The sequence below is a fragment of the Bombina bombina genome, chromosome 1, assembly GCF_027579735.1.
Source record: "Bombina bombina isolate aBomBom1 chromosome 1, aBomBom1.pri, whole genome shotgun sequence".
Taxonomy (NCBI): domain Eukaryota; kingdom Metazoa; phylum Chordata; class Amphibia; order Anura; family Bombinatoridae; genus Bombina; species Bombina bombina.
In genome coordinates this window covers 771719462-771791550 of record NC_069499.1, presented here as the reverse complement: position 1 = coordinate 771791550, position 72089 = coordinate 771719462, and the positions used below count along the sequence as shown (strand labels likewise).

At 41.2% G+C, this 72089-nt stretch overlaps 1 protein-coding gene across 1 annotated transcript; it reads left to right on the top strand.

Moving 5' to 3' along the window:
- The first annotated feature begins 34824 nt into the window (after positions 1-34824).
- Positions 34825-43175, top strand: LOC128639794 (TLR adapter interacting with SLC15A4 on the lysosome). Its single transcript, XM_053691955.1, has 2 exons — positions 34825-34858; positions 42088-43175. The coding sequence occupies exon 2, from the start codon at positions 42112-42114 to the stop codon at positions 42973-42975; it is 864 nt and encodes a 287-aa protein (XP_053547930.1). The 5' UTR covers positions 34825-34858; positions 42088-42111; the 3' UTR covers positions 42976-43175.
- The last annotated feature ends 28914 nt before the right edge of the window (positions 43176-72089 follow it).

Genomic DNA, 72089 nt, shown 5'->3' with positions numbered 1-72089 from the left:
AGCCACGTGGCTGGCTGAGACCCACACTGCAGCAGCACCAAAATGAAATGAGGAGACGGCAGGCCAGACCGCAGATGAGTGAAGACACTGTGAGGTAGGTAGAATGGTGGAGCGGCAGGGGTCTCACTCTCTGAGTCTGAAGGCAGTGGGGCAGCCTGGACTGGCGTGGCGGGCGGACAGGCAGGGCAGAAATTCTGGAGGAATATCATATATGCACGGTCGTACCTGCTCGTGGGTGGGTGGACTTAGTAAAAAAATTAGCCATTGACAATTTCAAGTTACAGTCAGTTGTGTTGTGAGTGAGGCGGCTGAGGTGGACCGTGGAGGTGAAATACAGCTGTCTGTGACTTATTCTCTCTCTCTGTGAGAATGAATGAATGGTGCGAGTGGGACCGCGGCTGCTGGGTCACTGGGTGGTGAGAGAACCTGTTGAGATTGGTGATGGTGAATCAATGTAATTGGTAATTGATGTCACATCACACACTTGTAGTTTTGTTGCTCTCAAAGTATCTCCTATAAGGTGATTATTATTTGTATTGGCTTTTAGGGGTAATTATTTTAGTCCCATGGGTAAATTGATAGTGTTCACTGTTTGCTACCTTGCATTACTTGAATCACAAGGCTTATTTAAGATATGTGCATGTGTGTATAAATGTGTATAAGTGTGTGTAACTGTGTATATGTGTGTATAAATGTGTATAAGTGTGTGGGTGTGTATAACTGCATGTGTGTGTGTGTATATATGTGTATAAGTGTGTGTGTAAATGTGTGTGTATAACTGTGAGTGTATACATACATACATACACTACTCACACACATACACACGCACATACGCACCATTACACACACACACTCACGCACGAATGTACCTACACACACACACATACAAACACATGCACAGATAGACAGACATGCTCTCACACAAATACATATACTTCTCGCACACTGGCACACACACGCAAACACCTTGTTAGCACATCTCTGTAACAGTTTGTCAAAGACTAGAAATGGAGTGGTATGTAATCGGGGCAAGGGGGGGGGGGGGGTTGGCGGCAAAATGTATCCTCGCCTGTGTGGCCAAAAATCCTAGTACCGGCCCTGTATTCAATATCCTGCTTTTTATGTGTGTCGGGTTAGCGTGCAAGCAAAAACATTTACTTTCAACTTGTAATACGAGCACTACCCGCAGGGCTGCCACTAGAAATTTTAGGGGCCCTGACAGTTTTCAGGGCCCCCCTGCCGCCACTGCTTATATTTTGGCCAAAAAATATTAAGCCTTTCTAATTACTTCTGTTATCAAGTGTGCTTCATTCTCTTGGTATCATTTGTTGAAGTAGCAGCAATGCACAACTGGGAGCTAGCTCAGCTGAATACATCAGGTGAGCGCTGTAACAAGAAACATAGCAGCCTCCAATTAGCAGCTCGCTCCCAGTAGTGCATTACTGCTCCTGTACCCACCTAAGTATTCTCTTCAACAATTGATACCAATAGAACCATGCAAATTAGAAAGTTGTTTGAATTTCATGCTCTAACTCATTGGTTTTCAAACCTCTCCTCAGGCCTCCCTAACAGGCCACATTTTGAGGATATCTGAATTAGATCACAGATGAAATAATCAGCTGATTAGTAAAGATGGTTATTTTACCTGCTCTCATCCAAGGTTATCCTGAAAACCTGGCCTGTTGGGGAAGCCTGAGTATAGGTTTGAAAACCAGTGCTCTATCTGAATCATTGAAGTTTAATTTTGACTTTACTGTCCCTTTAAAATATAAAAAAAATGCAAGCTATCCAGACCTGGAATTTAATTTCTACTGGTGAAGTGTGGTAGAACTTTTTTTAATATATTTAGGCTGACCATATTGCCACTTTAAAAAGGGACACATATGAAAAATACATATGTCAGGGCTGTTTAAAGAAATGCTTTGAATTATGTTCTGTTATAAGAACCCTGACGTGTATTTTTCATGTGTGTCCCTTTTTAAAGCGGTAATATGGTCAGCCTAAATATCCTATATTATAAAAGACAAGTGTTTGTCTGAAGCCGTCATGCGCAGTACAGACAAACACTTGGCCTTAGATTCTATTCTCGCGCACCTCGGCATAGCTGACAGCTGACAGATTGGGAGCTCGAGGTACACAGCATACAAGCAGCTGTGAGATAGGGAGCGCGAGCTACTCAACAGCTGTGAGGTCTGCTGCGTGAGAAGCGGCAACGCGCTCCCCAGACCTTACAGCTGTTTGTGGCCGACGGGACCGTCGCGAGGGGCGTGGCCGGGCGTCGCGAGGGGCGTGGCCGGGCGGGTGTTGCCGCAATGGGGCGTGGCCGGGCGGGGTCCCGCGAAGACAGAGCCAGAGAGGGAGCAGGAGGGGGGGGGGGGCAGAGAGCCAAAGAGAAGGGGGGGCAGAGAGCCAAAGAGAAGGGGGGGCAGAGAGCCAAAGAGAAGGGGGGGGGGGCAGAGAGCCAAAGAGAAGGGGGGGGGCAGAGAGCCAAAGAGAAGGGGGGGCAGAGAGCCAAAGAGAAGGGGGGGGCAGAGAGCCAAAGAGAAGGGGGGGCAGAGAGCCAAAGAGAAGGGGGGGGCAGAGAGCCAAAGAGAAGGGGGGGGGGGCAGAGAGCCAAAGAGAAGGGGGGGGGGGGCAGAGAGCCAAAGAGAAGGGGGGGCAGAGAGCCAAAGAGAAGGGGGGGGGGGCAGAGAGCCAAAGAGAAGGGGGGGGCAGAGAGCCAAAGAGAAGGGGAAGCAGAGAGCCAAAGAGAAGGGGGGGGCAGAGAGCCAAAGAGAAGGGGGGGGGCAGAGAGCCAAAGAGAAGGGGGGGGGCAGAGAGCCAAAGAGAAGGGGGGGGCAGAGAGCCAAAGAGAAGGGGGGGGCAGAGAGCCAAAGAGAAGGGGGGGCAGAGAGCCAAAGAGAAGGGGGGGGCAGAGAGCCAAAGAGAAGGGGGGGGGCAGAGAGCCAAAGAGAAGGCGGGGGGGCAGAGAGCCAAAGAGAAGGCGGAGGGGCAGAGAGCCAAAGAGATGGGGGGGCAGAGAGCCAAAGAAAAGGGGGGGGGGGGCAGAGAGCCAAAGAGAAGGGGGGGCAGAGAGCCAAAGAGAAGGGGGGGCAGAGAGCCAAAGAGAAGGGGGGGGGCAGAGAGCCAAAGAGAAGGGGGGGGCAGAGAGCCAAAGAGAAGGGGGGGCAGAGAGCCAAAGAAAAGGGGGGGGGGGCAGAGAGCCAAAGAGAAGGGGGGGGGAGAGAGCCAAAGAGAAGGGGGGGCAGAGAGCCAAAGAGAAGGGGGGGGGGGGCAGAGAGCCAAAGAGAAGGGGGGGCAGAGAGCCAAAGAGAAGGGGGGGGGCAGAGAGCCAAAGAGAAGGGGGGGGGGAGAGAGAGCCAAAGAGAAGGGGGGGGAGAGAGAGCCAAAGAGAAGGGGGGGAAGAGAGCCAAAGAGAAGGGGGGGAGATCCAAAGAGAAGGGGGGGGGGGAGAGCCAAAGAGGGGGGAGAGAGAGAGCCAAAGAGGAAAAAGAGCCAAAAAGGAGAGAGAGACAAAGAGGGGGGAGAGAGAGCCAAAGAGGGGGGATAGAGAGCCAAAGAGGGGGGGGAAGAGAGCCAAAGGGGGGGGGAGAGCCAAAGAGGAAAGAGAGCCAAAGAGGAGAGCAAAAGAGGGGGAGAGAGACAAAGAGGGGGGAGAGAGAGCCAAAGAGGGGGGGCAGAGCCAAAGAGGGGGGGGGGAGAGCCAAAGAGGGGGGGAGAGAGCCAAAGAGGGGGGGAGAGCGCCAAAGAGGGGGGAGAGAACAAAAGAGGGGGGAGAGAGCCAAAGAGGGGAGGGGAGTGCAAAAGATGGGGGGGGAGAGCCAAAGAAGGGGGGAGCCAAAGGGGAGGGGGGAGCTAAAGGGGAGGGGAGAGCCAAAGAGGGGTGAGAGAGAGAGCCAAAGAGGAGAGAGAGCCAAAGAGGGGGGAGAGAGAGCCAAAGAGGGGGGAGAGAGAGCCAAAGAGGGGGGAGAGAGAGCCAAAGGGGGGGGGAGCCAAAGAGGGGAGAGAGAGAGCCAAAGAGGAGAGAGAGCAAAAGAGGGGAGAGAGCCAAAGAGGGGGGGGGAGAGCCAAAGAGGGAGGGGAGCCAAAGAGGGGGGGGAGAGCCAAAGGGGGGGGAGAGCCAAAGAGGGGGGAGAGAGAGCAAAAGAAAGGATGGAGAGAGCCAAAGAGGGGAGAGAGAGAGCAAAAGAGGGGAGAGAGAGAGCAAAAGAGGGGAGAGAGAGAACAAAGGAGAGGGGGGAGAGAAAGCAAAAGAGAGGGGGGAAAGAAAGCAAAAGAGAGGGGGGAAGAGAGAGCAAAAGAAAGGGGGGAGAGAGCAAGGGGTGGGACCGCTGTTCTGAAAAAAATGGCCCGTGTACACGGGCTTTAGTACTAGTATTATATATTTAGAAAAGTACCCATGAATGAAAATGCCTGCTTTTTTAATGCTATGCCCAAGGAATACCTATTTAGCATATTAATGATTAGGAATTCATTATAATAATTGTAGACAGTCCAGAATAAAACACACAACATATGTGTTTTGCCTGACTCATATGCCATTTATTCCATATCAGGGAGCCTGACTCATATGCCATTTATTCCATATCAGGGAAGTACATCCATCTCAATGAAAGGCCTCATTACTATCTTTCAATTTTTTAAATGTTGTCAAAAGGAAAATATATATTTGTCTCTAATTTAAATTAGAATTACAGAAATTGAAAACATATAAATAAAGGCTTAAAAGGACACTGTACCAAAAATTTTTCTTTCGTGATTCAGATTGAGCATGAAATTTTAAGCAACTTTTTAATTTACTCCTATTATCAAATTTTCTTCATTCTCTTGATATCTTTATTTGAAATGCAAGAATGTAAGTTCAGATGCCGGCCCATTTTTGGTGAACAACCTGGGTTGTCCTTGCTGATTGGTGGATATATTCATCCACCAATAAAAAAGTGCTGTCCAGAGTACTGAAACCAAAAAAAAGCTTAGATGCCTTCTTTTTCAAATAATGATAGCAAGAGAACGAAGAAAAATTGATAATAGGAGTAAATTAGAAAGTTGCTTAAAATTGCATGCTCTTTCTGAATTACAAAAGAAAAAAATTGGGTTCAGTGTCCCTTTAAGTTAGGAACATATAAAAAGAAATGAGCTCTCAGCTAGGTGAGCTAGCATCCTGTTGCTGCAAATGGGGAGATATACTGCAGTATTAGTAGTATACTGTATGGGGAAAATAATACAATGTGCCAGTGCCAAAGCTGTCCTACCTTTTTTGATCCAGGCTGAGGCTCTGTCAAGTGCATGCCATGCTGCCAATGCCTGCTGATGGGGTCCCACCCAGTTCCTGCCCTTCAGATGCAGCAGCATGTGTCTGTGTGCCACACTGCCTATGGGCCAGTGAGTAAAGTCCCGCGCATTCTATTGTCCCGACCCTTCTCCCCGCCCCCTAACCAATCAAAATACATCCTGCCTCCTGTCATGGTCCTGGGGTCTTTCACAAACTTTGCCAGAAAAATTCAAAATTTGATTGACAGACAAAACTGTCAGTGAGAGTTTCGGGACGCGGACACGGGTGGGCGGGGCTTGTGCATGTGATGTCATCGGATTCGGCATTATGGGGCCCGGGTAAAAACAAAAATTGTACATTACACTTGCTATGTCAGTGGGCCCGTTCAGCCCCTCATCCCGGGCCGGGCCCCTGACTGTAGTAACCCCAGTACCCCCCTAATGGCGGCCCTGGCTACCCGACACACACAAAAAGCTTACTTCTAGCGCAGTTAGTGCACGAGTGGGAGCGATAAATAGCACTTCACTCGTAATCTGGCCCTAAATACATTTTATAAGCATATTATTGAGCCTAACCCCCACCTCCCTATAGTTATTCATGCCATCATGTTGAAATCTTTCTTTCACTACATTCCAGTGTTGATGTGTTTGTGTTTTCATTTCCTTCAGATACCCTTAGTGTAGCATAGGTTTCAAAATGGTGGCACCTATAAATAGAGGTAGGTACATGAAATGTAATTATTTTTTAAGGTCCCTTTAATATGTTTTTAATGATCTTTTATACATCCTGCAGAGTATTAAAGGTATGGGAAACTGATCCATTAAGTTAATGCTGTATATGAGATAGTGTTTTTTAGCTCATTGAAGCCACAACCCATTTAAATGCACTGGGATAGCAAAAATAGCATGGATCCCCATATCTTTTATCTCTATATATAAAGCCCTCCATATCTTATTTCTTTCTATATAAATTAATGCAAATACTTACAGAACAATTTAATCTTAACCCCTTGAGGATCTGGCATTTCAGACAAAAACTTTCTCAAAAAAAACAGAGCATTTTTAGCATTTTTGCCATCACTACATTTAAACAGAAATAGAGCCTTTTTATTTTACCTATGAAAACTATATATATTTTTTTAGTAGACAACCCAAAGTATTTATCTAGGCCCATTTCGATATATTTCATGCCACCATTTCACTGCCAAATGCGGTGAAATAAAAAAATTGTTAACTTTTTCACAATTTTAGGTTTCTCACTGAAATTATTTACGAACAGCTTGTGCAATCATGGTACAAATGGTTGTAAATGCTTCTCTGAGATCCCCTTTGTTCAGAAATAGCAGACATATATGGCTTTGGCATTGCTTTTTGGTAATTAGAAGGCCGCTAAATGCCACTGCGCACCACACTTGTATTATGCCCAGCAGTGAAGGAATTAAAGTGAATGTAAATTTTTTATGTTTGTCTAATATAGTTTGGTCTAGAATCATCCGATTAAGCATACCGCTACAAGAACTTTTTAATAAAATGTTTATTTTCTTTTTTAGGTTATATAATGAATATCGCTCATTCACTTACCTGCTCCTCCCACTCACTGTTTCCTTATTTTCCTCCATATTACGTAAACAGCGGTCCCACCCGCTGTTTACGTATAGGCACTGCGCGCTCCTGTGTCTATTTTACATTGCGCATGCGTTACTCCTGTTTGCGCTAAACATAGTTGTCACATAGATAAGACAAATAAAAAAATCTAACCTATATACGGAGCCCTTTCAGATCCACTAATCCAAGCTTGACAATACAGAGGAAATGACAGGACTCCGTATAATAATCTGTTGCTACGCCGTGTTTACTACTATTGCGCATGCGCGAAATGTGCACGAGCTTACAATAGATTAGCTCTGCACCGAGGACGAACGCATGCGCAATAAGGACATATTACATCATGATAAGAGGGTGGGTCCCCCCGTGGTTAGAGCCGTTATTGGCTATTAAGACGTCCATCAAAAAGGACAGCAACGGAGCGCGAATGCCGGGAGGAGGATGATTTAGCCGCAAATTGATAGAAAATAATGAAAATAAAGGTATCCATTTGAAATCTTTAAATTTGATGAATGAAACTCTAGTTTTTTTGTGATAACTGTTACAGAGCTGTTTAGACCGAAGGCTGACTTTACATTCACTTTAATTAGGTAGCTTGTAGGGTTAATTTTTAGCATTAGTGTATAGATTACCCTCCCACCTAACACATCCCACTCCCTGATCCCTCCCTAATCCCACTCAAACAGCTCCCCCTCTCTCTGCTTCCCCCTCCTCCCCCCTTCCCACTCACTGCCGCTCTTACGCTCTTTTTTCCCGTAGCGTACCTATCAAAACTATATATATATACAGTATATATATATATATATATAAACACATAGAAACACCCAGCACTCACCAGCTAGCTCACAGCTAAGATAAAATCACAACTGGAAAGGTTAATTACCGCATCTGGCCAAATGGGAAAAGCTCAGGCATCACGTCAAGGTCCTTTCTACTGCCTGAGTCCCTAACACAGCCACACCATGCAAGCTTACAAAGCCAAACAAACTGATAACAAAGAAGGGGTGCACAGGTGGAGTAATCACCCAGAGAAATACAAAACACGGGAGGGATCTGCACTCCAAGACCGGACCAGGTACACCTCCAGTGACACTAGCAACATCCCAGCCCTGGGTGCTAAATAGCACTCCAAAAAAGCTGTGATGTCACCAGAGCCACAGGCAGTTAACCCCAGTCCAGAATAGGTGCAAGAATTAAGGGGGATTACAAACAAAAAGTAATACAACACATAGAAACACCCAGCACTCACCAGCTAGCTCACAGCTAAGATAAAATCACAACTGGAAAGGTTAATTACCGCATCTTGCCAAATGGGAAAAGCTCAGGCACCACGTCAAGGTCCTTTCCACTGCCTGAGTCACTAACACAGCCACACCATGTGAGCTTACAAAGCCAAACAAACTGAGAACAAAGAAGGAGTGCACAGGTGGAGTAATCACCCAGAGAAATACAAAACACGGAAGCGAACTGCACTCCAAGACCGGACCAGGTACACCTCCAGTGACACCAGCAACATCCCAGCCCTGGGTGCTAAATAGCACTCCAAAAAAGCTGTGATGTCACCAGAGCCACAGGCAGTTAACCCCAGTCTGGAATGGGTGCAAGAAAAAAGAGGGATTACAAACAAAAAGTAATACAACACATAGAAACACCCAGCACTCACCATCTAGCTCACAGCTAAGATAAAATCACAACTGGAAAGGTTAATTACCGCATCTGGCCAAATGGGAAAAGCTCAGGCACCACGTCAAGGTCCTTTCCACTGCCTGAGTCCCTAACTTGCATGGTGTGGCTGTGTTAGGGACTCAGGCAGTGGAAAGGACCTTGACGTGGTGCCTGAGCTTTTCCCATTTGGCCAGATGCAGTAATTAACCTTTCCAGTTGTGATTTTATCTTAGCTGTGAGCTAGATGGTGAGTGCTGGGTGTTTCTATGTGTTGTATTACTTTTTGTTTGTAATCCCTCTTGTTTCTTGCACCCATTCCAGACTGGGGTTAACTGCCTGTGGCTCTGGTGAGAGCCAAAGAGGGGGGAGAGAGAGAGCCAAAGAGGAAAAAGAGCCAAAAAGGAGAGAGAGCCAAAGAGGGGGGAGAGAGAGCCAAAGAGGGGGGGGGGGGGAAGAGAGCCAAAGGGGGGGGGGGAGAGCTAAAGGGGGGGAGAGCCAAAGAGGGGGGAGAGAGAGAGCCAAAGAGGAAAGAGAGCCAAAGAGGAGAGCAAAAGAGGGGAGAGAGACAAAGAGGGGGGAGAGAGAGCCAAAGAGGGGGGGGGGGCAGAGCCAAAGAGGGGGGGGAGAGCCAAAGAGGGGGGGAGAGAGCCAAAGAGGGGGGGAGAGCGCCAAAGAGGGGGGAGAGAACAAAAGAGGGGGGAGAGAGCCAAAGAGGGGAGGGGAGTGCAAAAGAGGGGGGGGGGGGGAGAGCCAAAGAGGGGGGGAGCCAAAGGGGAGGGGGGAGCCAAAGGGGAGGGGAGAGCCAAAGAGGGGGGAGAGAGAGAGCCAAAGAGGAGAGAGAGCCAAAGAGAGGGGAGAGAGAGCCAAAGAGGGGGGAGAGAGAGCCAAAGGGGGGGGAGCCAAAGAGGGGAGAGAGAGAGCCAAAGAGGAGAGGGAGCAAAAGAGGGGAGAGAGCCAAAGAGGGGGGGGGGGAGAGCCAAAGAGGGGGGGGAGCCAAAGAGGGGGGGGAGAGCCAAAGGGGGGGGAGAGCCAAAGAGGGGGGAGAGAGAGCAAAAGAAAGGATGGAGAGAGCCAAAGAGGGGAGAGAGAGAGCAAAAGAGGGGAGAGAGAGAGCAAAAGCGGGGAGAGAGAGAACAAAGGAGAGGGGGGAGAGAAAGCAAAAGAGAGGGGGGAAAGAAAGCAAAAGAGAGGGGGGAAGAGAGAGCAAAAGAAAGGGGGGAGAGAGCAAGGGGTGGGACCGCTGTTCTGAAAAAAATGGCCCGTGTACACGGGCTTTAGTACTAGTATTATATATTTAGAAAAGTACCCATGAATGAAAATGCCTGCTTTTTTAATGCTATGCCCAAGGAATACCTATTTAGCATATTAATGATTAGGAATTCATTATAATAATTGTAGACAGTCCAGAATAAAACACACAACATATGTGTTTTGCCTGACTCATATGCCATTTATTCCATATCAGGGAGCCTGACTCATATGCCATTTATTCCATATCAGGGAAGTACATCCATCTCAATGAAAGGCCTCATTACTATCTTTCAATTTTTTAAATGTTGTCAAAAGGAAAATATATATTTGTCTCTAATTTAAATTAGAATTATAGAAATTGAAAACATATAAATAAAGGCTTAAAGGGACACTGTACCCAAAATTTTTCTTTCGTGATTCAGATTGAGCATGAAATTTTAAGCAACTTTTTAATTTACTCCTATTATCAAATTTTCTTCATTCTCTTGATATCTTTATTTGAAATGCAAGAATGTAAGTTCAGATGCCGGCCCATTTTTGGTGAACAACCTGGGTTGTCCTTGCTGATTGGTGGATATATTCATCCACCAATAAAAAAGTGCTGTCCAGAGTACTGAAACCAAAAAAAAGCTTAGATGCCTTCTTTTTCAAATAATGATAGCAAGAGAACGAAGAAAAATTGATAATAGGAGTAAATTAGAAAGTTGCTTAAAATTGCATGCTCTTTCTGAATTACAAAAGAAAAAAATTGGGTTCAGTGTCCCTTTAAGTTAGGAACATATAAAAAGAAATGAGCTCTCAGCTAGGTGAGCTAGCATCCTGTTGCTGCAAATGGGGAGATATACTGCAGTATTAGTAGTATACTGTATGGGGAAAATAATACAATGTGCCAGTGCCAAAGCTGCCCTACCTTTTTTGATCCAGGCTGAGGCTCTGTCAAGTGCATGCCATGCTGCCAATGCCTGCTGACGGTGTCCCACCCAGTTCCTGCCCTTCAGATGCAGCAGCATGTGTCTGTGTGCCACACTGCCTATGGGCCAGTGAGTAAAGTCCCGCGCATTCTATTGTCCCGACCCTTCTCCCCGCCCCCTAACCAATCAAAATACATCCTGCCTCCTGTCATGGTCCTGGGGTCTTTCACAAACTTTGCCAGAAAAATTAAAAATTTGAATGACAGACAAAACTGTCAGTGAGAGTTTCGGGACGCGGACACGGGTGGGCGGGGCTTGTGCATGTGATGTCATCGGATTCGGCATTATGGGGCCCGGGTAAAAACAAAAAATGTACATTACACTTGCTATGTCAGTGGGCCCGTTCAGCCCCTCATCCCGGGCCGGGCCCCTGACTGTAGTCACCCCAGTACCCCCCTAATGGCGGCCCTGGCTACCCGACACACACAAAAAGCTTACTTCTAGCGCAGTTAGTGCACGAGTGGGAGCGATAAATAGCACTTCACTCGTAATCTGGCCCTAAATACATTTTATAAGCATATTATTGAGCCTAACCCCCACCTCTCTATAGTTATTCATGCCATCATGTTGAAATCTTTCTTTCACTACATTCCAGTGTTGATGTGTTTGTGTTTTCATTTCCTTCAGATACCCTTAGTGTAGCATAGGTTTCAAAATGGTGGCACCTATAAATAGAGGTAGGTACATGAAATGTAATTATTTTTTAAGGTCCCTTTAATATGTTTTTAATGATCTTTTATACATCCTGCAGAGTATTAAAGGTATGGGAAACTGATCCATTAAGTTAATGCTGTATATGAGATAGTGTTTTTTAGCTCATTGAAGCCACAACCCATTTAAATGCACTGGGATAGCAAAAATAGCATGGATCCCCATATCTGTTATCTCTATATATAAAGCCCTCCATATCTTATTTCTTTCTATATAAATTAATGCAAATACTTACAGAATAATTTAATCTTAACCCCTTGAGGATCTGGCATTTCAGACAAAAACTTTCTCAAAAAAACCAGAGCATTTTTAGCATTTTTGCCATCACTACATTTAAACAGAAATAGAGCCTTTTTATTTTACCTATGAAAACTATATATATTTTTTTAGTAGACAACCCAAAGTATTTATCTAGGCCCATTTCGATATATTTCATGCCACCATTTCACTGCCAAATGGAGTGAAATAAAAAAATTGTTAACTTTTTCACAATTTTAGGTTTCTCACTGAAATTATTTACGAACAGCTTGTGCAATCATGGTACAAATGGTTGTAAATGCTTCTCTGAGATCCCCTTTGTTCAGAAATAGCAGACATATATGGCTTTGGCATTGCTTTTTGGTAATTAGAAGGCCGCTAAATGCCACTGCGCACCACACTTGTATTATGCCCAGCAGTGAAGGAATTAAAGTGAATGTAAATTTTTTATGTTTGTCTAATATAGTTTGGTCTAGAATCATCCGATTAAGCATACCGCTACAAGAACTTTTTAATAAAATGTTTATTTTCTTTTTTAGGTTATATAATGAATATCGCTCATTCACTTACCTGCTCCTCCCACTCACTGTTTCCTTATTTTCCTCCATATTACGTAAACAGCGGTCCCACCCGCTGTTTACGTATAGGCACTGCGCGCTCCTGTGTCTATTTTACATTGCGCATGCGTTACTCCTGTTTGCGCTAAACATAGTTGTCACATAGATAAGACAAATAAAAAAATCTAACCTATATACGGAGCCCTTTCAGATCCACTAATCCAAGCTTGACAATACAGAGGAAATGACAGGACTCCGTATAATAATCTGTTGCTACGCCGTGTTTACTACTATTGCGCATGCGCGAAATGTGCACGAGCTTACAATAGATTAGCTCTGCACCGAGGACGAACGCATGCGCAATAAGGACATATTACATCATGATAAGAGGGTGGGTCCCCCCGTGGTTAGAGCCGTTATTGGCTATTAAGACGTCCATCAAAAAGGACAGCAACGGAGCGCGAATGCCGGGAGGAGGATGATTTAGCCGCAAATTGATAGAAAATAATGAAAATAAAGGTATCCATTTGAAATCTTTAAATTTGATGAATGAAACTCTAGTTTTTTTGTGATAACTGTTACAGAGCTGTTTAGACCGAAGGCTGACTTTACATTCACTTTAATTAGGTAGCTTGTAGGGTTAATTTTTAGCATTAGTGTATAGATTACCCTCCCACCTAACACATCCCACTCCCTGATCCCTCCCTAATCCCACTCAAACAGCTCCCCCTCTCTCTGCTTCCCCCTCCTCCCCCCTTCCCACTCACTGCCGCTCTTACGCTCTTTTTTCCCGTAGCGTACCTATCAAAACTATATATATATATACAGTATATATATATATATATATATATAAACACATAGAAAAACCCAGCACTCACCAGCTAGCTCACAGCTAAGATAAAATCACAACTAGAAAGGTTAATTACCGCATCTGGCCAAATGGGAAAAGCTCAGGCATCACGTCAAGGTCCTTTCTACTGCCTGAGTCCCTAACACAGCCACACCATGCAAGCTTACAAAGCCAAACAAACTGAGAACAAAGAAGGGGTGCACAGGTGGAGTAATCACCCAGAGAAATACAAAACACGGGAGGGATCTGCACTCCAAGACCGGACCAGGTACACCTCCAGTGACACTAGCAACATCCCAGCCCTGGGTGCTAAATAGCACTCCAAAAAAGCTGTGATGTCACCAGAGCCACAGGCAGTTAACCCCAGTCTGGAATAGGTGCAAGAATTAAGGGGGATTACAAACAAAAAGTAATACAACACATAGAAACACCCAGCACTCACCAGCTAGCTCACAGCTAAGATAAAATCACAACTGGAAAGGTTAATTACCGTATCTTGCCAAATGGGAAAAGCTCAGGCACCACGTCAAGGTCCTTTCCACTGCCTGAGTCACTAACACAGCCACACCATGTGAGCTTACAAAGCCAAACAAACTGAGAACAAAGAAGGGGTGCACAGGTGGAGTAATCACCCAGAGAAATACAAAACACGGAAGCGAACTGCACTCCAAGACCGGACCAGGTACACCTCCAGTGACACCAGCAACATCCCAGCCCTGGGTGCTAAAATAGCACTCCAAAAAAGCTGTGATGTCACCAGAGCCACAGGCAGTTAACCCCAGTCTGGAATGGGTGCAAGAAACAAGAGGGATTACAAACAAAAAGTAATTCAACACATAGAAACACCCAGCACTCACCATCTAGCTCACAGCTAAGATAAAATCACAACTGGAAAGGTTAATTACCGCATCTGGCCAAATGGGAAAAGCTCAGGCACCATGTCAAGGTCCTTTCCACTGTCTGAGTCCCTAACTTGCATGGTGTGGCTGTGTTAGGGACTCAGGCAGTGGAAAGGACCTTGACGTGGTGCCTGAGCTTTTCCCATTTGGCCAGATGCAGTAATTAACCTTTCCAGTTGTGATTTTATCTTAGCTGTGAGCTAGATGGTGAGTGCTGGGTGTTTCTATGTGTTGTATTACTTTTTGTTTGTAATCCCTCTTGTTTCTTGCACCCATTCGAGACTGGGGTTAACTGCCTGTGGCTCTGGTGAGAGCCAAAGAGGGGGGAGAGAGAGAGCCAAAGAGGAAAAAAGAGCCAAAAAGGAGAGAGAGCCAAAGAGGGGGGAGAGAGAGCCAAAGAGGGGGGGGGGGGGGGAGAGCCAAAGGGGGGGGGGGGAGAGCTAAAGGGGGGGAGAGCCAAAGAGGGGGGAGAGAGAGAGCCAAAAAGGAAAGAGAGCCAAAGAGGAGAGCAAAAGAGGGGAGAGAGACAAAGAGGGGGGAGAGAGAGCCAAAGAGGGGGGGGCAGAGCCAAAGAGGGGGGGGGGAGAGCCAAAGAGGGGGGGAGAGAGCCAAAGAGGGGGGGAGAGCGCCAAAGAGGGGGGAGAGAACAAAAGAGGGGGGAGAGAGCCAAAGAGGGGAGGGGAGTGCAAAAGAGGGGGGGGAGAGCCAAAGAGGGGGGGAGCCAAAGGGGAGGGGGGAGCCAAAGGGGAGGGGAGAGCCAAAGAGGGGGGAGAGAGAGAGCCAAAGAGGAGAGAGAGCCAAAGAGGGGGGAGAGAGAGCCAAAGGGGGGGGGGAGCCAAAGAGGGGAGAGAGAGAGCCAAAGAGGAGAGAGAGCAAAAGAGGGGAGAGAGCCAAAGAGGGGGGGGGGGAGAGCCAAAGAGGGGGGGGGAGCCAAAGAGGGGGGGAGAGCCAAAGGGGGGGGGAGAGCCAAAGAGGGGGGAGAGAGAGCAAAAGAAAGGATGGAGAGAGCCAAAGAGGGGAGAGAGAGAGCAAAAGAGGGGAGAGAGAGAGCAAAAGAGGGGAGAGAGAGAACAAAGGAGAGGGGGGAGAGAAAGCAAAAGAGAGGGGGGAAAGAAAGCAAAAGAGAGGGGGGAAGAGAGAGCAAAAGAAAGGGGGGAGAGAGCAAGGGGTGGGACCGCTGTTCTGAAAAAAATGGCCCGTGTACACGGGCTTTAGTACTAGTATTATATATTTAGAAAAGTACCCATGAATGAAAATGCCTGCTTTTTTAATGCTATGCCCAAGGAATACCTATTTAGCATATTAATGATTAGGAATTCATTATAATAATTGTAGACAGTCCAGAATAAAACACACAACATATGTGTTTTGCCTGACTCATATGCCATTTATTCCATATCAGGGAGCCTGACTCATATGCCATTTATTCCATATCAGGGAAGTACATCCATCTCAATGAAAGGCCTCATTACTATCTTTCAATTTTTTAAATGTTGTCAAAAGGAAAATATATATTTGTCTCTAATTTAAATTAGAAATTGAAAACATATAAATAAAGGCTTAAAGGGACACTGTACCCAAAATTTTTCTTTCGTGATTCAGATTGAGCATGAAATTTTAAGCAACTTTTTAATTTACTCCTATTATCAAATTTTCTTCATTCTCTTGATATCTTTATTTGAAATGCAAGAATGTAAGTTCAGATGCCGGCCCATTTTTGGTGAACAACCTGGGTTGTCCTTGCTGATTGGTGGATATATTCATCCACCAATAAAAAAGTGCTGTCCAGAGTACTGAAACCAAAAAAAAGCTTAGATGCCTTCTTTTTCAAATAATGATAGCAAGAGAACGAAGAAAAATTGATAATAGGAGTAAATTAGAAAGTTGCTTAAAATTGCATGCTCTTTCTGAATTACAAAAGAAAAAAATTGGGTTCAGTGTCCCTTTAAGTTAGGAACATATAAAAAGAAATGAGCTCTCAGCTAGGTGAGCTAGCATCCTGTTGCTGCAAATGGGGAGATATACTGCAGTATTAGTAGTATACTGTATGGGGAAAATAATACAATGTGCCAGTGCCAAAGCTGCCCTACCTTTTTTGATCCAGGCTGAGGCTCTGTCAAGTGCATGCCATGCTGCCAATGCCTGCTGACGGGGTCCCACCCAGTTCCTGCCCTTCAGATGCAGCAGCATGTGTCTGTGTGCCACACTGCCTATGGGCCAGTGAGTAAAGTCCCGCGCATTCTATTGTCCCGACCCTTCTCCCCGCCCCCTAACCAATCAAAATACATCCTGCCTCCTGTCATGGTCCTGGGGTCTTTCACAAACTTTGCCAGAAAAATTCAAAATTTGATTGACAGACAAAACTGTCAGTGAGAGTTTCGGGACGCGGACACGGGTGGGCGGGGCTTGTGCATGTGATGTCATCGGATTCGGCATTATGGGGCCCGGGTAAAAACAAAAATTGTACATTACACTTGCTATGTCAGTGGGCCCGTTCAGCCCCTCATCCCGGGCCGGGCCCCTGACTGTAGTAACCCCAGTACCCCCCTAATGGCGGCCCTGGCTACCCGACACACACAAAAAGCTTACTTCTAGCGCAGTTAGTGCACGAGTGGGAGCGATAAATAGCACTTCACTCGTAATCTGGCCCTAAATACATTTTATAAGCATATTATTGAGCCTAACCCCCACCTCTCTATAGTTATTCATGCCATCATGTTGAAATCTTTCTTTCACTACATTCCAGTGTTGATGTGTTTGTGTTTTCATTTCCTTCAGATACCCTTAGTGTAGCATAGGTTTAAAAATGGTGGCACCTATAAATAGAGGTAGGTACATGAAATGTAATTATTTTTTAAGGTCCCTTTAATATGTTTTTAATGATCTTTTATACATCCTGCAGAGTATTAAAGGTATGGGAAACTGATCCATTAAGTTAATGCTGTATATGAGATAGTGTTTTTTAGCTCATTGAAGCCACAACCCATTTAAATGCACTGGGATAATAATAATAATAATAATTATTCTTAACCCCTTGAGGATCTGGCATTTCAGACAAAAACTTTCTCAAAAAAACAGAGCATTTTTAGCATTTTTGCCATCACTACATTTAAACAGAAATAGAGCCTTTTTATTTTACCTATGAAAACTATATATATTTTTTTAGTAGACAACCCAAAGTATTTATCTAGGCCCATTTCGATATATTTCATGCCACCATTTCACTGCCAAATGCGGTGAAATAAAAAAATTGTTAACTTTTTCACAATTTTAGGTTTCTCACTGAAATTATTTACGAACAGCTTGTGCAATCATGGTACAAATGGTTGTAAATGCTTCTCTGAGATCCCCTTTGTTCAGAAATAGCAGACATATATGGCTTTGGCATTGCTTTTTGGTAATTAGAAGGCCGCTAAATGCCACTGCGCACCACACTTGTATTATGCCCAGCAGTGAAGGAATTAAAGTGAATGTAAATTTTTTATGTTTGTCTAATATAGTTTGGTCTAGAATCATCCGATTAAGCATACCGCTACAAGAACTTTTTAATAAAATGTTTATTTTCTTTTTTAGGTTATATAATGAATATCGCTCATTCACTTACCTGCTCCTCCCACTCACTGTTTCCTTATTTTCCTCCATATTACGTAAACAGCGGTCCCACCCGCTGTTTACGTATAGGCACTGCGCGCTCCTGTGTCTATTTTACATTGCGCATGCGTTACTCCTGTTTGCGCTAAACATAGTTGTCACATAGATAAGACAAATAAAAAAATCTAACCTATATACGGAGCCCTTTCAGATCCACTAATCCAAGCTTGACAATACAGAGGAAATGACAGGACTCCGTATAATAATCTGTTGCTACGCCGTGTTTACTACTATTGCGCATGCGCGAAATGTGCACGAGCTTACAATAGATTAGCTCTGCACCGAGGACGAACGCATGCGCAATAAGGACATATTACATCATGATAAGAGGGTGGGTCCCCCCGTGGTTAGAGCCGTTATTGGCTATTAAGACGTCCATCAAAAAGGACAGCAACGGAGCGCAAATGCCGGGAGGAGGATGATTTAGCCGCAAATTGATAGAAAATAATGAAAATAAAGGTATCCATTTGAAATCTTTAAATTTGATGAATGAAACTCTAGTTTTTTTGTGATAACTGTTACAGAGCTGTTTAGACCGAAGGCTGACTTTACATTCACTTTAATTAGGTAGCTTGTAGGGTTAATTTTTAGCATTAGTGTATAGATTACCCTCCCACCTAACACATCCCACTCCCTGATCCCTCCCTAATCCCACTCAAACAGCTCCCCCTCTCTCTGCTTCCCCCTCCTCCCCCCTTCCCACTCACTGCCGCTCTTACGCTCTTTTTTCCCGTAGCGTACCTATCAAAACTATATATATACAGTATATATATATATATAAACACATAGAAACACCCAGCACTCACCAGCTAGCTCACAGCTAAGATAAAATCACAACTGGAAAGGTTAATTACCGCATCTGGCCAAATGGGAAAAGCTCAGGCATCACGTCAAGGTCCTTTCACAGCCACACCATGCAAGCTTACAAAGCCAAACAAACTGAGAACAAAGAAGGGGTGCACAGGTGGAGTAATCACCCAGAGAAATACAAAACACGGGAGGGATCTGCACTCCAAGACCGGACCAGGTACACCTCCAGTGACACTAGCAACATCCCAGCCCTGGGTGCTAAATAGCACTCCAAAAAAGCTGTGATGTCACCAGAGCCACAGGCAGTTAACCCCAGTCCGGAATAGGTGCAAGAATTAAGGGGGATTACAAACAAAAAGTAATACAACACATAGAAACACCCAGCACTCACCAGCTAGCTCACAGCTAAGATAAAATCACAACTGGAAAGGTTAATTACCGCATCTTGCCAAATGGGAAAAGCTCAGGCACCACGTCAAGGTCCTTTCCACTGCCTGAGTCACTAACACAGCCACACCATGTGAGCTTACAAAGCCAAACAAACTGAGAACAAAGAAGGGGTGCACAGGGGGAGTAATCACCCAGAGAAATACAAAACACGGAAGCGAACTGCACTCCAAGACCGGACCAGGTACACCTCCAGTGACACCAGCAACATCCCAGCCCTGGGTGCTAAATAGCACTCCAAAAAAGCTGTGATGTCACCAGAGCCACAGGCAGTTAACCCCAGTCTGGAATGGGTGCAAGAAACAAGAGGGATTACAAACAAAAAGTAATACAACACATAGAAACACCCAGCACTCACCATCTAGCTCACAGCTAAGATAAAATCACAACTGGAAAGGTTAATTACCGCATCTGGCCAAATGGGAAAAGCTCAGGCACCACGTCAAGGTCCTTTCCACTGCCTGAGTCCCTAACTTGCATGGTGTGGCTGTGTTGTTTGGTTCACAGTTGGATTCTATTATTTCAACTGTTACTGGGGGGAAAGGAACTTTTTTACCACAGGATAAAAGATCTAAGGGTAAATTTAGGTCTGCTAATCGTTTTCGTTCCTTTCGTCACAATAAGGAACAAAAACCTGATCCTTCCCCTACAGGAGCGGTATCAGTTTGGAAACCATCTCCAGTCTGGAATAAATCCAAGCCTTTTAGAAAGCCAAAGCCAGTTACCAAGTCCACATGAAGGTGCGGCCCTCATTCCAGCCCAGCTGGTAGGGGGCAGATTACGATTTTTTAAAGAAATTTGGATCAATTAGATTCACAATCTTTGGATTCAGAATATTGTTTCACAAGGGTACAGAATAGGCTTCAAGATAAGGCCTCCTGCAAAAAGATTTTTTCTTTCCCGTGTTCCAATAAATCCAGTGAAGGCTCAAGCATTTCTGAAATGTGTTTCAGATCTAGAGTTGGCTGGAGTAATTGTGCCAGTTCCAGTTTTGAAACAGGGGCTGGGGTTTTACTCAAATCTCTTCATTGTACCAAAGAAGGAGAATTCCGTCAGACCAGTTCTGGATTTAAAAATATTGAATCGTTATGTAAGGATTCCAACATTCAAAATGGTAACTATAAGGACTATTCTGCCTTTTGTTCAGCAAGGGCATTATATGTCCACAATAGATTTACAGGATGCATATCTGCATATTCCGATTCATCCAGATCACTATCAGTTTCTGAGATTCTCTTTTCTAGACAAGCATTACCAGATTGTGGCTCTGCCGTTTGGCCTAGCACCAGCTCCAAGGATTTTTACAAAAGTTCTCGGTGCCCTTCTATCTGTAATCAGAGAACAGGGTATTGTGGTATTTCCTTATTTGGACGATATCTTGGTACTTGCTCAGTCTTAACATTTAGCAGAATCTCATACGAATCGACTTGTATCGTTTCTTCGAGAACATGGTTGGAGGATCAATTTACCAAAGAGTTCGTTGATTCCTCAGACAAGGGTAACCTTTTTAGGTTTCCAGATAGATTCAGTGTCCATGACTCTATCGCTGACGGACAAGAGACATCTGAAATTGGTTTCAGCTTGTCGAAACCTTCAGTCTCAATCATTCCCTTCGGTAGCCTTATGCATGGAAATTCTAGGTCTTATGACTGCTGCATCGGACGCGATCCCCTTTGCTCGTTTTCACATGCGACCTCTTCAGCTCTGTATGCTGAACCAGTGGTGCAGGGATTATACAAAGATATCACAATTAATATCTTTAAAACCGATTGTTCGACACTCTCTGACGTGGTGGACAGACCACCTTCGTTTAGTTCAGGGGGCTTCTTTTGTTCTTCCGACCTGGACTGTGATCTCAACAGATGCAAGTCTGACAGGTTGGGGAGCTGTATGGGGGTCTCTGACAGCACAAGGGGTTTGGGAATCTCAGGAGGCGAGATTACCAATCAACATTTTGGAACTCCGTGCGATTTTCAGAGCTCTTCAGTCATGGCCTCTTCTAAAGAGAGAGTCGTTCATTTGTTTTCAGACGGACAATGTCACAACCGTGGCATATGTCAATCATCAAGGAGGGACTCACAGTCCTCTGGCTATGAAAGAAGTATCTCGAATACTTGTATGGGCGGAATCCAGCTCCTGTCTAATTTCTGCGGTTCATATCCCAGGTATAGACAATTGGGAAGCGGATTATCTCAGTCGCCAAACATTACATCCGGGCGAATGGTCTTTTCACTCAGAGGTGTTTCTTCAGATTGTTCAAATCTGGGGACTTCCAGAAATAGATCTGATGGCTTCTCATCTAAACAAGAAGCTTCCCAGGTATCTGTTCAGATCCAGGGATCCTCAGGCGGAAGCAGTGGATGCATTGTCACTTCCTTGGAAGTATCATCCTGCCTATATCTTTCCGCCTCTAGTTCTTCTTCCAAGAGTAATTTCCAAGATTCTAAAGGAGCGTTCGTTTGTTCTGCTGGTGGCTCCAGCATGGCCTCACAGGTTTTGGTATGCGGATCTTGTCCGGATGGCTACTTGCCAACCGTGGACTCTTCCGTTAAGACCAGACCTTCTATCGCAAGGTCCTTTTTTCCATCAGGATCTCAAATCCTTAAATTTGAAGGTGTGGAGATTGAACGCTTGATTCTCAGTCATAGAGGTTTCTCTGACTCCGTAATTAATACTATGTTACAGGCTCGTAAATCTGTATCTAGGAAGATATATTATCGAGTCTGGAAGGCTTACATTTCTTGGTGTTCTTCTCATCATTTTTCTTGGCATTCTTTTAGAATTCCTAGAATTTTACACTTTCTTCAGGATGGTTTGGATAAAGGTTTGTCTGCAAGTTCCTTGAAAGGACAAATCTCTGCTCTTTGTGTTCTTTTTCACAGAAAGATTGCTGATATTCATTGTTTTGTACAGGCTTTGGTTCGTTTAAAACCTGTCATTAAGTTAATTTCTCCTCCTTGGAGTTTGAATTTGGTTCTGGGGGCTCTTCAAGCTCCTCCGTTTGAACCTATGCATTCGCTGGATATTAAATTACTTTCTTGGAAAGTTTTGTTTCTTTTGGCCATCTCTTCTGCTAGAAGAGTTTCTGAATTATCTGCTCTTTCTTGTGAGTCTCCTTTTCTGATTTTTCATCAGGATAAGGCGGTGTTGCGAACTTAATTTAAATTTTTACCTAAGGTTGTGAATTCTAACAACAGTAGTAGAGAAATTGTGGTTCCTTCATTGTGTCCTAATCCTAAGAACTCTAAGGAAAGATCGTTGCATTCTTTGGATGTAGTTAGAGCTTTGAAATATTATGTTGAAGCTACTAAAGATTTCCGAAAGACTTCTAGTCTATTTGTTATCTTTTCTGGTTCTAGGAAAGGTCAGAAGGCTTCTGCCATTTCTTTGGCATCTTGGTTAAAGTCTTTGATTCATCATGCTTATGTTGAATCGGGTAGAACTCCGCCTCAAAGGATTACAGCTCATTCGACTAGGTCAGTCTCTACTTCCTGGGCATTTAGGAATGAAGCTTCGGTTGATCAGATTTGCAAAGCAGCAACTTGGTCTTCTTTGCATACTTTTACTAAATTCTACCATTTTGATGTGTTTTCTTCTTCTGAAGCAGTCTTTGGTAGAAAAGTACTTCAGGCAGCTATTTCAGTTTGATTTTTCTGCTTATAATTTCAGTTTTTTTCATTATAAGATTTAAACTTTGTTTGGGGTGTGAATTATTTTTCAGCGGAATTGGCTGTCTTTATTTTATCCCTCCTTCTCTAGTGACTCTTGCGTGGAAGATCCACATCTTGGGTATTCATTATCCCATACGTCACTAGCTCATGGACTCTTGCTAATTACATGAAAGAAAACATAATTTATGTAAGAACTTACCTGATAAATTCATTTCTTTCATATTAGCAAGAGTCCATAAGGCCCACCCTTTTTTGAGGTGGTTATGATTTTTTTGTATAAAGCACAATTATTCCAATTCCTTATTTTTTATGCTTTCGCACTTTTTTCTTATCACCCCACTTCTTGGCTATTCGTTAAACTGATTTGTGGGTGTGGTGAGGGGTGTATTTATAGGCATTTTGAGGTTTGGGAAACTTTGCCCCTCCTGGTAGGAATGTATATCCCATAGGTCACTAGCTCATGGACTCTTGCTAATATGAAAGAAATGAATTCATCAGGTAAGTTCTTACATAAATTATGTTTTTCTATTCAAGAGGGATTTATTTCTCCAAAGGTGAGGAACAGCTATGGGAGCAAAGTTTGCCCATCTTATGCCAACCTATATTTTGGTTGGTGGTAGCTGTTCCTGTGTCTTTGGCGATGGAAATCTCTTCATGAGTATATTTTGTATTTTAGTCACTACATTGACACCCTTCCATTTATTTGGAAGGAATCTGAGTAGGAAATTTCCCATTTTTTGAGTATCTACAAGAGAATTATATGTGCTTGAGCTTCTCTTTAACCAGTAGTTAGAATGCCCTTCCTTTTTTGGACATTAAAGGGACACTCAAGTCAAAATTAAACTTTTATGATTCCGATAGAGCATGCAATTTTAAGCAACTTTGCAATTTACTTCCATTAACAAAACACTTTTTGAGTCACCAGCAAATATTGAGAATAGTCAAGAATTCACAGAATATACGTATATGCATTTGAGATTGGCTAATGGTGGTCACATGTTAGAAAATAATTATTTAAATCAAAATGGGAATTGGATAACTCAATAAAAAATAATTCTAAATGTATCACTACTTATAGTGAGGAATACAATAAGATTTGTGATATAATACTAACTTCTTTGCCTATTTTGAAAACAGTTGAAAAACTGTTAGACATAGTGGAGGAAGGTTGTTGTTTTGTGTCAAGGAGAGCTAAGACTCTAGGAAACATGCTTTCACCTTCTATGTTACCTAGATGTAAGGAACATAACAGGTTGTCAATTATAGCATGTATGGTAGTGGTAGATGTAAATTGTGCACATGTGCTTTATTTGGCACTGAATTTAAATCTCACATAACAGGGAAAGTGTACAAAATTAGGCAGTACATTACCTAATACTAATTATGTGATCTACCTTTTGACCTGTAGAGAGTGCTATAATCAACATGTAGATCTAAATACTAGACCTCTTAAAGATCGATTTTTAGAGCACTTGCAAGCAATAGAGGATCCAGAATCAACCACACCAATATCTTTGCATTTTAAAAGAGAATACAATTCTGACAGCTACCTTTTGGCATTTTAGGGTATCCAGCTGGTTCTGAGACAGCCTAGAGGTGGTAATAGGAATGAAACCTTGAGTCAACATGTATTTTGTCTGTAGCCGAGTGCAGATTTTGACTGTGTACTATTTGTGAAGCGTGGGCAGAGCGTTCAGTCCGGCACCAGCCAGAGACGTCATTCCTGAAAGACGGATGCTTGTTATGGAAGTGTTTTGGCATGGGAGGGTGTGAAGATGACTGAACTCTTAAGGCATTAGTCGGCGGAAGGTGATTATCCTGGAGCACTACCCTATGATTTACTTCTTTGTTAAATCGTCCCCTGAGTCTGTATTGAAAAATGCGCTATTAATGGTCCGATGTATGATGAGAGGTCTTAGGTTAGCACCAATATGGAGGCCAGATATGCTAAAATTAGCATGATGGATTTTCATACTGGTATTAATGGATCTAATGGTGGATCTGGCATTAGGATTTGCAGCACTATTACACTATTTGTAAGGTCAACATTAGTAGTAGCTTTGCAATAGAATTAGCGACAAAAGTTTTAAAAGGCCTGTGAGGGCTCAATTCTGTGCTTGGTTATTCTGTCATAAAGAACCTCAAATTCCTGTTCCTGCTCTGTCTACCCTAGCTTGAAATAGAAACATAGAATTTGACGGTAGATAAGAACCATAAGAGCAATTAAGTCTACTCATATTACATTTTACTGTTTTCTTAGGATATCCTTATCCAGATCCCATGCATTTGTTTATTCTTTTACAGTCCTTGTGCTTACCACCTCTATTGCACCTCTATTAAAAGTTTATTCCATTAATCCACCACCCTTTCTGTAAAAATAAATGCTTTAGGTGGTGAGAGGCCATCCAGGAAGAAATACCAGATAAGCAGTTGCTGACATGAGAGAGGACAGAGGGAGAGAGAGCAGGGGTGGAGAGGTAGATCTGGGTGTCATCAGCATAGAGGTGATATTTGAAGCCATAACTGTTGATAAGTTTACCCAGCGAAGAAGTATAAATGGAGAAGAGTAGAGGACCCAGAACAGATCCTTGAGGTACTCCAACAGACAGAGGCATAGGAGAGGAGGAGTCACCGGCAAATGACACAGAAAAAGACCTGTAAGAAAGATAGGAGTGAATCCAGGAAAGAGCAGTGTCACAGAGGCCAAAAGAGCTAAGGGTCTGTAGGAGGAGGGGGTGGTCAACTGTGTCGAAGGCAGCTGAGAGGTCAAGTAAGATGAGTATAGAGTAGTTGCCAATATTTTTAGCAGAGAGAAGATCGTTTGTGACCTTGGTAAGGGCAGTCTCAGTTGAGTGTTTTGGGCGGAATCCGGATTGCAGTGGGTCAAGCAAGAAGTTGGCGGACAGGAAGTGGGTTAGGCGAATGTAAACTAGTTTTTCAAGGAGTTTTGATGTTAGTGGAAGCAGTGATATGGGGCGGTAGCTTTCAGGAGAATTAGGGTCGAGGGAGGGTTTTTTGAGTATGGGAGTGACTTTTGCGTGTTTGAAGGAAGATGGGAATGAGCTGGTAGAGAGAGATAGGTTGAAGATGTGGGTAAGAGCAGGAGTGAGGGTGGAAGACAGGGAGGGTATTAGATGGGAAGGGATAGGGTCGAGTGGGCAGGTAGTGAGGCGTGAGGAAGATAGTAAGGAAGAAACTTTATTCTCAGTGGCTGAATGGAAGATACAGAGGGTGGCAGAGGGAATAATTGGGCCTGTTGTTGGAATATTGCAGGTTGGTGTTGGGATGTTGCTTCGGACAGTACGTGTTTTGTTTAAGAAGTAGTCTGCCAGGTCTTGAGAACTAAAGACCAGCAGGGGTGGTGGAGCAGGTGGGTAGAGGAGAGAGTTAAAGGTGGAGAAGAGTCGTTTAGGGTTTGAGGAAAGAGTAGATATGAGAGAAGAGAAGTAAGTTTGCTTGGCTAAGTGAAGGGCGGAAGTGTATGAACGAAGAATAAACTTTTAGTGTATGAAATCGGGTTCAGAGTGAGTTTTCTTCCAGACACGCTCAGGAGTATGGGAGCATTTTTGCAAATAGCGTGTTTGCTGAGCATGCCAGGGCTGTAACTGATGGCGTGGTGTTTTGCGCAGCTGGGGAGGGGCAAGTGTGTCTAATACAGAGGAGAGAGTTTTGTTGTAGTGGGCTGTAGCGAGATCAGGGCAGGTTATAGTGGAGGTGTGAGGGAGGAGATTTTGAATGATTTTTGAAAATTGGAGCGGATCCACAGCATGTGTATTTCTACAGGGTGGGATGGAGATGTGGGTTTAGCTGTTGCATTAATATTATAGGTGACCAGGTAATGGTCTGAAATGGGAAAAGGGCGACAGGTGGTGTCAGATATAGAGCAGAGGTAGGAAAATACCAGGTCGATGGAGTGTCCATCACGGTGAGTCAGGAATAGGGTGGATTGTGAGAGACCGAAGGAGGATGTGAGTGAAAGAAGTTTAGAGGCAGCAGGGACAGATGGGTTGTCAATGGGAATGTTGAAGTCCCCCAGAATTAGGGTTGGTATATTTGAAGAGAGAAAATGAGGAAGCCAGGCAGCGAAGTTGTCAAAGAATTGGGAGGTTGGTCCAGGAGGGCGATAGATGACTGCCACTTTGAGGGAGAGGGGGAGAACAAGCGAATACAGTGGACTTCAAAGGAGGAGAAGGAAAGAGATGGGATTGGAGGTAGGTATTGATAAGTGTAGGAGGGGGAGAGCAGGATGCCAACACCGCCGCCACGTTTCTCACCTGGCCTCGGGGTATGGCTAAAGTGAAGACCACCGTGTGTGAGAGCAGCAATGGAGACAGTGTCAGAAGGAGATAGCCAGGTTTCTGTAATTGCTAAAAGGGTGAAAGCATTTGATATAAACAGGTCATGAATGGCTGTAAGTTTGTTACAGACAGAGCGAGAGTTCCATAGTGTGCAGGTGAAAGGAGTGTATGCGTGTGGGATGCATTGGATGGAAATGAGGTTATGTGTGTTGCTTTTATTAAAGTTTCTATGGAGTGCGTGATAGGGTAATGGTGGAGGGTGGGCTCAGGATTTGGAGAGATGTCGCCTGATGCTAATAGGATCAAGATGGAAAGTAAGAGTAGGTGAGAATGAGATTTATAGCAGTGGAGGCATTTCTGTGAGGTGGTGCAGTTTAGTGACATAGATTTTAAAATAGAAAGTAGTTTGTGAGAGCTAAGGTATGGTGAAGAAAGGAGAGAGGGGCCTATATAAACTGCATGTGGAGAAGGGTAAGGTATGAGCATTTGAGCCTGCTTGTGGAATAGACATCAGACTGATAAAAGAAAAAGCAGTTCTGAAAACATAGCAGAATGTTAAGTGCAAAAGTTTTTTTGAATTAAAATATTTTGCTTGTCTCAAATCTTCCTCAAATCTTGTTCAATTCTTGTCTAATTCTCAGCGCTGTCACTTAAAGATGGTCACTTAGACAGATGGAATACTCTGCAAATGCTCAGGCCCCAGCAAAGGCTCTCCCCTAACTGGGCCTAAATTTATAAGGCTACAGCAGACAGCTGAATTTAATTGGTTGGAGACAGGGGGATAAGTTACACCCAGGTGACAAGACTAAGAATTGCTACAAGATCAGAGGAGTAGATTCAAGAAAGAAAATTGGGTGGGGATTAATAGTTTGGTAAAGAGATTCACATGCTGGGGACAGGAAAGAGCAGATTAATGGAGTAGACAGTTGGATCTATAGAGTTACAAAACAGTGTTAATACATATAACAGTCGACAAATACCAGGCTTATTTAATTTGTTTGTATTTGTGACTGTATACTTTCCTATTGATATAATATATCACTAAGTGCTATTCAACGTCAACATTTTAGGTATAAGCTTACTTTCTCCTGTCTCATAAGTCAGTGTATTTCTCTGTCATAGCTCTGGCTGGTAAGCTGTTTTACTATAATGGTCTGAAGCTCTTTCTTACATTACTGTTCCATATTAATATTAGATCTATGTATGGTTGAATTTATGTACACACATTTTTTACGAACATCATAGGGCATATAAAATACATTCGGCTAGATTACGAGTTTTGCAGTATGAGGGGTGCGGTATTAACTTGCACGTTATTGTCACTGCTCACTTTCCTACAGCGCTGGTATTAGGTTTTCATAAACCCGGGGTTATCAGGCAAGAAGTTGAGCGTAGAGCAAAATTGTGCTCCATACCGCACTCCAATACCAGCGCTGCTGAAAGCCGCGGTGAGATGGTTTTACGTGCTTGTGCACGATTTCCCCATAGACATCAATGGGGAGAGCTGGCTGAAAAAAAGTCTAACACCTGCAAAAAAACAGCGTAAATCTCCGTAATGCAGCCCCATTGATTCCTATGGGGAAACAAATTTTATGTTTACACCTAACACCCTAACATGAACCCCGAGTCTAAACTACCCTAATATTACACTTATTAACCCCTAATCTGTCACCCCTGACATCGCCGACACCTACATTATACTTATTAACCCCTATTCTGCCGCTCCGGACATCGCTGCCACTATAATAAACATATTAACCCCTAAACTGCGGCACTCCCGCTTCGCAAACACTAGTTAAATATTAACCCCTAATCTTCCGCCCCTAACATCGCCGCCACCTACTTACATTTATTAACCCCTAATCTGTCTCCCCCAACGTTGCCGCCACTATACTAAAGTTATTAACCCCTAAACCTAAGTCTAACCCTAACCCTAACACCCCCTAACTTAAATATAATTAAAATAAATCTAAATAAAACGTACTATCATTACCTAAATAATTCCTATTTAAAACTAAATACTTACCTGTAAAATAAAACATAAGATAGCTGCAATATAACTAATAGTTACATTGTTTCTAGCTTAGGGTTTATTTTTATTTTACAGGCAAGTTTTTATTTATTTTAACTAGGTAGCATAGTAACTAAATAGTTATTAACTATTTACTAACTACCTACCTAAAATAAATACAAATTTACCTGTAAAATAAAAAATAACCTGAGTTACACTAATACCTAACCTTACACTACAATTAAATAAATTACCTAAATTAAATACAATTACCTAAATTACAAAAAACAAACAAAAACTAAATTACACAAAATAAAAAAAGAAATTATCAGATATTTAAACTAATTACACCTAATCTAATAGCCCTTAAATAGCTCAAAATAAAAAAGCCCCCCCAAAATAAAAAAAACCCTAGCCTACAATAAACTACCAATAGCCCTTAAAAGGGCCTTTTGCAGGGCATTGCCCCAAAGAAATCGTCTTTTACCTGTAAAAAAAATACAAACACCCCCCCAACAGTAAAACCCACCACCCACACAACCAACCCCCCAAATAAAATCCTAACTAAAAAAACCTAAGCTCCCCATTGCCCTGAAAAGGGCATTTGGATGGGCATTGCCCTTAAAAGGGCATTTAGCTCTTTTTCTATTGCCCAAAGCCTAATCTAAAACTAAAACCCACCCAATAAACCCTTAAAAAAAAACTAACACTAACCGCCGAAGATCCACTTACAGTTTTGAAGACCGGACATCCATCCTCAACGAAGCCGGAAGAAGTCCTAAGCGAAGCGGCAAGAAGTCCTCAACGAAGCCGGGAGAAGTCTTCATCCAATCCGGCAGAAGTGGTCCTCCAGGCGGGCAGAAGTCTTCATCCAGACGGCATCTTCTATCTTCATCCATCCGGAGCGGAGCGACTCCATCTTCAAGACATCCTGCGCGAAGCATCCTCTTCTTTCCACGGCTTACGATGAATGAAGGTTCCTTTAAATGATGTCATCCAAGATGGCGTCCCTTGAATTCTGATTGGCTGATAGAATTCTATCAGCCAATCGGAATTAAAGGTGAAAAAATCCTATTGGCTGATCCAATCAGCCAATAGGTTTGAGCTTCAATCCTATTGGCTGATCCAATCAGCCAATAGGATTGAGCTTGCATTCTATTGGCTGTTCTAATCAGCCAATAGAATGTGATCTCAATCCTATTGGCTGATTGGATCAGCCAATAGGATTGAAGTTGAATCGTATTGGCTGATTGCATCAACAAAATGGGATTTTTTCACCTTTAATTCCGATTGGCTGATAGAATTTTATCAGCCAACTGGAATTCAAGGTACGCCATCTTGGATGACGTCATTTAAAGGAATCTTCATTCGTCATTAGCCGTGGAAAGAAGAGGATGCTCCGCGCCGGATGTCTTGAAGATGGAGCCGCTCCGCGCCAGATGGATGAAGATAGAAGATGCCGTCTGGATGAAGATTTCTGCCCGTCTGGAGGACCACTTCTGCCGGCTTGGATGAAGACTTCTCCCGGCTTCGTTGAGGACTTCTTGCCGCTTCCCTGAGGACTTCTCCCGGCTTTGTTGAGGATGGATGTCCGGTCTTAAAAACTGTAAGTGGATCTTCGGGGGTTAGTGTTAGGTTTTTTTAAGGGTTTATTGGGTGGGTTTTAGTTTTAGATTCGGCTTTGGGCAATAGAAAAAGAGCTAAATGCCCATCCAAATGCCCATTTCAGGGCAATGGGGAGCTTAGGTTTTTTTAGTTAGGATTTTATTTGGGGGTTGGTTGTGTGGGTGGTGGGTTTTACTGTTGGGGGTGTTTGTATTTTTTTACAGGTAAAAGAGCTGGTTTCTTTGGGGCCATGTCATGCAAAAGGCCCTTTTAAGGGCTATTGGTAGTTTATTGTAGGCTAGGGTTTTTTTTATTTTGGGTGGGCTTTTTTATTTTGATAGGGCTATTAGATTAGGTGTAATTAGTTTAAATATCTGATCATTTCTTTTGTTATTTTGTGTAATTTAGTGTTTTTTTTTGTAATTTAGGTAATTGTATTTAATTTAGGTAATTAATTTAATTGTAGTGTAAGGTTAAGTGTTAGTGTAACTCAGGTTAGATTTTATTTTACAGGTAAATTTGTATTTATTTTAGCTAGGTAGTTAGTAAATAGTTAATAACTATTTAGTAACTATTCCACCTAGTTAAAATAAATACAAACTTGCCTGTAAAATAAAAATAAACCCTAAGCTAGCTACAATGTAACTATTAGTTATATTGTAGCTAGCTTAGGGTTTATTTTACAGGTAAGTATTTAGTTTTAAATATAAATTATTTAGGTAATGATAGTAAGTTTTATTTAGATTTATTTTAATTATATTTAAGTTAGGGGGTGTTAGGGTTAGACTTAGGTTTAGGGGTTAATAAATTTAGTATAGTGGCGGCGACGTTGGGGGCGGCAGATTAGGGGTTAATAAATGTAGGTAGGTGGTGGTGCTGTTAGGGGCGGCAGATTAGGGGTTAATAATATTTAACTAGTGATTGTGATGTGGGAGTGCCTCGGTTTAGGGGTTAACAGGTAGTTTATGGGTGTTAGTGTACTTTTTAGCACTTTAGTTTTGAGTATTATGCTACAACTTTGTAGCGTAAAACTCATAACTACTGACTTTAGATTGCGTTACGAATCTTGTGGCTATACCGCTCACTTTTTGGCCTCCCAGAAAAAGCTTGTAATACCTGCGCTATAGAAGTCCCATTGAAAAAAGACTTTACGCAAATTGTGTAAGTTAATTTGCAGTACGGCCAAAAAAGTGTCTGGTGCCCCTAAACCTGCAAGGCTCGTAAAACCAGTGGGAGTGAAAAAGCAGAGTTATGAGCCTTAACGCTGCTTTTTTACTCATACCTCAAAACTTGTAATCTAGCCGATTGTGTTTTCCTTGCTATACTAGTTGCTGTACTGAGTTGATTTGAGTATGAGTTTACATATACATTGTGGATCTCTAGGATATACAATATCTTTACCAGTCGACAAATACTACGCTTATTCAATTTGTTTGTACTTATGAACGTGTACCTTTTTATTGATGCAAAATTTGTATGACATCTACAAAGTAGTTGTTCACTTTTAAACTATATATCTCGCCATATGTTTATATAAAAGGTTAAGCCCAAAGGAGGCCCTGAATGTGTATTAAGGGATATTTCTCTAATAAGGAAAAAGAAAAAAACAGAGGTTTCATCTCTAGTGTACTATTCGCAAAAATATTTGAATTTTGAGTATTATTGTTTTCTCTATATTTCTGCCAAATTCCTGTTGCTTGGATTTGTTTACATTATGTACATCAGTATATCAGATGTCATTTTGTTTACATTTGTATTTATTTGCTTTGTACAAATCTCTTGAACCTCAATAATAAATAAAAAAAATAAACAGGCCCAAGAACTGACTCTTGGGGAACACCAGTAGCAACTGACCCCTCATTTGACCCCGGCTTGTTATTTGAACTTTGGTACCTGCCTGCTCCTCTGTTTCTTGTCTCCGACTGATATCCTGATTATCTGTTTACCTCCTCTCTTTGCTTTGTTCTCTGGTTTCCTTTGACTCTTCTAGTTCTTGACTTTGGCTTGATTATCGTGACTGCGTTAACGTATTCCCCCATAGACTTCAATGGAGCGCAAAAAGTAAATAAAAACTAACATCCAACAAGTCATGTAAATCCTATTGCATTTAGTCAAGTGCACTAAACCGACATGAAATATTAATTTAATATTTCACTTCCCAATGTTCTTCACATAGAATAATATGTTCCATTTATTCATATTTCTCTTTTTTTGGTAAAATATATATCTATACCCTTTTTCCTTAACACCTTAGACCTCATATCTTTGAGCCTTTATAAATGCATGTTTTAAAAATATTTTTTATTAGATGGCGTTATGAGTGTAACTGTACTTTCCAAAGTATTTTTAATGGTTTTTGTGCAACTTTTTTGTCTTGCGTTGCAGTTAACCAGAGTTCTGAAGTTGCGCTAACCAGACATGCGTTAAATTGAATTGCGCTTGAGCGAACGCGTTTATTTTCAACTTGTAATATGTGTTACTTCCGACTCACGCAAACACTCGCAATAAACCCCTTATCAGTCGCGTGCAACTGTTAGTGCACCACTCATAATCTAGCCCTCTATCTTCATCTGCAGGATTACAACAGACTGAACCAGTTTCACAGTTTCATCACTGCAGGTCAAAAATTTTTTCTGCTAAACACACTGCATGTGTGTTTGTGTGTGCGCCTGTGAGCACACGAACAACTATATTTGTATGATCAGGGTCGGGAATTTACACTGGACCACTAACCTAGGATTAGGAAGAAAATCCAGTGACCCAAGAACTCGCAGTCTGGGGGATGCTGCAGCCCACCTGACCCCTTCAATTAGCACTGCACTAATTAAAAGGGACAATAAAGTCAAAAATTAAACTTACATGATTCAGATTTTTAAACTTTCCAATTTACTTCCCTATTCACATTGCATACATGTATGAGTCTGTAATTGGCTGATAGTTGTCACATGATACAGTAGGCAGGGAAATGGAAGCGATCTTTGAAATTTGTATGAATAAAAATCTACTGATTTTTTTTTATTGTGCATTTGTGGATTATTTAATGGCCCTTTATGATGTGCATAAAAAAAATTGCAGCCTGGAATCGTTTAGCACTCACCACACACACTAAACTGTTGAACTAAATCTTAGGTGGGTCCATCCGACCACTTTTCAATTAGCGCCATGCTGTTTAAGATTACCCATAATTTTTAAAGTGACAGGCTTGCAGCTCCCCGCATTCACTGAACAGTTGCACTAACTCTTGGGATGGGTGCCAAGGTCAGAATCACCGAGTTAACTAGCGACTAAGAGATCAGAGTTGTCTAAGTCTGAGGTTTCTACGTAGGCACCAACTGCACCAGCACTGCCTGCTATCTATAATAAGATCTTCAGTCAGATGTTCAGACCAGGCAGGGAGAGGCAGGTTTCACTGGGGATGGATTCACAAGTGGTGAGAAATGAAGTAATACAAGGCTTGGTGGATCATGACTGGGAATGGGGCAGAGAGGGGATCTTAAATTTTTTTTTTTTGCCCAGAAACCCCATGGGTTGTCACACCACCCCTGGGTGCACTATTAACTCTCTCCTGCCTAGTAACTTTTTTACCCTGGCGTTTAAACTTTAGTGACACTTTTCCTGTAATTATACTAAACATACCCACCTCAGTCAGAAAGACAAGAAGTAATAATTAAAGGTAAATGTCATTTTCCCTATTTATAAGTCTGATATTTTACTGTTATAGACTGATAAAAATATCACAATAAACTTTTCTAACTTATAATATCAACTCGCTTTTGTGAGGACAACATTGTGCATTATTAGTAGTAGGATCTATCATACAAACTCAATGCTTAAGTGTTGTGAAGGATGACATTAATTTGTCTGATAACGCAGTCCTATTTTAATGCACCATAGACTGAAATTAATAGCAAATTGAATCTGTTCCAGAATTTCCTTTATGGACCAGTGACTGCACAATAAATACATAAGGAGTGACATTTGAAAAGGTCCTGATTCTACAAAACATAGCACACATCAAGAGGTGACATTAACAGCAGAATAACATTCAAAGCATTTTAGCGCTCTCTGGTTTTGTTGCCTGTGTCATTAAATTCTGCCTTCATGCAGCTGATAGGAATCTTATCCTGTGACCTTTACTAATTTTATGTATAGCAATCCCTCTTTTTGATTGTGTTGTGGAAACAGTTTGCCTTTTGTGCGTGATTTGTAAGAGCCTCTTGCATAATTACTTCTCCTTTCTTACAGTGATTAAAAAAAGGGAAATGAAAGTGTATTTCTCATTCTGCCTGAGACATCAGAATGAACAAGTCACCAATAATGTGAAGAGGTAAGATTACTTTCCCACATTAATTAATATTTACTTTTAAATACTTTAATTTTAATTTATTATAGCTCTAGTTAACTGGTTTTCAAACCTGTCCTCCCAAACTGGCCAGGTTTTCAGGATTACCTTGATTGAGAGCAAGTAAGATACCCATGGTTACTAATCAGCTGATTGTTTCACCTGTGCTCCAGCTCAGATATCCTCAAAATGTGGCCTATTAGGGAGGTCTGAGGACAGGTTTGATAAACAATGTTCTAGTTCCAATAACAATTCTAGACTACAAAAGGTTCAGTACCTACATATTTGCAGCTATGTATCATGTAGCGTTTAGATAGAACTCATTATTTAGTAATTCACAATGTAAACAATATACATTTCTTTGTTATTGCGCTCTCAGCAGTATTTGTAAATTAAATATACATAATAATAGAAATGTTAGGCATGAGCTACTGAAAAGAAAATTAAAATGCCCTGAAACTTAAACAAAAAACACCCTATAAAATCCAGATCTTGGTGGTTTATTAAATGGCATAGTTAGTTGTATATCAAAGTTGTTGTTTTTTTACTTCATTAATGGAAATTTAAAGGGACAGTGTACTCCTTATTTTTTTGTTTTAAAAGATAGATAATCCCTTTATTACCCATTCCCCAGTTTTGCATAACCAACACAGTTATATTAATACACTTTTTACCTCTGTGATTACCTTGTACCTAAGAACCTTCTGACAGCCCCCTGATCACATGACTTTTTATTTATTATCTATTGACTTGCATTTTAGCCAATTAGTGCTGTGTTGTGCTGACTCTTAAATAACTCCACGGGCATGAGCACAATGTTATCTATATGGCCCACATGAACTAGCAGTCTCCTGCTGTGAAAAGCAAATACAAGAGCATGTAATAAGAGGCATTTTGTAGTGGCTTAGAAACAGGCAGAAATTTAGTGGTTTAAATGTTATAAAGTATATTAATATAACAATGTTGGTTGTGCAAAGCTGGGGAATTGGTAGTAAAGGCATTATCTATATTTTTAAACAATAACAAGTTTAGTGTTGACTGTCCCTTTAAGACTTAAAAGGACAGCAAAATTAAAGTTAATCTTTCATGATTCAGATACATCATGTAACTTTAAAAAAACTGCTCATTGGTGTTCTGTTATCAAATTTGCTTTGTTCTCTTGGAATAGTTTGTTTAAGAGTAAATATAGGTAGGTTGATAGGAGATTAGGAGCGAGCACGTCTTTAGCACGCTATGGCATCAGTGTTTCATCTACGTACAACAATGCTGTAAACAATGCTGCAAACATTGCTGCTAGATATGTAACACATGTGCCCCCGCTCCTGAGCTCACCTAGGATTACTCTTCAACAAACGATACAAAAAGAACTAGACTGAATTAATAATAGAAGTAAATTGGAAAGTTGTTTAAAATTCCGCTATCAAATCCACTTAGTTTTAACTTCATCATCTCTTTAAGCATTAATTTGTACAATGTCTGTACCACCTTGCCTAGAGCTCTTAAATTATTTTAATTTTTAAATTGTGTGTGGGGAGTAGGATCAAGGAATCTGTTTTTCATTTGCAGTAAGAAATATATATAAGTCATAAATGCAAATTAATGCCTGGGCTACAATTCATTTTTCAAGTTGTGGTAATTTTTGTATGATCTCTTAAACATGACAATTTAGCAAAATGAACCCTGTAGTGCTTATTGGAGCTTCAACATAGAAATTAAGGGATAGATTATAAGTGGAGCAATATTGTTTTTTTCCCTCATTTTGCACACAACGTAAATAGTGTGTATATTACAAGCTTAAAGGGACAGTAAACCTTAAAAATAATGTTATATAATGTTATATTAGCCAAACATTATTAAAACATAATTTCCCCTATTCATCTTTTTAAAAAAGTGCCGTTTCACAGACCCGCTCTCTGCTGAGCGGGTCTGATATATTTACTGTGACAGGAGCGAGCTGCACTTAGTCTTATGGCGCGGTCGGGCCGGGCTGTGACTATACAGCTGGCCCGATGCGCTGAGTAAATATAACAGGCCCGCTCAGCAGAGAGCAGAGAGCGGGTCTGTGAAACAGCGCTTTTTAAAAAAAATTAATAGGGGAAATTATGTTTTAATAATGTTTGGCTAATATAATGTTATATAATTCTGCACTATGTGCAGAATTATATAACATTATTTTTAAAGTTTACTGACACTTTAAAGTAAACACGATTGTGAGAGCACTCTCACATTTTATGCTCGTCAGGTTAGTGCGACTGAAACTCTTACGTTAAGGGTAGTGCGTTAAAAAAAAGTTGTACTAAACACAACATAAATATATTCAAAATTACAGTTACACTCACTAAATACTATCTGATAAAAATTAGTCACATTAATATTAACAAAAGAAAAGTTATAAGGGTTCAAAGTATTTTTTATATGACAAGGTGTATGACTAGAAAGGGCTTTAATGGATATATACATACATATACATGTCTAAATATATATATATATATTTATATATATAGCGCACATGTTTTTATCACGTTTTTTTTAAATATATATAATATATATATATATATATAATATTAAAAAAAATATATGTTTTATTTTGCATTTCTACAGTATGTATAATTTTTTTGGATGTAATATTCCAATAACGTGATGTAAGATTAGTAATACTAATTCATCTAAATTGCAAAACATGAATCACATATTCTACATATCTATGTTTTTCACAGAATTTTTTTCAATTTCTTTATTAAATATATATTTACAATAAAAATTACATTGTTCTGTATGTGAAGAACATTTGAATGTGATATATTCATAACTGCTGTCAGTTTATCGCACAAGCAATAGGTGTTAGGTGTTTTCTTCTGCAGTCTCCATTGACTTCTTTGGGGAGAATATGTTAATGTGGTCAGTGCGAGTCGGGTTTCACTCGCATGCAAAGCTTTCTTCTAGCGAAGTTTATGCCCAAAATAAATTGCGAGCTACTTGTAATCTGGCCTTCAAGATAAGAGGTGGTCTTCAATGGTTTAGCTTCCAACAAAGAATACCAAGAGAACAAAGCAAATTTGATGATAAAAGTAAATTGGAAAGATGTTTTTTCTAAAGTGCATAAGAAACATTGAGAAAACACCACTTTTAAGCTTTATATATCTGGAACTATTGCTGAATGTTATATTGAGGACTACACTACCCTAAGGTTGCCAATTATTTTGAAGAAAATAAGGTAGACAAAATAATCAACTAATTTTATATAGAAAATCAACAAATTATATAGTAGTTATTGAAAAAGTAAACACTTTATTAGATATTTTATTTATTAGATAAATAAGGGAGCCTGGGAGACTGAACAAAACGTTTGGGCATAAGTGAGATACCTAGAAGTAAGGGAGGGTTGATAACCCTGCACTACCTTGTCCCCATGAGATCTATTTTCAACCAGATTTAATTAAGATAGATCCAGTGTTTTTCACTGTAGCTTTCTCTATAGATCCTCCTATAGGCAGTTGCAGTTCTAGGGGATGCACAGAATACACAGCCATCAAAATCTTCCAGGTTGAAAATCTACTGTGCTTAGCAAATGGGACAAAATAGCCCCTTCCTCCATTGTTTCTCCCCATTTGGCCAAACCCTATGGAATGCCAAGCCCCACCCCTAACTGCCTAGTACAGCCCCTAACTGCTGAACTGTGTCCTCTGAAATCATGACCCTAACACTACCTATACTGATTCCACCCACAGAATACCCTTTTTTTCCTTTCAAAAATGATAAGCCTATGAAAATCAGTGTTTAACACAGGATGATGGTTTTAAAGGGACAGAAAACCTAACATTTTTTGTTCATATTCAGAGAGAAAATTTAATTTAAACAACTTTGTAGTTTTCTTATATTATTAAATTTGCTTCATTTTCTTGGTGTCCTTTATTTAAGGAGCAGCAATCCACTACTAGGAGCTAACTGAACACATAAGGTGAGCCAATGGCAAGAGGCATATATGAACAGCCACCAAACAGCAGCTAGCTCCCAGTAGTGCATTGCTGCTCCTGAGGCTGCCTAGGTATGCTTTTCAACAAAGGATACCAAGAGAATGAAGCAAATTACATAATAGAACTAAAGTTGCATGCTCAATCTGAACCATGAAAGTTTACTTTTGATTGTACAGTTCCTTTAACTGTAGCAGCCATACTTTTAGTACTGTAAAAGTTGCAAAAATATTGAACAAGAATCCAAATTTTATAAATCCAAACATATATTTTATGTTTTACAATTATTAGTTAAGCACATAGTAAATGTTGTACATGCTGGGGCAGGGCATTGCTGCTCCATTTACAGATATGACCAGTGAGCTGGTCTGATATGGCACAGCCAGGAGCACATAGGGTGCTTGACCTTGACTATGTGTTTAACCTATTTGCAGGGGTTACATGGTGAATGAAAGGAAAATATAGAATTTTATTTTAAACTACAATGTTACTTTAACAATCCTCTGCAAATAAAGTTGACTTTTAGGCAAACATTTAAAATGAATTTAGAAATTAAAGTCATAGAACTCTCACAAGGTGTGAGAATACCTAAACTTCAAGATGGCTGCACCAAGTATGATGCGGAGCTTCACCAATCAGCACTTTTAAGGGATGAAAATAGAACAGCTTTGAAGAGAGTTGCATTTACAGGAGGAAAAAAATATCACAATGAAAAGTAACCACGCTGATGTAATTGTACCCAGCTGTTTAGTGTCCCTTTAAATTTAGGAAACAATCAGACAACACATTTAGGCAAGGAGAGTAGAAATCTACCAAATGCAAATGTGTCTGACACACAGTGTGTGAGATTTGTGAATTTAAATGTCATGACATTTGTTCCCTTCCGTTTATTCAGAAAGCTCAAAGTAAACAAACAATGTTTTCCTTTGCCGTGGCAAACAAACATTAGATTTTAAAATGTTTCTGACAATCTGGAAAGGAGACAAAAATATTGTTGTTTTTTTGTGTGTGAAAATACTATAAATACCGAATGCTCATTAAAGGTACATGAAACCCAACATTTTTCTTTCATGAGTCAGAGAATTCAATTTTAAACTTTCTAATTTACTTCTATTATCTAATCTGTTTCATTCTCTTGGTATCATTTGTTGAAGGAGCAGCAATGCACTACTAGTGTCTAACTGAACACATGGGTGAGCCAATCACATTCAATATATCTATGCAGCCACCAATCAACAGCTAGAACCTAGGTTCTCTGCTGCTCATGAACTTGCCTAGATAAATCTTTCAGCAAATGATAACAAGAGAAGGAAGCAAATTAAATAATAGAAGTAAATTGGAAATTTGTTTAAAATTGTATTCTCTATCTGAATCATAAAAGAAAAAATTTGGGTTTCATGTCCCTTTAAGTTTAAAATCCTGATCTTTGGTTCACACATATTAATCGCAATAGTTAATTTTTCTCAAAATGCTTATGATAACTGTCTATTTGTGTCTATCAGAACTAAAACTCCCAGACTCGCATGACTCGCATAACTCACATGACCTATCTAATTTGTCAGTGTAATACATTAGTTAAACAAAAGCAGAAGTTCTTAGTCATTTTTATAGATAAAATACAAATTGTAATTAGAAACATGTGACATTATAGAAAAGTAAAGAAATAACAAAAACATTTTTTTCCAGTTTATATTCTAGTGATAAATGCATTTTTTTTTTAGAGATGATGGCTTCTTTCTCTTTTTGGCAGACCACATTTTTTCATGAACACGTCCCTTTAAAGGGAAATCTGCTTTGGAACAAGTGTAGTGCAGACTCTCATGCTAGCCTGCTTACCACCAGTTAATGAATAGCGGCCATACATTTGGGTGACTGACAAGCTTGCTCTTGCGCAATTGGTTATGCAAAAGAAAGTGGCAACACTTCACAAAGAAATCATTGTGCAATGATAACTGCAGGCAGTGGACGAACAACGTCTACTGGCCGCTTGCCGCAAAGAGGGGCAAACAAGTTCCCAAGTGTGGGAGTCATACCCGTATGTTGTTTAATACATGGAGCCATAGTACTCAAATACATTCAAAGAGCCGCAATTAAACATGGCTAAAAAAATTGGCATGAAAACTGTAAAATGAAATGCTGTTTAAATTTAAATTGAATCTAGCACTGCAGGCTTACCTACAACTCTACTGTTGAAGAGGATACGCCTCTGCAGGTCTGACAAACCAAAACAAACCAAACCTGTTGTACATTTTGAAATGTCCACATAATGCAGATCATTCAACCAATGTCTTACCAGTGCTTCTTTTTAACATTCAAGGTTTAAATGGCAAAATATTTCCTCATTGTAGTGCCAAAATGAAATGTTCTAATTTGTCATTTTATCACAACTAACCCTGCAAGTCAATAACCTAGCTAGCTAGTGAAGTGCAACTGATAAAAGCGTGCTGCGTTATTTTACGCTCAGACTTGCACAATCAATTGGGTTTTACAAGTTGTTGTTTAAATGGGACATGAAACACAAGTTTTTTCTTTTGTGATTCAGACGGAGCATGCAATTTTAAACAACTTTCCAATTTATTTCTATTATCTAATTTGTTTTATTCTCTTGGTATCATTTGTTGAAAATCATACCAAGGAGGCTCAGAAGCATCAATGCATTATAGGAAACTAGCTGCTGATTGGTGGCTGCACCAGTATGCTTTTTGTCCTTGACTCATGCAGTGTGTTCAGTGAACACCCTGTTGTGCATTGCTGTTCCTTCAACAAAAGATACCAAGAGAATGAAGCAAATTTGATAACAGTAAAAAACGTACATTGGAAAGTTGTTTAAAATAATATGTTCTATCAGAATCATGAAATACATTTTTTGAGGTTCATATCCCTTTAAAAACATTTAATTTACTCCTATTATCAATTTTTCTTCATTCTCTTGCTATCTTTATTTGAAAAAGCAGAAATGTAAGCTTAATAGCCAGCCCATTTTTGGTTCAGCACCCGGGGTAGCGCTCCCTGATTGATGGCAATATTTAGCCACCAATCAGCAAGCACTACCCAGGCGCTGAACCGAAAATTCCTGCTTTTTCAAATAAAGATAGCAAGAGAATGAAGAAAAATTGATAAAAGAAGTAAATGAAAAAGTTGCTGAATCCTAAAAAAAATTATTTGGGCTTAGTATTCATTTTTCATTGTTCATATTGACTGAAGTTCCTAATAATTTTTTCTTAATTATTTTTGTATCCACAGAGGAGGGATTGTACAGTTACCAAAATGTTGGCAGAAGCTTGTCTTAACAGAATTGCATACAAAGTGATAACAACTAATGGCGAACAAAAGCATCACAGGAATAAGATCACAAATGAAACTACCGACTCTTGTAGACCGGCTGTTGAAAATACTAATGGAGAAAGACTGAAACGAGATACTGTGCTAAATTCAAGCAGTGAATCTTCAGGCCTTAGTGAGGATGAACGCTTTGTCCTATATAAACAAGATCTAGGGATGACAGCGGTGCAAAGTTCAGAAGCAATGTATATTCCAAAGAAATTCCAGGAAAAAGAAAGACAGCTGGACTTGTACACATCTTGGTCTAGCATGTATGGGGGTATATATAAAGATTACCCTGATCTGCACATTGGAGGTGATCATATTCTTAATAAAAAAGATTCTGGCTGCATTCTAGATATTGAATGTGAGTCTCAGGATGGTCCAGTTTTACTGTCCAGTGATATAGCACCAGGCCCTGCACCTATTCCTCAGATTTTGGTGGAGCCGTCTACAGTAAGCTTCTTAAATGTTGAAGAGAACAGAGAAAGAAGCACCACACTACTTAATGCCCCTTTCTCTAACTCAGTCCTGAACGGTTATATGGAAAGCAAGATACAGGAACTTTACAAACAGTTCCTGGACGAACACATAATAAGGTTTGGTTCTCAAAGTACTCTGTTTCCCAGCATCCTAATGAACAATGCTAATCAAATTGGTTTGCAGATTTCTCAAGAAATAAATATGGAGTCTGTAAAAGCAAAAGAAGCATTTCTACATTACTTGCGTAGTGTTACCAGTGGAGATAGCTCAGAATTCTTTACACCTGTCCTACATATCTCAAATATAGAAAGCCAAAAGAAAGCATAAGAAAAATTGACTTTTGTGCTCATAATAAGCTGAATGTTGCCTTAAACATGTAATTGTGAAGACCTCCAGCTTCGTTTTGAGAATGAATGTAATAATGTTATTGCTACCCTAGAAAATAGGACTTGTTGCCATAATTGGGAAAAATATGTCAATGTTCTGAAAAATAAGAGAATTTAAATAAAGCTGCTGACTTTTGAAAACAGTTGTATTTCTAAAACACAGTTGTACTTGCTTAGAAATACATATAGTTGTTTTTTTGTTGGTAAATGTAAAAATAAAAGTAGATTGTGAAAAAACAAAACTAAACTAAAATAATAATTCAGGTCTATCAACTTTTTTCTTGCATATATATTCCACTATAAAAACCATTTTGACTTCCCCATGTATAGGCATACCTCAATTTATTGCACTTTGCTTTATTGTGCTTCGCAGATATTGCAGTTTTTACAAATTGAACGTTTGTAGTTACCCTGTTTCAAGCAAGCTATTGGCGCCATTTTTCCAACATATATACACGTATAAACATATATACACATATACACATATATACACAAATATACATATATACACATATACACATATAAACACATATATACACATATACACATATATACACATATACACATATAAACACATATATACACATATACACATATATACACATATATACACACATATACACATATATACATATATACATATATACACATATATACACATATACACATAGAAACACATATATACACATATACACATATATACATATATACACATATATACACATATACACATATATACATATATACACATATACATATATATACATATACACATATATACACATATATACACATATACACATATATACACATATACACATATAAACACATATATACACATATACACATATATACACATATACACATATACACATATATACACATATATACACATATATACACATATACACATATATACACATAGAAACACATATATACACATATACACATATATACATATATACACATATATACACATATATACACATATATACACATATATACACATATACACATATATACATATATACACATATACATATATATACATATACACATATATACACATATATACACAGATACACATATATACACATATAAACACATAGATTATTATTATTGGTTATTTGTAGAGCTCCAACAGATTCCGCAGCGCTAAGACATATATATATAATAAAAAATAGTATTTATATTGCGCCTTTCTCCCAGTAGGACTCAAAGCACTTTTTCAGCACTCACAATTACCCAAATCAGCAGCTGAATAGTAATAGTTATTATTACTCAATTTAATGGTAATCATTTTATAGACCTCGGAATACTTAATAAGGGCTGAGTCGAGATTTGAACGTGTGACCTTGGATCTTTTAAACAAGCTTTTATGTAGTCAGGGAATTTACCAACTGAGCTACCTCACCAGCCTATATACACATATAAACACATAAATACACATGCATACACATATATACATAAATTAGTGTGACTCAATTTATTGCCTGTATTATGTGTGAAATTCAAAGTTTGCCATTTTGTGGAGTTTATGTATTCTCTTTGTTCTATGTAGGTTATTTGTCACAGCATAATTTCTAAAGCATATAGAAAACTGTATTGGTGGTCTAGTATGATCTTTATTATACTAATGTTTATTCCTCAGACTTATTCATGTAATATTTTTTTTACTTGAACTATTTACTGATTCCTTTCACTTTTCTTGTTTCCATTCTCATCTTTTAATACCTGTTAGCACGTTATTCTCTTTCAGATCTTCTCTCTTTTCTTACTTGTTTTCTATATCTAAGCAGCTGTCATTTTGTTTTTTAAATAGTGTTTATCTTTATTTATTTTCTACACATTACTCTTTCCTCGAGGGGGGGGGGGAGCCAACCTCGGAAATCTTACACAAGATGGCACACAAGAATTTTGTAGGCACTTGGTATGCAATGCCCCCTTAGTCTGCTATCAGCCTGGTTAGCTGTAGAGCCGTACTATTTAAGAAGATTATCACCAATTTGGGCAAATCCTCTCAAAATGCTTCATTACTTCAGATATTATTTTACAAGAGAATTCTCACCACATATTGAAGTTTTTGATTGAGGTTAAACCTACATTTTGACTTTGGAATGCAAATTAATTTAATGAGAAATAAAGTATTTTGTTCATAACTGGATACATTATTAAGGGGCTGTGATCATTTTTCCCATCCATGTTTATGAGGGCCAACACATGCCTGATGTTAGAAACACAATAAGCAACTTACCTGTCCTTGTTTGGAGGAATATTAAAACAAAGCATTTATTCCTTTCTCTTTCTTCTGTCCAAGACCCCCCCCCCCCTATATTTATCAAAATCATTTATTTTCCACATGGCTAAAGACCTTCATAGAGAGCAATATAGGCAATCTGCAGACATTTTCACTATGTTCTTCATCTTGATTAACCCCTTAATGACCACAATGTACCCTGTATGTCACTGGTCATTTAGGGTTTTTTCAGGACATAATAGCACAAGTCTAGCAAGAACACGCTATTAATTCCCTCCCTCCAGCAGGCTTTGTGGAATAGAGCAGTCTCAACGCTGGTGGAAAGACCACGCTATAAAACAATCAAGTCCCAAAAAAAGGCAAGCGACATACAGGGTACGTCGCTGGTCCTTAAGGGGTTAATACAATTACAAGTCAGAGTGGCATTGCTAATGGTGATGTTCCCATTTAGAAGCAAAATTACATTTCATAGAAACCTTAAATTCAGTCTCCTAAATTAATCTGTAATCCCCACTCAGTTGTATTATTCTGCTCTAGAAATAGTTTTTGTTTGTTTCCTGAAATGCATGTCCAGTGTTCTCTACACTTTTGCTCTCTTTCACTATTAACATCTTTCTCCCATACCTCAAGAACCCATATCCCAACTGTCTCTCTGCTTTTCCTGCAGACGTTATCTTTCTCAAAAATATTTATTTTAGAATTTCTTAGAAGCTTTTTCTCCTTAAAGCAGCCTCTTTCTCCCAGAAGAAAAATAGTCTCTACATGTTTTTGTCTAATTTTCCAGAAGTTTTTCTATCTCAAGCAGCTATTATTTATTCAGATTTTTCTTTGCAGCAGTTACTATTGTTACTATCTTTGGAGCTTCAGAGGGGAATGCTTATAATTTATTATTATTATTTTCTTTATTTATAAAGCGCCAACAGATTCTGCAGTGCTGTCTATGGGTATAAAGATAAAAGTACAAAGGTAAAACATTACAATATGATACAAAATTTAACAGACAATACAGGGGGATTGAGGGTCCTATTCCCGTGGGAATTTACAATCTAGATGGGTAGGAGGATGGGAAACTGGCGACTGCAAAAGTGAGAATGATGTTAGTGCAGAGTTAATTATGGTAACTATTAGGCAAACAGAATTAATTAGTTACTGAGCTGGATGATAAGCTTCCCTGAACAAAAAGGGCTTTAGGGAGTATTTAAAGGAGGAGAGGTTAGGGGAAAGTCTGACATCTTGAGGAAGTGCATTCCAGAGGGTTGGTGCCGCATGAGAGAAGTCATGTAGTCTAGCATGGGAGGAGGTGATGGTAGAAGATGCAAGGAGCAGGTCATTGTTGGATCTTAGGGGGCGGGCTGAAATATATTTGTTGATGAGTGAAGACAGGTAGGGGGCAGCATTGGTGAGGGCTTTGTAGGTCAGGGTGAGAACTTTAAATTTAATTTTGCTGTGAATGGGGAGCCAGTGAAGGGACTTGCAGAGAGGTGCAGTGCAGCAGATACAGAGTGTTAGGATCGGTGGTTTAGCCTAGCAAAGACATTTAGAATGGATTGAAGGGGGGGGGGGGGAGGCGGGAGAGAAGGAGGCCAATTAGTAGGTTATTACAGTAGTCAAATCGGAAAATTACCAGGGAATGGATTAGCTGTTTAGTAGTTTCAGCGCTCAAAAACAGACAAATTTTGGAGATATTGCGTAGGTGGTTGCAGCAGGATGAAGAGAGCAATTGGATGTTGGAATGAAGGACAGATTTGAGTCAAGTGTGACTCCAAGGCAACGGACTTGGGGTGATGGGGAGATAGTGGTGTTACCAACAGTGATGGAAAAATTAAAAACTGGAGTAGAATTAGAGTGGGGAATTAGAAGTAGCTCAGTCTTGGACATGTTTATTTTTAGGTGGTGAGAGGCTATCCAGGAAGAAATGCCAGATAAGCAGTTGATGATGTGAGTATTGACAGAAGGAGAGAGTGCAGGGGTGGATAGGTAGATCTGGGTATCATCATTATAAGACAGATAATGTAAAGAAATTGTGGGCTGAAATATATAGCAGGGATAGAAATAACCATAAAGGAGGGGAAGGTGTTTCCAAATGACAGCCATGCTTGGACGCAGAAGTAGAAGTTCTTTACACAGTTTAGATATTATGACGATTATCTATAGATAGCAGTGGTAATCTTACTTACAGATGCTGGATAATAAAACAAGAGGGTCCGTCGTATTGAGTGATGTCTGAATTGTGGTGATCCCTTAGTAAGGAGCCCTAGTCTGGACTGTTAGCAATTTTGACTGTAGTCTAGTAACAAGCTGTCCAACACCCGGTTATCTGTCAATGACAGACTGCGATCATTTGAGCTTTGTCTCCATGTTCAACAACACTAAACTACTAGTCCTACATCAGTGGCTTTAGGCTGAATGGGCTCAAATTCCCACAGAAACACTCCAAAATCTTGTGGAAAGCCTTTCCAAAAGACTGCCAGCTGTTATAGCTATTTATATATATGTATAGTAATAAGTAACACCTAATACATTATTTTTAAAGCTTGGAAATGAAGACTTTACACGCTAAACAGCATTATAAACCTAATTAAATAATAACACAACACAGGGTATATAATTAAACTAAGTTAAATGAACAAAACCATTTGCTAAAACAGCGTTATAAACCTAATAAAAAATCACACAACACAGACTTTACTTGCATTTTTTTGCAAACAGTTCTTTCTATGCATTCCAATCTGGACTGATTTATAGACCGGGAGATCTTGTTCCTTTGAAAGTTGTTCGATAGCTCAAGTCTAGCTAGCCACACTGATTAGTTTCAGCCTGCTTGTGTGCTTGGCTTGCATATCTTTGCTGCAACACAAATGGACAGCTCCACCTACTGGCTATTTTAATCAATGCACTGCTTCTCAATGCTTTTCAACAACAAAAAAGGTTGTTATTCTGAAACGGTGCAAATTGAACCATTGTAAACAGAGGGCCACCTGTGTGTATATATATATATATATATATACTCATATACACATATATATATATATATACACACATATATATATGTTACAGTTAAAGTGCAGAAATCAGTTAATGTGCACATTACCTAGTTAATCTGCAGATTAACTAGGGTGATCCGTTAAAGTGCAGAAAAATTGTTTCATTTCTCAAATTACCTAGGTAATCTGCAAATTACCTACATAATCTGCACATTACCTACTAGGCAATAGTGATGTCGCGAATTGTTCACCGGCGAATAGTTCCCGGCGAACATAGCTTGTTCGCGTTCACCGCGGCGGGCGAACATATGCGATGTTCAATCCACCCCCTATTCATCATCATTGAGTAAACTTTGACCCTGTATCTCACAGTCTGCAGACACATTCCAGCCAATCAGCAGCAGACACTCCCTCCCAGACCCTCCCAGCTCCTGGACAACAGCCATTTTAGATTCATTCGGAAGCTGCTTTCTTAGTGAGAGGAGGGACAGTGTAGCTGCTGCTGATTTAATAGGGAAATTGTTAGCTAGGCTAGTGTATTCAGTGTCCACTACAGTCCTGAAGGACTCATCTGATCTCTGCTGTAAGGACAGCACCCCAAAAAGCCCTTTTTAGGGCTGCTTTTGTTTTCTGTGTAATCTAATTGCAGTTGCCTGCCTGCCAGCATGTGTGTCAGGCTCACAGCATATACTGTGCCCACTTGCCCAGTGCCACCACTCATATCTGGTGTAACAGTAGTGTAAATAATTTAAAAAAAAACTTTTTTGACTGTGAAACATCAGTCTGCTAGTGTAATCTAATTGCAGTTGCCTGCCTGCCAGCGTGTGTGCCAGGCCCACTTGCCCAGTGCCACCACTCATATCTGTTGTAACAGTAGTGTAAATAATTAAAAAAAACAAAAACTTTTTTGACTGTGAAACATCAGTCTGCTAGTGTAATCTAATTGCAGTTGCCTGCCTGCTAGCGTGTGTGCCAGCCAGGCCCACTTGCCCAGTGCTACCACTCATATCTGGTGTAACAGTAGTGTAAATATTTAAAAAAAACAAAATTTTTTGACTGTGAAACATCAGTCTGCTAGTGTAATCTAATTGCAGTTGCCTGCCTGCCAGCGTGTGTGCCAGGCCCACTTGCCCAGTGCCACCACTCATATCTGGTGTAACAGTAGTGTAAATAATTAAAAAAAAAAAAAACTTTTTTGACTGTGAAACATCAGTCTGCTAGTGTAATCTAATTGCAGTTGCCTGCCTGCTAGCGTGTGTGCCAGCCAGGCCCATTTGCCCAGTGCCATCACTCATATCTGGTGTAACAGTAGTGTAAATAATTAAAAAAAAAAAAAATTTTTTTGACTGTGAAACATCAGTCTGCTAGTGTAATCTAATTGCAGTTGCCTGCCTGCCAGAGTGTGTGCCAGGCCCACTTGCCCGGTGCCATCACTCATATCTGGTGTAACAGTAGTGTAAATAATTAAAAAAAAAAAACTTTTTTGACTGTGAAACATCAGTCTGCTAGTGTAATCTAATTGCAGTTGCCTGCCTGCTAGCGTGTGTGCCAGCCAGGCCCACTTGCCCAGTGCCACCACTCATATCTGGTGTAACAGTAGTGTAAATAATTAAAAAAAAAACTTTTTTGACTGTGAAACATCAGTCTGCTAGTGTAATTCTAATTGCAGTTGCCTGCCTGCCAAGGCGTGTGCCTGGCCCACTTGCCCAGTGCCACCACTCATATCTGGTGTAACAGTAGTGTAAATAATTAAAAAAACAAAAACTTTTTTGACTGTGAAACATCAGTCTGCTAGTGTAATCTAATTGCAGTTGCCTGCCTGCTAGCGTGTGTGCCAGGCCCACTTGCCCAGTGCCACCACTCATATCTGGTGTAACAGTAGTGTAAATAATTTAAAAAAAAAAACTTTTTTGACTGTGAAACATCAGTCTGCTAGTATAATTCTAATTGCAGTTGCCTGCCTGCCAACGTGTGTGCCCGGCCCACTTGCCCAGTGCCACCACTCATATCTGGTGTAACAGTAGTGTAAATAATAAAAAAAAAATCTTTTTTGACTGTGAAACATCAGTCTGCTAGTGTAATCTAATTGCAGTTGCTTGTCTGCTAGGGTGTGTGCCAGGCCCACTTGCCCAGTGCCACAACTCATATCTGGTGTAACAGTAGTGTAAATAATTAAAAAAAAAAATCTTTTTTGACTGTGAAACAACAGTCTGCTAGTGTAATCTAATTGCAGTTGCCTGCCTGCTAGCGTGTGTGCCAGGCCCACTTGCCCGGTGCCACCACTTATATCTGGTATAACAGTAGTGTAAATAATTAAAAAAAAAAAACTTTTATGACTGTGAAACATCAGTCTGCTAGTGTAATCTAATTGCAGTTGCCTGCCTGCTAGCATGTGTGCCAGGCCCACTTGCCCAGTGCCACCACTCATATCTGGTGTAACAGTAGTGTAAATATTTAAAAAAAAAAAAAAACTTTTTTGACTGTGAAACATCAGTCTGCTAGTGTAATCTAATTGCAGTTGCCTGCCTGCCAGTGTGTGTGCCAGGCCCACTTGCCCAGTGCCACCACTCATATCTGGTGTAACAGTAGTGTAAATAATAAAAAAAAAACTTTTTTGACTGTGAAACATCAGTCTGCTTGTGTAATCTAATTGCAGTTGCCTGCCTGCCAGCGTGTGTGCCAGGCTCATAGCGTATACTGTGCCCATTTGCCCAGTGGCACCACTCATATCTTGTTTAATAGTAGTGTAAGTGTACATTTAAAAAAATTTAAACTTTTTGGACTGTCAAACATCAGTCTGCTTTTTTGTGTCAGGCTCACAGCATATACTGTGCCCACTTGCCCAGTGCCACCACTCATATCTTGTTTAATAGTAGTGTAAGTGTACATTTAAAAAAAAAAATGACAGGCAGAGGCAGGCCACCCCGCAGGTGCCGTCGTGGTCGTGGTGCTGTGATTCCCTTTGGCCATAGAATAATGCCCAGTGTTCAGAGGCGGACATAGTTGACTTTTTAACACAGGACACCCAATCTTCTATAGCTTCCACTCCGAACCTTCAAGTTACAACTACCCGCCCGCCTGCCACCACCACCAACACTAGCACCACAGCCGCTTCACTTGATCTGTCAGAGGAGATTTTTACACATCAGTTGGAAGAAATGAGTGATGCTCAACCATCATTGACAGAGGATGTAGATAACAGTGATATGTCTCAGTCAGGCAGCATAACAGACATGGAAGTACGGTGTGATGATGATGATGTTGTACCCGCTGCTGCTTCCTTTGTTGATTTGTCAGATACAAGTGAAACGGTTGATGATGACGATGCGTCCATGGATGTCACGTGGGTGCCCGCTAGAAGAGAAGAAAATGGGGAGACAGAGAGGAGGAAGAGGAGGAGACGAGTTGGAAGCAGGGGGAGGTCGTCGCAAGGAGCTAGTGGCACAGTCAGACAGCATGCAATCAACGCATGCTGTTGCCACCACCAGAATGCCGTCATCGCAGAGCTCAGCAGTGTGGCATTTTGTGTGTGTGTCTGCCTCTGACAATAGCGATGCCATTTGCAACCTGTGCCTAAAGAAACTGAGTTGTAGGAAGTGCAACACCCACCTAGGTACAACTGCTTTGCAAAGGCACAAGATCGCACATCACAAACGCCTATGGGATCAACACATGAGTAGAAGCAGCACACAAACTCAAAGCCGCCATCCTCCTCCTGGTCCAGCATCTCCAGCCACGTCAACCACTGCTGTCCTCCTTGTCCCCTCTCAACCATCCGCCACTCCGTCTCTCTTCCGGAGCAGTTCCTGCTCATCTGCCCACAGTTAGGTGTCTGTCAAGGAGATGTTTGAGCGTAAGAAGCCAATGTCACAAAGCCACCCCCTTGCCCGGTGTCTGACAGCTGGCTTGTCTGAACTCTTAGCCCGCCAGCTTTTATCATACAAGCTGGTGGAGTCTGAGGCATTCAAAAAATTTGTGGCTATTGGGACACCGCAGTGGAAGGTACCCGGCCAAAATTTATTTTCACAAAAGGCAATCCCCAACCTGTACTCGATTGTGCGAAAGGAAGTAATGGCATGTCTGGCACACAGTGTTGGTCTGCAAAGCATGGTCAGGGCAGGTATATCACCTACACTGCGCATTGGGTAAACCTGCTGACGGCTGCCAAGCATGGAATGCGTGGCTCTGCAGAGAAGGAGTTGGTGACACCGCCACGACTTGCAGGCAGGCCTGCTGCCACCTCCTCTACTCCTCCTACTTCATCCTCTTCCATAACCTCCTCGGCTGAGTCCTCTTCTGCTGCTGCGTCTTGCTCCACATCAACGGCACCCCCCCAGCTCTGCAGGTACTATTCCACATCCCGGATATGGCAGTGTCACGCCGTCTTGGGGTTGACTTGCCTGAAAGCAGAGAGTCACACCGGACCAGCACTCCTGTCCGCCCTGAACGCACAGATGGATCAGTGGCTGACTCCGCACCAACTGGAGATCGGCAAAGTGGTTTCTGACAACGGAAGTAATTTGGTGGCGTCATTGAAATTGGGCAAATTGACACATGTGCCATGCATGGCACATGTGTGTAATCTGATCGTACAACGCTTTATGCATAAGTACCCAGGCTTACAGGACGTCCTGAAGCAGGCCAGGAAGATGTTTGGCCATTTGAGGCGTTCCTACACGGCCATGGCGCACTTTTCCGATATCCAGCGGCGAAACAAAATGCCAGTGAGGCGCTTGATTTGCGACAGCCCGACACGGAATTCAACACTCCTAATGTTTGACCGCCTGCTCCAACAAGAAAAAGCCATTAACGAGTATTTTTATGACCGGGGTGCTAGGACAGCCTCTGCGGAGCTGGGAATTTTTTTGCCACGTTACTAGGCGCTCATGCACAATGCCTGTAGGCTCATGTGTCCTTTTGAGGAGGTGACAAACCTAGTCAGTCGCACCGAAGGCACCATCAGCGACATCATACCATTTGTTTTCTTCCTGGAGCGTGCCCTGCGAAGAGTGCTGGATCAAGCCGTAGATGAGCGTGAAGAGGAAGAGTTGTGGTCACCATCACCACCAGAAACAGCCTTATCAGCATCGCTTGCTGGACCTGCGGCAATGCTGGAAGAGGATTGTGAGGAAGAGGAGTCAGAGGAGGAATGTGGCTTTGAGGAGGAGGAGGAAGACCAACCACAACAGGCATCCCAGGGTGCTCGTTGTCACCTATCTGGTACCCGTGGTGTTGTACGTGGCTGGGGGGAAGAAGATACCTTCAGTGACAGGAACGGGACATGAGTAGCTCGGCATCCAACCTTGTGCAAATGGGGTCTTTCATGCTGTTGTGCCTGTTGAGGGACCCTTGTATAAAAAAGCTGAAGGAGAACGACCTGTACTGGGTGTCCATGCTACTAGACCCCCGGTATAAGCATAAAGTGCCAGAAATGTTACCAAATTACAAGTCGGAAAGGATGCAGCATTTCCAAGATAAATTAAAAAGTTTGCTTTACACAGCGTATAAGGGTGATGTCACAGCACAATGGGAATCTAACAGGGGAAGAGCTGAAAGTAATCCTCCAACTCCCACGACCACGCCGGCATGGACAGGACGCTTTACAGATGTGTTGTTGATGGAGGACATGCAGCGCTTTTTAAGTCCTATGCATCGCCACAGCCCTTCAGGGTCCACCCTCAGAAAACGACTCGACTGACAGGTAGCAGACTACCTCGCCTTAACTGCAGATCTCAACACTCTGAGGAGCGATGAACCCCTTGACTATTGGGTGTGCAGGCTTGACCTGTGGCCTGAGCTATCCCAATTTGCAATAGGGATTGCAGCAGGAGGTAATGTCACTGAGAAGAGAAGTTGCCTAGGTCAAAAAAGTCTAGATTACCTCACCTTTATTAAGATGAATGAGGGATGGATCCCGAAGGGACTGACATTGGGCGATACATTCGAGTTAAAAAGGCCTGATGAGATGAGCTGCCTTGGGCTAAAAATGGTCCACACGCTGCTGTATTTTATCTTCAAATGCCGGATGACTTGCGTGACTTATCCGCCACCAACTAGGGTTCAAGCCGCAATGTTTTAGGTCACTTTCTGCCTGGGAAACTAACATCAATTTTCTGGCCGCTGCTACAGCAGCGGCTTCAACAATACCTAATTTTTCAGGCATGTGTACATGCCAAATTTTTCTGCCCTCTGGTGCTGCACTGTGGCTTCAAAAACAAAACAAAAAAAAAAGACACTTAACAGGATTAAACTGATAGGAATAGTACTACTTAACACACCACTCCTATCTGGTGGCACATTAGATTGCACGCGCAGTGCCCCAAATTTGAAGTAGGAGGACCGACCAAGCATCTTTTCCCATCTCCCGGTTCCTAAAATCCATGCCATATACACATCCCCTGATAGGGGACACCGCAGTGGAAGGTCCCCGGCCGAAATTTCTTTGCACAAAAGGCAATCCCCAACCTGTACTCGATTGTGCAAAAGGAAATAACCTTACCATGGGTCTCAGACCGCATGTCTTGTAATTCTCTGTCTGGGAAATTATATATCTATCAAATCTATCTATTTATCTATCAAATCTATCTATCTGTCTATCGTATCTTTTAAATGTATATTGCATCTATTGATCCATCTATCTAATCTATGTATCTATCTATCAAATCTATCTATCTCGTGGCCGAACTGTTTTGTGACAGCCACTTGTGTTTCGGCCAAATGTCAATCGGCCAAATGTCCGTCGGCTAAAAGTCCGGCCACAATTGCACGCGCAGTGCCCCAAATTTGAAGTAGGAGGAACGACCAAGCATCTTTTTCCATCTCCCGGTTCCTAAAATCCATGCCATATACACCTCCCCCGATAGGGGGAGTAACAGGTATTAAACTGATCAGAATAGTACTACTTAACACACCACTCATATCTGGTGGCACAGTAGATTGCACGCGCAGTGCCCCAAATTTGAAGTAGGAGGACCGACCAAGCATCTTTTTCCATCTCCCGGTTCCTAAAATCCATGCCATATACACGTCCCCTGGCGCCGCAACTGCCTCTGGGAACCTTACCATGGGTCCCAGACCGCACATCTTGTAATTCTCTGTCTGGGAAATTATATATCTATCAAATCTATCTAACTATCTATCTATCGTATCTATCAAATGTATATTGCATCTATTGATCTATCTAATCTATGTATCTATCAAATCTATCTATCTCGTGGCCGGACTGTTTTGTGACAGCCACTTGTGTTTTGGCCAAATGTCCGTCAGCTAAAAGTCTGGCCACGATTGCACGCGCAGTGCCCCAAATTTGAAGTAGGAGGACCGACCAAGCATCTTTTTCCATCTCCCGGTTCCTAAAATCCATGCCATATACACGTCCCCTGACGCCGCAACTGCCTCTGGGAATCTTACCATGGGTCCCAGACCGCACGTCTTGTAATTCTCTGTCTGGGAAATGATATATCTATCAAATCTATCTAACTATCTATTGTATCTATCAAATGTATATTGCATCTATTGATCTATCTAATCTATGTATCTATCAAATCTATCTATCTCGTGGCCGGACTGTTTTGTGACAGCCACTTGTGTTTCGGCCAAATGTCCGTCAGCTAAAAGTCCGGCCACGATTGCACGCGCAGTGCTCCAAATTTGAAGTAGGAGGACCGACCAAGCATCTTTTTCCATCTCCCGGTTCCTAAAATCCATGCCATATACACGTCCCCTGGCGCCGCAACTGCCTCTGGGAACCTTACCATGGGTCCCAGACCGCACATCTTGTAATTCTCTGTCTGGGAAATTATATATCTATCAAATCTATTTATTTATCTATCAAATCTATCTAACTATCTATTGTATCTATCAAATGTATATTGCATCTATTGATCTATCTAATCTATGTATCTATCTATCTATCAAATCTATCTATCTCGTGGCCGGACTGTTTTGTGACAGCCACTTGTGTTTCGCCCAAATGTCCGTCGGCTAAAAGTCCGGCCACGATTGCACGCGCAGTGCTTCAAATTTGAAGTAGGAGGACCGACCAAGCATCTTTTTCCATCTCCCGGTTCCTAAAATCCATGCCATATACACCTCCCCCGATAGGGGGAGTAACAGGTATTAAACTGATCAGAATAGTACTACTTAACACACCACTCATATCTGGTGGCACAGTAGATTGCACGCACAGTGCCCCAAATTTGAAGTAGGAGGACCGACCAAGCATCTTTTTCCATCTCCCGGTTCCTAAAATCCATGCCATATACACGTCCCCTGGCGCCGCAACTGCCTCTGGGAACCTTACCATGGGTCTCAGACCGCACGTCTTGTAATTCTCTGTCTGGGAAATTATATATCTATCAAATCTATCTATTTATCTATCAAATCTATTTAACTATCTATCGTATCTATCAAATGTATATTGCATCTATTGATCTATCTAATCTATGTATCTATCTATCTATCAAATCTATCTATCTCGTGGCCGGACTGTTTTGTGACAGCCACTTGTGTTTCGGCCAAATGTCCGTCAACTAAAAGTCCGGCCACGATTGCATGCGCAGTGCCCCAAATTTGAAGTAGGAGGACCGACCAAGCATCTTTTTCCATATCCCGGTGCCTAAAATCCATGCCATATACACGTCCCCTGGCGCCGCAACTGCCTCTGGGAACCTTACCATGGGTCCCAGACCACACGTCTTGTAATTCTCTGTCTGGGAAATTATATATCTATCAAATCTATCTATTTATCTATCAAATCTATCTAACTATCTATTGTATCTATCAAATGTATATTGCATCTATTGATCTATCTAATCTATGTATCTATGAAATCTATCTCGTGGTTGTGCAAATGGACTGTTTGCGGTTGTTTGCGGTGCGTTAAACGGGGAGTTTGGTCTGTCACTGTGAAGCGAGCGTAACCCTTACACTACCTGATCGATACAACATCATACCTGATGTTTTAAAGCACGTTACTCCAAACAATTTAGGAATGTTAGGTGATTTATGCCCTTTATGGATTAAAACCAGACTCTGCATCAACTATGTAATTTTCTGTGGGAGTTTTGCCATGGATCCCCCTCCGGCATGCCACAGTCCAGGTGTTAGTCCCCTTGAAACAACTTTTCCATCACTATTGTGGCCAGAAAGAGTCCCTGTGGGTTTTAAAATTCGCCTGCCTATTGAAGTCAATGGCGGTTCGCCCGGTTCGCCCGTTCGCGAACAGTTGCGGAAGTTCGAGTCCGCCGTTCGCGAACGAAAAATTTTCAGTTTGCGACATCACTACTAGGCAATAGTTAATGTGCAAAAAATGCACTTTAGCCGTAACATATATATATAAACTAAAGGGAGTCCCATGGTTTTTCCTATGATAATCAGTTCATATCACATTTTTTTAGAGAGCCTGGGGCACTTTCTTCTGAAAATGGAGGTAAAAACAAAATCTTAACGGGCAGTGCGGCGCACTTTATGCATCATTCATTGCCCAGACACACTTCAACTTCTTAACAAGTTTATAGTAGTTTTCCCAAGGGTATAACAACTGCTCTCATTCTGTTTTTGCATTTATTAGCATCTTGCCCTCTACACTTCTAAGCATTGTATATTTCCCATTCTGCATTCTGAATTGTTACAGAATCGACCTCCCTTCACGCAGTTAAAACTTATTGCTAAGACATGATAGGTGTTAACAGTTAAAACTTATTGTTAAGACATGATAGGTGTTAACAGTTAAAACTTATTGCTAAGACATGATAGGTGTTAACAGTTAAAACTTATTGCTAAGACATAATAGGTGTTAACAGTAAACCTGCAACCCATTGTGGAATTATGCAATGAGCACAAATAAATGTAAGAACATCGTACTGAGAATGTGAAATATCTGCCATTCTAGCTGTAATGTATCTGTGATAATACAATTGAAAAACAAATAATACACTTTCAAGCACTTTAGCTTTTTAGAAAAGTTTGTTTCTCTCATGTAAACTGTTTATTGAAAAAGAAGCCAAAGAATGTTCCGATTTCGGCCGAGGGCAGATACGCTCCAGAGTGCTCTGTTCTAATCAGAGCCTTGGGCGCCGCAACTGCCTCTGGGAACCTTACCATGGGTCTCAGCCCGCACGTCTTGAAAATCTCTGTCTGGGAAATTATCTATCTATCGAATCTATAATAAAAAGATTTGATAGATAATTTCCCAGACAGAGAATTTCCAGACGTGCGGGCTGAACCCCATGGTAAGGTTCCCAGAGGCAGTTGTGGCGCCCGAGGCTCTGATTAGAACAGAGCACTCTGGAGCGTATCTGCCCTTGGCCGAAATCGGAACATTCTTCGGCTTCTTTTTCAATAAACAGTTTACATTAGAGAAACAAACTTTTCCAACTTTAACTACACGGAAACCGTTAATGTGCACATTACCTAGGTGATTAGAAGAGAGCACTCTGGAGCGTATCTGCCCTCGGCCGAAATCGGAACATTCTTCGGCTTCTTTTTCAATAAACAGTTTACATGAGAGAAACAAACTTTTCCAACTTTAACTACACCGAAGCAGTTAATGTGCACATTACCTAGGTAAAGTGCAGATTCTGCACTTTAACTGAGCAAATCAGTTAATCTGCAGATTAGCTAGGTAATCTGCACATTAACGATTTCTGCACTTTAACTGTAACATATATATATATATATATTATATTGAATATTATATTCATACATCTACAGTAATGGTTTCCAGAATATTTGGTATTTAAAAACTGAGTGATCTACTATATTACAGTTTAAAAAAATATATTGCTGTGAAAATAAACAACTAAATAAATAAAAAAAAAGTTTTTATGTTTGAGGGGTGTGTCACCAATTGCTAATAGAGCTGTGTGAATTTACCTTATCAGTAAATAAGCGTCTATCCCACTAGTTAGCTATGCACTTCCTGTTGTACAGTTTAAATAGTGCTTATTCGTATAGGACATATTATTTTTGGAATTTAATGTGCCATGATTTTCTTTTACAGTTTTATATCATATTTTATAGCACCATGAAAAGAAACATATTTGCAACAAAGTCTCATTATATTCAGTTCTTTAGGATTTGCAAAGAATCCCACTTTCTATAATATCACTATACATCACTATTATATCATTGGTAGTACAGTTATACCTCACTTTACAGCGATTCGCTAATACAGCACTTTGTGGAGCTGAAGTTCAACCTCTAAGGATTTTGAAACAGTGCTGTAATCATCGTGAGATTGTTAGAAAAGTGAATGGCACCATTTTGTTATGCTTAGTTCACTCTGTTTATAGCATTGCAGTGCAATCTGTGTCTCAGTGCTATAGTCTGGCAAATTTTACTACAGTAATTGTCACAATTTTACAGGTACAGTATTTATTGAATACTAATTGAATACTTGCTGTGCTAGCGTTAAACTAAACATAGCACTATTGCACCCCTAATATATGTTAGTTCAAACACGTTTTCAAGTTTTTAAACACTGAAAAGAAAGCTAAAACTGCCTTGTTTCACTTTAAGGCAGTTTTTACTTTACAGTGGGGCTCCGGTCCCTAACCCGCTGTATGAGCGGGGTATACCTGTATATGGAAAGGATATAAATCCAACAGTTCAAGCTTCTTTCTGTAAAAGTCATGGAAAACTTGTATGTTTAACATTTTGCAGTTAAAGAGACATGCCATTTTAAACAGCTTTCCAAATTATTTATATTATCTAAGGCAGTGATTTGCAACCTTTTTTTTGCCGTGGCACACTTTTTTACATTAAAAAATCCTGTGGCACACCACATCCCAAAATTTTACAAAATCACACATTGTAGCCTAATACAGGATATATATATACAGTATATATATATATATATATATATATATATATATATATATATACTGTACTGTGCTGTCATGCCATGCCTCCTACAAACTATACATGACATATTGACATTCATTCACAAACAATCATAATGATTGTCAGTCTGCCGCGGCACACCTGAGGATCTCTCACGGCACACTAGTGTGCCACGGCACACTGGTTGAAAAACACTGATCTAAGGTACTTTTTTCTCTTGAGATTCTTTGTTGAAAAGCATACCTAGGTAGGCTCACGAGCAGCAATGCACTACTGGGAGCTAGCTGCTGATTGGTGGCTGTACATATATGCCTCATCTAGCTTACAGTAGTGCATTGCTGCTCCTGAACCTACCTAAGTATGTTTTTCAAAAAAGGATACCAAGAGAATTAAGCACAGTTTATAACTGAAGTACATTGGAAAGTTGTTTAAAAGTTGTTTGCTTTACCCGAGTCATGAAAGTAAAATTTTGGGCTTTATGTCCCTTTCAACTTGGGTCCATGGGGTGGAGTATCTAGAGAGTAGGGTGAGCTATGCAGCTGTCCAGACCAGGTTTTACTCCAGCTGCTTATTAATCACAGGTGTGGCTCATAACAACAGCTCCTAGAGTTTAAAAGGAGGCCTTCCTTATGTCAGTTAGGCCGCGTTCGGCAAGCGTTTAGAGCAAGCGCCGGGCACTTCTGCTCCAGCGATGACGTGGTGCTAGGAGACGTCACAAGTAAGGGAGCTTAGAAATTTTTTTTGCTTGCGCAAAGGGATCTGCTGCACAATAATGGAGTACACAGATATAATTCATATGTGAGGCGCTTCTATTTACATGCAATATTTCTAATGCCTTTTAAGTATTATATGTACTCCATTATTGTGCAGAAGATCCCTTTGCGCATGCGAACATTTTTTCTAAGCTCCCTTACTTGTGAAATTATTATTAAATTTACAACACATATATATATATATATATACAGTATATATATAAATAAATATATTATTGCAAACATGGCAGCCTCCACGAGCAACACGTGTGTGTGTGTGTGTGTGTATATATATATATATATATATATATATACACAAAAGTGTTGCTCGTGGAGGCTGCCACGTTTACAAGCATCTGAGCTTGCACTGGGCTCACTGGAGGTGCTTGCCGAACGCAGCCTTAGACTGTTCTCCAGCCTGTCGAGGTAGAAACTGCTGATTGTTTTAAACTGTTTGTATAAAATTATATTGTACTGCAAGATGATGTGATGCAGAGAAAAAACTTCCCTCTCCTTTTTTGCTGTTTCCTTAAATCACATAAAACTAAAATGGACTGTCCTGTGATACATTTTTGGCATATAATGCTGTGGGTTTATAGTGATCTGGGTCACAATATATAATTTAATATGTGTGTTTTCATTGTTTTCAAGTAACTCAATAACTTGTGACTAAAAGTACCTTAATTATTTACACACAGATGTGCTTGTGAATAAGTATGACATTTACCAATTTACACCATAAAGGAAATGCAACCAGTAACAGTCTATTTATGTTCTTTCTGAAGTTTTGTTTCCTCATAATAAATTGAAATGTAACATAGTGAAGTAGTGTTATATTCTAAAATGTGTGACTATAAAGCCACTTGCTTACTCGTGCTTTAGAGAACTATGTATAGCTCTGTTTGTAACTGCCAGGCAACAGCTATATCCACATCAAGCTGGAACTCTTGAAATATAACGTAATCTTTATTAAACATAACTTATTAGTCACTCAGGGCTACAACTATGTGAAAGCAAATTTGCAAACAGACCATCTAAGTCTCTGCAGACTGCCCCCTTATTTCAGTTCTTTTGACAGACTTGCATTTTAGCAAATCAGTGCCCTCTCATGAGTAACTTCACGGGCATAAGCACATTGTTATTTATATGAAACACGTGAACTAACGCCCTCTAGCTGTGAAAAACATTGAGATAAGGGGCGGCCTTCAAGGGCTTAGAAATTAGCAAATGCGCTTACCTAGGTTTAGCTTTCAAACAAGAATACCAAGAGAACAAAGCAAATTTGATGATAAAAGGTAATTGGAAAGTTGTTAAAAATTTCATCCCTATCTGAATCATGAAAGTTTAATTTTGACTACACTGTCCCTTTTAAATGCGCTTTAGGAAGAATCTGCAATTGTTCCTTGTTTTGCAGGATAATCGAGGTTTTGGAGATGTGTTTCAGTCTCACATCCACCACTCTCTTTCTTAAAACGCATCCAGAAACCATACAAACCAGATTGAAACTACAAACCTGATACCCCACCCCATTCATCTTGGCTGCACCCTTGGGTTGCCCTGTCACCTACCCAAGGCGTGTTGGGAGGTATTATGAGATATGCTACATTTACTTTTACTGTTAAAAATGAATGCAGCACACAAATATGAAAAGAATAATTAGCACCTGGTGGAAAAAGGTCACATGTTTATTAAAGGAGTCCATTAGGTAATGAATTTTTGGAATAATATAATCATGGGCGCCTGTAGATGTTTTTTTTGCAGGGGGGGGGGAAATATCTCATATTATAGTATTAGTATAAGCAAACAAATACAATATATATCTATAGTTTTAACACACACCTAATTTGTAAACTCTAAATCAAACATTTAGTGATATACAGTACATAACTGTCATTTATAAATGAATTATATGATAGCTGGGGGTTATGTGACCCATCATTTGAAGAAAAGAGACGATTGTGCTTATAATGTGAGGCATAACATGTGTGCTGGTCTATATTTGGTAAAGAAGATTGTATATGCTACTTGACCAATCCATTCTATCTAACTAGGGAATTCAATATTTCGCCAGTTATTTATCAACCATATGACCTATTGAAGTTTGTTACCTCTCATTTGCAAGAGATGATATTCTCTTTTGGATTAGGGGTTTTCTGGGTTTATGAGTTTAATCTCTATTATATACTTGAATAAAATTGGTCAAGAAAAGCAATTGATACATTAACCCAATGCTATTTAGATTAATCTCCTTTAAATTGTGTCCTTCAGTAAATACTCAATACCTGGGGTTTAACAGATGTGAAAATTGGCATATTATTAACCTAATTATTTGGGACACCTGACCTTAGCGGAACAGAGATTTTCTTCTTTTCATTGAAGTTCACATGTTCTTATAAATTACCCATGGTCTGGTTAATCTCAGGCATGTGCAATGCTAGGATAGGGAAGTCGCTCAATAGATAACCATGATTATAAAACTAAAATAAAATTAAAAATTATTTCTGTCTGCGTTTTATTGGAATAATGATACATTAGCTAAATAAGCTAAATACATAATTTACTGTCAGTGCATTACATGTAAATTTCTTGTCACTTAAAGTGAATGTCAATTTTGATGCTAAAGTACCCGGTTTTTAAAAATTCGATTAAAAACAGGGACACTTTAATTCATCAAAATTTACATTTCACTACTGTTGTGAAAAAAACTTACCTTTTAAACTTCACAGTAGCTCCAGCTTCCTCTGGTTGTCGCAAGCCATTTCTGATGTCAGAAATGATGGATAGGTCATCCTCCAATCACAGCTTCCCCCCCCCCCCCCCGGGGGAATCAGTGTCTGATTCAACGCCGTGATTGGAGGAAGCCGGATTCCTCATTTTAGACCCAGGAAGAGGCTTTGCGACGGGTGGAGGAAGCTGGAGCTGCTGTGAAGATTAAAATGTAAGTTTTTTAATTAAAGTGCCCCTGTTTTTAATCAAATTTTTAAAAACCGGGCACTTTAGCATCAACATTGACATTCACTTTAAGAACAGTGTGTGTGTGCCCTGAATGCATTTTATTAAATACTTGTGTAGAGTAGTCTGAACCACAATCTCCCAATTTTTTTTTTTAACAGACAGCGCCATCTGCTGGATTCACATATGGCAGATATTCTTTTTAGTATTTGAGAAAATCAAGCACACTTCATTTGATAAAAACAAAAAACTAATTTATCTTGTTCTATAATAATAGAGCACTTTAATTTTGGCTAACTACATCAGCAATGTGCCTTTATTAGTGTGTAGATATTTAAGAAACTAATAAAGTTAGCATAATGAACAGGTGCTTTACCTTTCTGTTAATGTTGCTGGACCAACCAACCATTGGCTACTGCTTGTACCATGGTATGTATTATATTTAAATGACTAATTTCACTTTACATTAGATAAATTGTAAAAAATAAACTGACCTATTATTGCAGAGCACCTTTTTAAAATGCATTTCCTTTAAATTCCAACACAAACTATTCTGGGGCTTACATACATATTAGAACCTTAGAAAAATATAAGATCAGCAATTGTAATATATTGTATCTCTGTACTTTATATTCCCTTCATTTTTTTGCATGGTACTTTTAGGAAGCAAATTAAAGGGACACTCAAGTCAAAATAATCTTTTATTATTCAAATAAAGTATGCAGTTTTCAGACACTTTCCAAATGACTTATTATCAAACTTTGCACAGTCTTTTTATATTCACACTTTCTGAGGAACAAAATCCTACTGAGCATGTGCACAAGCTCATAGGGTAAATGTATACTAGTCTGCTATTGGCTCATGTCTGTCACAGGAGGCCGAAAAATAGGAGAAAAAATAAAATTTGTCCAAAAAATTCAGAGTAAGTTCTATTGCATTGTTTTTTTTTATTATTATGTTCTTGTTAAGTATGTAATTCTACTGCACTGAGTTGTCCTTTAAAGGGATACTAAACACAAATTCTTTCTTTCATGATTCAGATAGAGCATGCAATTTTAAGCAACTTTCTAATTTACTCCTATTATCAATTTTTCTTCATTCTCTTGCTATCTTTATTTGAAAAATAAGGTATCTAAGCTAAGGAGCCAGACAGTTTTTGGTTCAGAATCCTGGACAGCACTTTTTTGGTGCTATCCAATCAGCAAGGACAACCCAGGTTGTGAACCAAAAATGGGCCGGCTTCTAAACTTACATTCTTACTTTTCAAATAAAGATAGCAAGATAATGAAAAAAAAAAGATAATAGGAGTAAATTAGAAAGTTTCTTAAAATGACATGCTCTATCTAAATCATGAAAGAAAAAAAATTGAGTTCAGTGTCCCTTTAAGTATTTTAACCCTGCTATACCTCTATAGTATTCACTTAGAATGACATAATCACTGGGTATACTGCTATTTTCTCTTGCTGGCTAATACTGTTTTCACCAACCACTGTAGCCTGTGTTACAGCTTTGCCTGTGATCCTTTTAGTCACTGTTTTCTATTTTCCTTTTTTGCTACTATTGACTGTGTTACTTTCAGCTGGGAGAAATGTTATCCCTACAATGTAGGAATAACATGATAAATCACAGATGAAAGTGTGAGCAAAAAACCTTAAATGGACTGTAAACACCTTGTAAAGACACTTCTGGGGTCTTGCTGTAAAATAACATATACTGTATGTAGGGTGACCATATTGCCGCTTTCAAAAGGTACACATATGAAAAATACATATGTCAGGGCTGTTTTCAGGGCTGTTTAAAGAAATGTTTTGTATAAGAACCCTGACATATGTATTTTTCATATGTGTCCATTTTTAAAGCGGCAGTATGGTCACCCTACTTATATGCCAAGTATAAACATTTTTAAAACAATAAACATATTTGCTGCAATTGTTTTTCTGTAGTCAAACTTCAGCCACTACTTATTATTTTTTTTTTTGGAGGAGCCCATCTGGTTACTCACAACTTAAGTTAGTAGTAACTTCATTTTTTTTTTTGCAGTTCTTATCTGATACAACCAATTAGGGAAAAGTATGTAGAAGGGTTAGCCTTGATACGTCTGAAGTGTGCTTCCGTTATAAGAATTAGAAAAAAACTACACTTTTCAAAGCTAAAAGGAGCAAAATGAATATTAAGTTTCCCTATGTATAACTAAACCATTTATCTTAAAGGGACATGAAACTCAAATTTTTTTTTCAGATAGAGAATATATTTTTAAACAACTTTCCAATTTACTTCTATAATCTTATTTCCTTTATTCTCTTGTTTTTTTTGAAGCAACACCAATCCTCTACTGGGAGCTAGTTAATGTATTGGGTGAGCCAATAATATGAGGCCTTTATGTGCAGCAACCAATAAGCAGGTCCTGAGTCTACCTAGGTGTCCTTTTAAACAAATGACTTTGAGGGCGGAGCTAGCTCTACACCAGAGGAGACGTGTTTTTGGAGAGCTCCTGCTGAGGAGAGAAATAATTCATTAAAACCTTTAATAAAAACTCTAGCAAAAACTTTAAAAGTGCGAAAAGTGAGCTGTGATAAGACTAAAGGAAGATTTGGCACTAATCCAGGATACTCCGGTATATTATTACAGCACATACTTTAAGTGCAGAAACCGGATGACGCCAACGCTCCTAATATAAGGAGTCCCTCACAGAAAGTGACAGAGCAAGACGCATCAGAGACTGGGACACTAAGGGCCAGTAACAGCAAGCAGTCCGCTGTGCTGATATCAAGCGGATCGCTGCCTATTTCTGCACCGGAGGAAGGAGAGAGAGACAGAATACCCGGTAACGACGCCGCATACATAAAGGGAGCTGAACGACGGCGGAGACACTGATAGACCTCCCGACTCAGGTAACTACCCCACAGCAGCTGGACCCAGGGACACGGGTGACTCACCTGAACTAAGGGATCTTCCCACTTATGACCGAGCGGAGTCCGGTCCTGGGAGCTCTGTGGGACTGCGGGGGAGGAGGCGCCATCTTAGAGGCCTAGAATAAATGGGCAACATAGGGTGAATACACACCAGAGTGAAAGTGGTGTCCGGGGGCTTCCCTAATTAGCCCAAATTTCTGATACTCCGGTCAAGCTTAAAAAACAAAGGGAAACACAGAGACACAGAGTGTCCATGCAGCTATCTTAATAAAAGGCGCGAAAAGACGCCATTATTCTCCAACTTGTGGGTCATAGAGTTAGCTAGCAGAGGAGAGTGACGCTTCCAAGCAGCTCTTATTTCAGGAAGCAGAGTAACAAACAAACAGCCCTGTTAGTACAGAATATATAGTGTAACCTATGACAACTCTGTACACAATATAACCCTGAGCCAACATAATAGCTGACCACCCATTGTGCACTGTTATTGTACCTCCTTTCTAAAGAGATCTGGGAAACCACAACTTGGATGGCAGACAAACAAAAATAAAAATCATCTCACTTTCTGGGACTATTAGTGGGAAAATTTAATCTGCTACACTTTGAATATTTTGCATACAAAGAGAGAAGCGCTCTACCAGAAACGAACAACAGCTCAGTGGCTTGTTCTATGGCGATTTACCACCCGGAAGCAGCCTCTTTTAGACCAGTGTGCTTTTCACAGAAGAAAACTTTCCTGAAGTATATCAGTCTGATCCCGCCAAGTAAGGTCAGTCCAACCCCGAAATACCAGGCAATTCTCCTCTGAACAAGGAACATGACAACCCCAGACGATCGTTTCGGCCTCCTATGGGCCTCGTCAGTGAGGTGCAGCCACATTCCTCTAAGCACACTGAGCAAGGAGTCCACGTCTGGTTTCCCCCATCACCCATAGGGAGACTTCCCCAGGGTCATAATAATTTGCATACAAAGAGAGAAGCGCTCTACCAGGAACGAACAACAGCTCAGTGGCTTGTTCTATGGCGATTTACCACCCGGAAGCAGCCTCTTTTAGACCAGTGTGCTTTTCACAGAAGAAAACTTTCCTGAAGTATATCAGTCTGATCCCGCCAAGTAAGGTCAGTCCAACCCCGAAATACCAGGCAATTCTCCTCTGAACAAGGAACATGACAACCCCAGACGATCGTTTCGGCCTCCTATGGGCCTCGTCAGTGAGGTGCAGCCACATTCCTCTAAGCACACTGAGCAAGGAGTCCACGTCTGGTTTCCCCCATCACCCATAGGGAGACTTCCCCAGGGTCATAATAATTTGCATACAAAGAGAGAAGCGCTCTACCAGGAACGAACAACAGCTCAGTGGCTTGTTCTATGGCGATTTACCACCCGGAAGCAGCCTCTTTTAGACCAGTGTGCTTTTCACAGAAGAAAACTTTCCTGAAGTATATCAGTCTGATCCCGCCAAGTAAGGTCAGTCCAACCCCGAAATACCAGGCAATTCTCCTCTGAACAAGGAACATGACAACCCCAGACGATCGTTTCGGCCTCCTATGGGCCTCGTCAGTGAGGTGCAGCCACATTCCTCTAAGCACACTGAGCAAGGAGTCCACGTCTGGTTTCCCCCATCACCCATAGGGAGACTTCCCCAGGGTCATAATAATTTGCATACAAAGAGAGAAGCGCTCTACCAGGAACGAACAACAGCTCAGTGGCTTGTTCTATGGCGATTTACCACCCGGAAGCAGCCTCTTTTAGACCAGTGTGCTTTTCACAGAAGAAAACTTTCCTGAAGTATATCAGTCTGATCCCGCCAAGTAAGGTCAGTCCAACCCCGAAATACCAGGCAATTCTCCTCTGAACAAGGAACATGACAACCCCAGACGATCGTTTCGGCCTCCTATGGGCCTCGTCAGTGAGGTGCAGCCACATTCCTCTAAGCACACTGAGCAAGGAGTCCACGTCTGGTTTCCCCCATCACCCATAGGGAGACTTCCCCAGGGTCATAATAATTTGCATACAAAGAGAGAAGCGCTCTACCAGGAACGAACAACAGCTCAGTGGCTTGTTCTATGGCGATTTACCACCCGGAAGCAGCCTCTTTTAGACCAGTGTGCTTTTCACAGAAGAAAACTTTCCTGAAGTATATCAGTCTGATCCCGCCAAGTAAGGTCAGTCCAACCCCGAAATACCAGGCAATTCTCCTCTGAACAAGGAACATGACAACCCCAGACGATCGTTTCGGCCTCCTATGGGCCTCGTCAGTGAGGTGCAGCCACATTCCTCTAAGCACACTGAGCAAGGAGTCCACGTCTGGTTTCCCCCATCACCCATAGGGAGACTTCCCCAGGGTCATAATAATTTGCATACAAAGAGAGAAGCGCTCTACCAGGAACGAACAACAGCTCAGTGGCTTGTTCTATGGCGATTTACCACCCGGAAGCAGCCTCTTTTAGACCAGTGTGCTTTTCACAGAAGAAAACTTTCCTGAAGTATATCAGTCTGATCCCGCCAAGTAAGGTCAGTCCAACCCCGAAATACCAGGCAATTCTCCTCTGAACAAGGAACATGACAACCCCAGACGATCGTTTCGGCCTCCTATGGGCCTCGTCAGTGAGGTGCAGCCACATTCCTCTAAGCACACTGGGCAAGGAGTCCACGTCTGGTTTCCCCCATCACCCATAGGGAGACTTCCCCAGGGTCATAATAATTTGCATACAAAGAGAGAAGCGCTCTACCAGGAACGAACAACAGCTCAGTGGCTTGTTCTATGGCGATTTACCACCCGGAAGCAGCCTCTTTTAGACCAGTGTGCTTTTCACAGAAGAAAACTTTCCTGAAGTATATCAGTCTGATCCCGCCAAGTAAGGTCAGTCCAACCCCGAAATACCAGGCAATTCTCCTCTGAACAAGGAACATGACAACCCCAGACGATCGTTTCGGCCTCCTATGGGCCTCGTCAGTGAGGTGCAGCCACATTCCTCTAAGCACACTGAGCAAGGAGTCCACGTCTGGTTTCCCCCATCACCCATAGGGAGACTTCCCCAGGGTCATAATAATTTGCATACAAAGAGAGAAGCGCTCTACCAGGAACGAACAACAGCTCAGTGGCTTGTTCTATGGCGATTTACCACCCGGAAGCAGCCTCTTTTAGACCAGTGTGCTTTTCACAGAAGAAAACTTTCCTGAAGTATATCAGTCTGATCCCGCCAAGTAAGGTCAGTCCAACCCCGAAATACCAGGCAATTCTCCTCTGAACAAGGAACATGACAACCCCAGACGATCGTTTCGGCCTCCTATGGGCCTCGTCAGTGAGGTGCAGCCACATTCCTCTAAGCACACTGAGCAAGGAGTCCACGTCTGGTTTCCCCCATCACCCATAGGGAGACTTCCCCAGGGTCATAATAATTTGCATACAAAGAGAGAAGCGCTCTACCAGGAACGAACAACAGCTCAGTGGCTTGTTCTATGGCGATTTACCACCCGGAAGCAGCCTCTTTTAGACCAGTGTGCTTTTCACAGAAGAAAACTTTCCTGAAGTATATCAGTCTGATCCCGCCAAGTAAGGTCAGTCCAACCCCGAAATACCAGGCAATTCTCCTCTGAACAAGGAACATGACAACCCCAGACGATCGTTTCGGCCTCCTATGGGCCTCGTCAGTGAGGTGCAGCCACATTCCTCTAAGCACACTGAGCAAGGAGTCCACGTCTGGTTTCCCCCATCACCCATAGGGAGACTTCCCCAGGGTCATAATAATTTGCATACAAAGAGAGAAGCGCTCTACCAGGAACGAACAACAGCTCAGTGGCTTGTTCTATGGCGATTTACCACCCGGAAGCAGCCTCTTTTAGACCAGTGTGCTTTTCACAGAAGAAAACTTTCCTGAAGTATATCAGTCTGATCCCGCCAAGTAAGGTCAGTCCAACCCCGAAATACCAGGCAATTCTCCTCTGAACAAGGAACATGACAACCCCAGACGATCGTTTCGGCCTCCTATGGGCCTCGTCAGTGAGGTGCAGCCACATTCCTCTAAGCACACTGAGCAAGGAGTCCACGTCTGGTTTCCCCCATCACCCATAGGGAGACTTCCCCAGGGTCATAATAATTTGCATACAAAGAGAGAAGCGCTCTACCAGGAACGAACAACAGCTCAGTGGCTTGTTCTATGGCGATTTACCACCCGGAAGCAGCCTCTTTTAGACCAGTGTGCTTTTCACAGAAGAAAACTTTCCTGAAGTATATCAGTCTGATCCCGCCAAGTAAGGTCAGTCCAGCCCCGAAATACCAGGCAATTCTCCTCTGAACAAGGAACATGACAACCCCAGACGATCGTTTCGGCCTCCTATGGGCCTCGTCAGTGAGGTGCAGCCACATTCCTCTAAGCACACTGAGCAAGGAGTCCACGTCTGGTTTCCCCCATCACCCATAGGGAGACTTCCCCAGGGTCATAATAATTTGCATACAAAGAGAGAAGCGCTCTACCAGGAACGAACAACAGCTCAGTGGCTTGTTCTATGGCGATTTACCACCCGGAAGCAGCCTCTTTTAGACCAGTGTGCTTTTCACAGAAGAAAACTTTCCTGAAGTATATCAGTCTGATCCCGCCAAGTAAGGTCAGTCCAACCCCGAAATACCAGGCAGTCTCCCTATGGGTGATGGGGGAAACCAGACGTGGACTCCTTGCCTAGTGTGCTTAGAGGAATGTGGCTGCACCTCACTGACGAGGCCCATAGGAAGCCGAAACGATCGTCTGGGGTTGTCATGTTCCTTGTTCATAGGAGAATTGCCTGGTATTTCGGGGCTGGACTGACCTTACTTGGCGGGATCAGACTGATATACTTCAGGAAAGTTTTCTTCTGTGAAAAGCACACTGGTCTAAAAGAGGCTGCTTCCGGGTGGTAAATCGCCATAGAACAAGCCACTGAGCTGTTGTTCGTTCCTGGTAGAGCGCTTCTCTCTTTGTATGCAAATTATTATGACCCTGGGGAAGTCTCCCTATGGGTGATGGGGGAAACCAGACGTGGACTCCTTGCCTAGTGTGCTTAGAGGAATGTGGCTGCACCTCACTGACGAGGCCCATAGGAGGCCGAAACGATCGTCTGGGGTTGTCATGTTCCTTGTTCAGAGGAGAATTGCCTGGTATTTCGGGGCTGGACTGACCTTACTTGGCGGGATCAGACTGATATACTTCAGGAAAGTTTTCTTCTGTGAAAAGCACACTGGTCTAAAAGAGGCTGCTTCCGGGTGGTAAATCGCCATAGAACAAGCCACTGAGCTGTTGTTCGTTCCTGGTAGAGCGCTTCTCTCTTTGTATGCAAATTATTATGACCCTGGGGAAGTCTCCCTATGGGTGATGGGGGAA

Bases quoted from the DNA above. Each gene is read 5' to 3' on its own strand.
- LOC128639794 (XM_053691955.1), top strand. From the start codon at position 42,112: ATGTTGGCAGAAGCTTGTCTTAACAGAATTGCATACAAAGTGATAACA.